The 72089-nt window shown below is 45.2% G+C and overlaps 1 protein-coding gene and 1 non-coding gene across 2 annotated transcripts; one reads left to right on the plus strand and one right to left on the minus strand.

Annotated features, from left to right (window-relative positions):
• Nucleotides 1–18318: 18318 nt before the first annotated feature.
• Nucleotides 18319–18422, plus strand: LOC116904823. Its single transcript, XR_004388473.1, has one exon. It is a non-coding gene; the product is annotated as a U6 spliceosomal RNA (small nuclear RNA).
• A 1759-nt stretch (nt 18423–20181) lies between these two features.
• On the minus strand, nt 20182–60699 carry Rheb (Ras homolog, mTORC1 binding). The gene is made up of 8 exons (XM_032907147.1): nt 59889–60699; nt 37121–37192; nt 32498–32565; nt 27431–27513; nt 24758–24814; nt 24612–24659; nt 23916–23997; nt 20182–20686 (listed from the first exon to the last, which is right to left on the minus strand). Exons 1-8 carry the CDS (start codon nt 59938–59940, stop codon nt 20594–20596), a joined length of 555 nt encoding a protein of 184 aa, XP_032763038.1. The 5' UTR covers nt 59941–60699; the 3' UTR covers nt 20182–20593.
• Nucleotides 60700–72089: the final 11390 nt, after the last annotated feature.

Consider the following 72089-nt stretch of genomic DNA (forward strand, 5'->3'; position numbering starts at 1 on the left):
TATAGACCAGGCTGGCCCTGTACTGAGTCTTACTTGCCTCTGCCTCCCAAGTGCTGGGATTAAAGGGATGCACCATTCCCCTGCTGGACATTAATTTTAGAGCAATTCTAAGGTCCCAGCCATCTAGTGGAGAATACAGAGAGCTGCCTAGTGCTCCCTGATCTGCCACCACACCTCTGCCACAGTGACAAATGCTACATATGACTGTCACCCAGGCCTAACGTTTATATCCAGGCTTATCTTTAGCATTATATTGTTTAAGACAAGTCTGTCAAAAGAAGACCTCAGAGCACGGCATCATCCCAGGTTTCACCGCAGTCAGGCAAAGGTGGTGATGATGGTGATTGTGATGGCTTGGATTTTTGAGACAGAGTCTCTCTGATGTAGCCCTGGCTGTTCTCGAGCTGTATGTAGATCAGGCTGGCCTCAAACTCGTAGAGCTGTTTCTTGAGTGCTGGGATTAAAAGCATATCCCATCATGCTGGCCAGGGGAAGATTCTTTCTCAACATTTTAAGAACTTATCCAGGTGCAGTGGTGCACACCTTTAATCCCAGCACCTGGGAGGCAGAGGCAGGTGCATCTCTGAGTCTGAGGCCAGCCTGGTCTACAGAGTGAGTTCCAGGACAGCCAGGGCTACACAGAGAAACCCTGTCTGGAAAACTTGTTTTTTAACTTACTTTTCTGTGCATGGTGTTTTGCTTGCACGACTGTCTGCCTGTGTATCCCACGCTCGGTGCCTGTAGAACCTAGAAGATGGTGTCAGATGCCCTGGACCTGGAGCTTCAGCTGTGTGGGAACTGAGCATGGGTCCTCTGGAAGAGCAGTCAGTGCTCTTAAACCCTGAACCATCTCTCCAGCCACATCAGGAAAGGAGGATTCTCGACTTCACTGCAGAAAAGGATTTCAGGATGAGCCAATATGAGGCAGAAGGAGAGAGTTTGATCACAGGGTTAATATAAGTGAGGTGCTGGGGAGAGAGAGCACACAGCTCAGCGTAAGTGTGGCAAGGCTCGCACTGGAGCGTCTCAGCAGCAACTGCTAAGGTTCTTAAAGGAACTGCGTGTTAGTGGAGAGTAACATCCGGTGTGTGCGTGTGTACATGCACACATGTGATCACATGCATGTGCTTGAGCATATGTATATTCACCACATGCATGTAGGAGCATGAGAAGGTCAGAGGAGGATGTTGGATTTCTCTGGAACTGGAGTTGTGGGCAGTTGTGAGACACCGTGTGAGTTCGGGAACTGAACCCAGGTCCTCTGTAAGAGCAGTAAGCACTCTTGGTTCTTTTTTTTTTTCTCGGAGCTGGGGACCGAACTCAGGGCCTTGCGCTTCCTAGGCAAGCACTCTACCACTGAGCTAAATCCCCAACCCCAACACTCTTTTTTTTTTTTGGTTCTTTTTTTCGGAGCTGGGGATCGAACCCAGGGCCTTGCGCTTCCTAGGCAAGCGCTCTACCACTGAGCTAAATCCCCAACCCCCAACCCCAACACTCTTAACCACCAAGCCAACTCTCCAGCCTGGCGTATACAGGTTCTTGTAGGCTTTGAAACACTGTTGAAAGAATTTTTTTCTTTTGTTTGTTTTTTGTTTGTTCGTTCGTTTTGGAGACTCTGTAGACCAGGCTGGCCTCAAACTTAGAGATCTGCCTGCCTCTGCCTCCTGAGTGCTGGGATTAAAGATGTGTGTCCCCACTGCAGGCTTCTGTTTTTAATTTTAAAAGAGGATTTTAATTATATAAATATTTGTGCATGGGTTTGTGCAAGTGTGCGTGCAGTGCCCAAGGAGACCAGAAGAGGGCGTCAGATCCTCTGGAGCTAGAGTTAAGTTGTTTGCGAGCCTCTGATATGGCTGCTGGGAACCCAACTCTGCTCACGCTCTTAGTGGGTCTGCTCAGTCACTGTTGAAAGGTTTCTAAGGCGGCCTCCCAACCACCTCCTTTTCACCTTTACAATAGGTGAGATTCCGTAGGGTTGTGTGGGGCTCGGCCACTCGGGAGGCGGGATGTGGGAAGTTGACCTCATGGGGAAAGTTACCCCATGACTTAGCCCGGCAGGTGTCAGGCTGTAGGGAAGGCATGGGGCACCGACCCCGGCGGTGGGGAAACACAGTCTGAGGCTCAGGACAACCGGAGCTGGCTCGGGGTCCCCTCGGGGTCCCCAGGCCTACATCAAGCCCCGAGACCAAGGGGGAAAGAGGGTGCTCCAGCTGGTCCTGCTGGGAAAGTTCTTGGCTCGGCGGCGGGCAGCAGTCATCGGCTTGGTGGCTTGGTGGCGATCATGGTTGAGAGTGCAGAGAGGCCTTCTGTGAGAGATTAGACAGCACTCTATAAGCGAAGGCCTTCTCCTACTGATGAAAAGAGGCAGTTCATGGTATTAAGATATTGTCATGGCGGAAAATGGATGAGTAAAACCGTACCCCACTTCTCAGGATGGGCCTGAGAGTAAATATCTTCTGTAGGGAAGAGTGTCTGGGAAGAAGAGTTTACTGGCTAAGCCTCCAGGCCTTTAGGACCTCATTGTAATGGAGATCTGTCTTGAGCCTCTGTGACCATAGGTCTCGTCCTCTACATGTGGAGGGCCTTGGAGCGTTGCCCTTACGTGACTGAAGGCCACAAATCTATGGGGAGCTTCAGCTAGTGACAGGGGCCTGGTGTCCAGGAACCAGGCAAAGCGCCTACTGTCCCTTCAGGGTCACCAGGGTTTCGAATCTTAGCTCAACCGGGAACAAGGCTACCTTTCGAGGTCCCACAAGATTCCAGGGAAGCTTTGATTACAGTTGCAATCTGATAAGGGGAAGCCATGGATCAGAAAGGTTGGCTGAGGTGTGAAGACACACCTTTTACTGTAAATGGCTGCTCTTGTAAGGTTTCTAGAAAGTTGCCGGTTTATAGCTGGGGAGAAGAAAGATACTAATTGTGAGTCTTTAGGTATTAATTAAGATTCTTTAGGCCTTGGTATACAGGCAGGTTCACTGCTGTCTTAACATCTCTCTCTCTCTCTCTCTCTCTCTCTCTCTCTCTCTCTCTCTCTCTCTCTCTCTCTGAAAGGGATGTTGTCTCTGTCAGCAGCCTTCAGGAAATGTTAAAGGTGCTAGAATTCTTGCCTCTGAACTGGTGGGAGGCTTCCGCCAGACTACAGTCCTGACGGCCCCAGACCCTTCCTATGGCCACACAATTGTCCGTCTCTCTCCTGCCTCATGCTATTGTGAACTAAAGACACATTTAAACAAACCCAGCAGGGACCTGAGGACCACTGGATTCTGGTCCTTGGGTGATTCAGTGATCGGTTTGAGAACACTGGATCTGGATGTGTATCCAGGCTGGCCTCAGGCTCTCATCTTCCAGTCACACCTCCTGCAGGGCCATGAGTGGAGCAAGAAGACCAGCACTCGAGGGCTGAGGCAGGAAAATGGGAGTTCAAAGCCAGCCTGGGCTATATATAGTAAGCACACAGCCACATAGCAAAACTGTCTTAGCAAAGGACACAAAGTCAGGACGGAGAACTCTGTACAGACCTTGTTAAGAGGACTCGTCTCTCTTCAGCCTCCATACAGGGTGTAGAAAAGTTCACTCTGTTTCTAAAGGTCTCCCTGACAAGAGCTCCATGTCAGTAAAACATGTTTAATGTGTGTCTGAGTTTGTGCATGCTCCTCTGGTGCCCTCAAAAGCCGGAAAGAGGAAGGATATGGAAGTCCCTGGCGCCAGAGTTACAGGTGGTTGTGAGGCACCATCTGGGTGCTGGGAATCGAACCCAGGTCCTCTGGAAGCTCTTAACCACTGAGCCATCTCTGCAGCCCTCCTATTATCTTCTTGTGTGAACTCCTTCTCCTGAAAGCCAGCCCAAGAACACGGGTTGAGTAACGGCACCCACCGTTGTAATATTAGTGTCAATAGGTTCTGCTCACCTCACCTCCCTGGGCTCCATCCACTCACCACTGCTACAGGACAGGCCCTGGGACTATTCATAATTTCCTCATGTTCACAGTTTGCTTTTTCCACAACTCAGAGAGAAAGGCTGTCGTAGCTAAGTTACCTTTCAAACTGGCTCCCCCCCCCAGCACCCCCCCCCCAGATAGGGTCTCATAGCTTAGATTGGCATCAAACAAGCTAGGAAGCAGGGGATGACCTTGAACTCCTGATCTTCCTGCCTCTACCACCAGAGTGCTGTGATTACAGGTCTAGGCCAGCATACCAGACTAGGGGGGCTTCTTTCACTAAGCAACATGCTTAGTAGGGCTGGAGGCTCAGTGGTTAAGAGGCACTCACATCAGACAGCTCACAACTGCCCGTAACTTCAGCTCCGGGTGATCAGATACCCCTCTGACTCCGCCCATAAGTAATAATTAATATTTGAAAAATAAAATGGCATGAAAGAGAGTATAGGGTCTTTTGGCTAAGCAGTGCGTTTTCTTTTTAGCATTGAAAAACCTTTCATTATCTGCCTGTGACATTGCTTCTGGGTGCAGTTTGTGCTACTGTAATACAAATACAAAACCTGAGTGCAGCTAATTTATTAATATAAAGAGCAGGGATCTGTGTCCTGGAGTTCCGGAGGCTCCTAGCAGGCGCAGGGCAGGAGGGCAGCCTGGGCCTGGGTTGCTTGGTGTGCAAACCTGCAACCCAGCAGCAACCAGGTGACTCCTTTGAGTTAACTGAGGTTGGGCAGGAATGAAGAGTGCAAAACACAAGCTTGCTCAGCACGGGCTGAAGCCCTTCCGGTCCCCTGGGGATCTGCCCCACGATCCCGAGGGCCCAGCCTGGGCATTTCCACCCAGAGCCATCAGGGAGGGCATGCACGAATGAACGAATAAACATGGGCTGGCACTTGCAAGCCCTGTAGCCAGGATCGCGCTCTAGAAAGCCAGCCTGTTTGAGCTAGCTAGAAGAGGTGCCCAGCTCAATCAATCACGCGTCCCCCAATTCCTGCTCCACCCTATTCTGCCGCAGGGGGATGAGTTTGAGTCTTTCTCCCAAGTGAGGGATCTGCAGAAGTGGACCTGTCAGGGGAGGAGTGTCTGGACTGCGGTCTTGGAGGACAGGTTTTGTAAAATGACAGGTGCTGAAGCCTGCCCTCTCGTGGTGATATCAGTAACTGCGTCCTAAGGAAATTATTAAGCATCCTTGTGGGAGACTAACTACCGCAGTCTCTATTAGACCATCTATCCCTCCTTTTCTCCATCCCTCCCCCTTTCTCTCTCTCTTTTTGACCTGGAACTCACTATGTAGAACAGACCTGGTCCGCCTACACAGTGATTCTCAACCTTCCTGATGTTGCCAGCCTTTAATACAGTTCCTCATGTTGTGGTGACCCCCAACCAAAACTTACTTTTGTATCTATTTCATAACTACAATTTTGCTACTGTTATAAATCTCAATGTAAATATCTTTTTTCCTATAGTCTTTGGGAACCCCTCAGTCGACTCCCAGAAAGGTTGCCACCGCAGGTTAAGAACCATTGAGTGTGTGATTTTGGAGGGGCGATGGTCCTCGTGGGTCACTGTTTATTTCTGTGTCTCTAAGGAATACAATTAGACATCTCGGGCTTTAATGTGCACTACGGCACAGATTTTCGAAGTGAGCCCGAGTCGTTGTCAGATAAGGAAGTGTAAATAGAAGCAGCGGAGAGAACTGAAGAGGTAAGAAGGGCACGATGGGCAAAGCTTGTGTCCTAACCAGCAACAAGCCGCAGTGCTGAGCTAGAATTAGCCACAGAGGCAGAGGCTGAAGTTTTGCATTCGAGTCCTCCCTCCCCTGCTTGCTTGCAGTGTGACCTTGTTCTCCACACTGTAAGGTGGAGCTTACAGTCCACACCTCCCAGGATTGTTGAGCAAATCAGTAAGTCCTGGTTGATGCCCAGCCACAGAGAACACCGTGGGAGCCTGAGGTGGTGCCCCCTGCCTTTAATGCAGCACGTGGGAGGCAGAGGCACTCCAGAGGCTCCAGGTTCACAGAAAGACCTGGTCTCAAAAACTAAGAACAATGAAGGAAGACACTTGATGTCAACTGCTGGTCTTTACACAAGAACACACGGGTAAACACAGATGCACGCGCACGCGCGCGCGCACACACACACACACACACACACACACACACACACACACACACACACTTACTCACTATGCTGGGCAACTTTCACTGGCATCCACACCAAGACTGAAACTGTACCATTCAACATGAAGTTCACATTAACCCTTCCTACAGTTCCCCCGTCCCACAATTTCATTTTTAATTTTTGCCTTTTGTGACAGAGCTTCTCTGTGTAACAGTCCTGGTTGTCTTGGAACTTAATCTGTAGAGCGAGCTGGCCAGAGATCTGCCTGCTTCTGCCTTCTGAGTGCTGGGATTAAAGACATATCTAGCTTCTTTCTTTATCTCTCTCTCTTTCTCTTTCTTTCTTTCTTGATTTTTTTTAAAAGATTAATTCATTTATTATACATAAGTACACTGTAGCAGTCTTCAGACACACCAGAAGAGGGCATCAGATCTCTTTACAGATGGTTGTGAGCCACCATGTGGTTGCTGGGAATTGAACTCAGGACCTCTGGAAGAGCAGTCGGTGCTCTTAACCGCTGAGCCATCTCTCCAGCCCCCTCTTTCTTGATTTTTTTAAAACAAGGTTTCTTTGTGTAGCTCTGACTGTCCTGGAACTCTCTCTGTAAACCAGGCTGACCTCAAACTCAAGAGATTTACCTCCCACAAAGGTGCTGGAATTAAAGGCACAAACCACAACCACTTGATTGTGGCTGGTTTATTTCACAGAGGACACTGTCTTCCAGATTAAGAGATATCCACAATTCCTGTTTTTGAAGACTGATTAGTATTACACATGGATAGATACCACATTCTATCTAAGCCAAGGCAGGAGTCGGAGGCAGAAAGCCACAGAGGAATGCTACTTACTGGCTTGCTCACCTTTAATTGTCTTTCTTACAGCCCAAGGAATAGTAACACCCAGAGTGGGCTGGGCTGTACCACATAAAAAATTATTTCATAGACATGCCCACAGGGTGCATCAAGTTGACTGAGATGAGCATTGCAAGTGGCTCCCAGGTCTGATGTCCTGTGATGTGAGTCCTGTGTGAATATGAGAGGACATCTCAGGAAGCCCTGGGAAACTGTAACAGCGAAGCCAGATTTCAATACCACTCCCATTTAGCACCCCCAACGGTCACTAAATGCACCAGAGAAAGGAGTGCACAAGAGGGAGCCCAGATGGAGGAAGTGGGATTTGAGAGACAGGAGCTCAGACAGTGATAAAATATGCTGGCCACAACTGGCTGGTGGCAGTCGCTCTAAAAAAAGAATAGTGTGCTCTTAGAAAAGGGAAAATTAAAACTATGGAGCTTAATAAATAGTGGGGGGAGCTCTTTTTTTAGTGTCTGGTGCTTGGGAGTGTGAAACTCAGGGTTTCATGTGCGCTAGGCAATGCTCCCCTCTGAGCGACATGCCCCAGCCTCTGCAGTAACTGTATTTTTAAATGCGTAGTTAACCATGAACGATAGAAATTTGAGGGTTACCACAGCATGGACTGGATTCCAAATGTTCAGAGAGGGAAAGGAGACTTTATAGATGCCTCCGTCAGCCAAATAAAATGCTAGAAAAAGGAAACAGTAAAAGCAAGCAAGCAAACAGCAACAGGCCCCAGGGCCAGTGAATGGTGCCACAGGAGAGGAACCTGCCCCCAAGCCTGGCCACCTGTGGTAGATCGAATGAGCCCAGCCCCCCAGGCTCATTTGCTGAATTCTTGGTTCCTAGGTGTTAGAACTGCTTGGGAAGGATTAGGAGGCTGTTCTTGGTGGAGGAGGCACGCCACAGGGGGTATGCTTTGAGGTTTCAAAAGCCAATACCATTCCCACTTAACTCTCTCTACCTCATGGTTGTGGAACAAGATGTAAGTTCTTAGTTACTGCTCCAGCGCTTGCTTGCCTGCCTGTCTGCCGCCATGTTCCGTGCCATGATGGTCACGGTCCCTAGCTAACGTTCTGATACTCTGATCCCCAAACAAACACTTACTTTTCTAAGTTTCCTTGGCCGTGGTGTCTTATCACAGCCATAGCAAAGGTAACTAAGGCAGCAAGCACTTCAATCTCTGGGACCTACATGGTGGAAGGAGAGAACCGACTCCTTGTCTCCTGACTTCCACAGGAGCACTGTGGCATGCACAACCCACGAAAATACAAAAGTGAAGATGTAAGAAAAGTCACTGTGTAGACCAGGTTGGCCTCAGACTCATAGAGATGATGTGATCTGCCTCTGCCTTCCAGGTGTGGAGATTAAAGGAATGCATCATTATGGCTGACAGAAAAAGTTGACAAATTTTGAAAGGCTTTTGGCTACTGGACAGGGATGGGGGGTGCAGTGGGGGTTGCACAGCCAGAGACTGGAGTCTGCAACTGTGTCTCGGACTCTTCGGATCCCAGGACAGCTCCCACATCTGCCTTCTTTCTCTCTCCTCTTCTGCCCTGCCCCCTCCCTCCTCTCTTCCTTCTTCCACTCTACCTGCCTGAGCACCAGTCAGGGAGGGCTGCGGCATGGTGAGAATTCATTCTTTGCCTCCTCCATGCCATCCTTCCCAAAAGGGGAGGCTTTGGCCTTCCTCTTGCTAGCTGACAGATTTATGTCACCAAGAGATTCCACTGGTCACTCAGGGACAGGGTTGGTGTTGGACACCTCTGTGCCACACCGTTTTTGTCCTTGCAGAGTCTCCAATGCCACTGACGCCTGGAAAGGGATCTGGGGTCATCCTGACATGTCATAACCCCTGTCCTACCGAGAGCATCAAGTAAGCGCCTTGCCTCTGCCCCTGAGCCTCAGCTGCCTGGGAAGGGCATAAGAACTCTCTCATCCCTGGGTCTGTACTGAGGTTACACAGAAGGCAGAAGGAGGAAGCCCCGGCAGTGATTATGTGCGCTCAGTGTGTGTGTGCAGGTGCCATTCAATCTGCCCGATCCCAGAAGCAGCGGATTTCCACAGTGTTATCCAGGAAGGCAAGCCTCAGTTCCACCCGCCCACGCTCAGCACTTAGCTGCGGTGCCAGGATGGAGAAGTAGCAAACTGTCAGACCTGGGGAAGTTGCCAAGACAGGAGGGGAACCAGTGTGAGTGATACAGGCCTGCATCATCTGCCTAGCTCACCATGGGGAGCAGGCTCAGAAAATCATGATCGTCCCTGCTCTGAGGGTGAAGCTTTGGCCCCTACTGTTACAAAGTCATAGAGGCCCAAATAAAAGAACTAATAATTCTAATAAAAGCTGTCTGCAGATTCCTGAAAAGTAACATAGGTGTCTGTTGTCATCAAGCTGTACACATACAGGCTAAGTGGGAGACTAACATTTATTCTCCCCTGTGTGACCTCCAAAGGGTGAAGTTCAAACCCAACTGAAAAGGAGATTGCTGGCTTGTTCACGTTTCCCCACAGTTCCTCAGGCAGAGGAGACTTGGAAGCATCGAATGCAAGAGGGTTTCCACTTAGCAAGGCAGCAGCACTCTCTTTGGTGTTTGTATGTGGAAGCTGAAGCCTCTCAGAGCACCCCATGAATTTATCACAAGGATGCTTTAGGCCCACAAGCGAGTTACTGGGATGTCAAGGATTCCATGCAGGGTCATCCCCAGGGCATGTATAGTCAGCATGACAGTATCACCTTAGTGACCCAATCTTGGATGGCCTACCCCCGGTCAATGGATGGGCTGGCTGGCTAGGGCATCCCTTTTATTTTTTCAAAAATTTTATTTATTTATTTCATGTATACGAGTACACTGTGACTGTCTTCAGACACACTAGAGGAGGGCATCAGATCCCATTACAGATGGTTGTGAGCCACCATGTGGTTTCTAGGCATTGAACTTAGGAACTCTGGAAGAGTAGTCAGTGTTCTTAACTGCTGAGCCATCTCTCCGGCCCCGGCATCCTTCTTGAACGAGCCACAGGACCAGTGAATCCTGTAGGAGGTAAAGTAGCCATGTTCCCTGGGGCCTCTAGTCAATGCTCACCAACTGGGCTTTGTGTGGGTGAACACCAGAGAATGCCCATGAGACCCTGTGTGGTGGTTTGAATATGCTTGGCCCATGGGAAGTGTCACTATTAGAAGGTGTGGCCATGTTAGAGAAAGTGCGTCATTGTGGGGGTGGGCTTTGAGATCTATGCTTAAGCTTTTCCAGTGCAGAAGAGACTGTCCTCCTGGCTGCTGTGGAAATCAGTCTCCTACTGCTGCCTGTGGATCAAGAGGTAGAACCTGGCTCTTCCAGCACCATGTCTGTCTGGATGCTGCCATGCTTCCCGCCATGATGATGATGATGAGCTGAACCTCTGTAAGCCAGTCTCAGTTAAATGTTGTCCTTGGTCACAGTGTCTCTTCACAGCAGTAAAACCTTTACAAAGACACCCAAGTTCAGCTCAGGGCACCCCACCCAGTGGCACCCAGTTCAGCAAATGGGGAGTGAGGAGCTTAGAAGTTGCTCAGTGTAAGGGGAAATTTGGCAGTGTGTGGAGGTGGGATCCTGCTTTGTGAGGCACAGGCATTGTACCTGGACCTAGGCTGAACTGACTCTGGAGTCCAAGTTCAGCATAGCCAGGTCCCAGGGCAAACCAGGGCTGTGGGGCTCTGGCAGGTAGTATGGGGCTGGCAGAGGTGTCCTTGGGGCATGCTGACACTGGGCAGGAGAAGGGAAGGAGATTAGTTATGCACAGCTGTGCCTGACAGCATACGTCTGTGGTCTTTGGCATTTGGGAAAGGCCATGCTAGGCTGTGACAAGTGGAGGACATATGCTAAGTAGGCCGGTGGGAGGTGAAAGGGATACTGCTCTGAACCCTTCTGCCAGGGTGATGTGAGCTCATAGGAAGAAGCATGAACGGAGAGAGAGCTGTTAAGGTTTGTTCTGGTAGGTTACTGAACCTACTCTTAAACCAAAACAACAACAAAAAACCCAAAAAACATTTTATAGTTGGAATCTTAAATTGGTAGAGATCTTTAGACTTTGATACAGAATTGAGGTTATATTTTGTTACATTGATACAGAATTTTGTATATTGATACAGGTTTAAGGTTTTTTTTTTTATTGGTATAAATCTTTGTGTATTGATACAAAATTTAAGATTATTTTTGTTACAACATAATATATATATATGTTTCAACTCTTGTATAGGTGTTATGCCTCTGCAATTCATTTAATAATAGAAAAGTCTGGTCCCAGTCCTTTTAATAGCTACTATTGCAAGTTGTTTAAAATAATTAAGTAATACAAGTTAATAGTTAATCAAACGCATTGGCCATGTTACACACGAGGATGGATACATCCTGGGTTAAATAAATAATAGGTAGCTGGAGACAGGCAATATTTGTTCAAATACGCTATAAATAGATGATCTTTAAAAACCTCCCTCACAGAATGTGGCATTTAAATGTAATTTTATTAATTTAAGATCTTTTTTGACATGTCAACTCCTGGCACTACTCCATTCACCTCGGGAAAGGGAGATGAGCTTCAGAGACCTCCATGTGGGGTTGCCTCAATTGCGGCGTGCTAACCACCTGGCAAAGAAAACGCCTCAACTTTATATGAGGATTAAATGCTGCCCAGAAAGAACAGACACAGGGAAGTAGACTGCCAAGACAGGGCACACAAGTCATTCATAATTCCTGCTTCACATAAGGTCTGTCAGATGTCCAGAAGGGTCTGTCAGATGTCCAGAAGGCTGAAGACGGATGCTCCAACATTGTAGAGAATACTGAGGACTGTCCAGGCAGTCAGCTGTCTGTCATTTCAATAATTTTTGGAAACTCCGTTTCTGTGCTTCCTACATACTAAGGTAATATTTATTCCTTCTCCAGTCTCTGATGGGGTTGAAGACTAGATAGTTATAGTCTTGCAATTAAACTTAAGTTGTTTAGCACTTAGGAAAATGTTTTAGGTCTAAGAAAATATTTTCAAGTTAATAATGCAAATTAGAATAGAAATTGATTTTAATGCAGAACTCTGAACTCACCAAGATAGGATAATGAAATACTTTCTCCTGAGTTGTGGGATACAAACTAGACTTTTAAATGTAACTCTAACTTAATCATTTTTGTATTTGTTTCATAATTGTTTTACTGAATGTTGTTTATTATTATATGAGAAAGAGCCTTTTTATTTAGATAGAAACTGGGAATTGTTGAGGTTTCGTCAGTTGCCATGCATTCTAATGCTAAGTACTGACCTCCGAGGTCTGGTTGCCCTCAGGGATGAGGAAATCCTTGCAAACACCAAGTGCTGCTATGTAACCTTGTTCTTTAATGTAAAACTATCGGCCACTGCAGAATTCAGGGTAGAAACTGAACCTCTGGCTGGACCATCTCATCTTTAGCATGCCAGTAAAAGAACCAAGTCATAGTAAAGCCGGAGAAGCAGACATATTTGACACCTCACTAAGGAGACAAGGACCCACTGACTCCCCAAGTCCATCTTTGGGTACAGATGTGAGGTTTAACAGGCAGAAATGGAGGGTTACATGGTATGTGTAACTAAGAAGTCCTGATTTAGGTGTGGTCCTGCCAATCACTGGCCCACCATTGTCTTCCCTGGCTTCTCATGCAAGGTGGCCCCAAACGTTGCTGGAAGTGTGTTGTATCTCTTATTGGGAAGCAAGTTCCTTTTCTGGCTGCACTCAGGTCTTAGCCTCTCCCTTTCCCCTGGATGGATTTCTGGAGACTAATTTTTTCTTTCTTAGCCTGCCTTTTGAGACAGGACATCATTGACTAGCCTGGAACGTGAAATCATAGACCAGGCTAGTCTTGAACTCACCGATCTGCTTTGCCGCTGCTTCCCAAGTGCTGGCATGGAAAGGCGTGTGCCTCCGCTAGCTAAACACTTTAATTTTTTGAGGTTCATTGTTCCAAGTTTGGAAGCTGAAGGAAAGGGCACAAAATGTGTTCATCTTCTCTCTTTCCAGGGAGGTGCTCCAACACTTTCTGTGGTATTTATAGATGACACATGTGCAGGAGTTCGTTGAGGTGGAGAGAGAAATTGGGGTACTGTGTCTTTCTCCACCAGTAGAAGTGGCAGAGTGCACACCACCTTGCCTGCCTGGAAGCAGATGGACAGGAGTCTATAGATGCCACATGTCGGGAATAAACAAAGGAAACCCTTTTGAAATTTAAGGAGAACAAAATGTTCTCATAAAAATTGAGGACTTACTTTTAGCTTCTGCAGGGGGGATATTTTAATCCAGCTCAAGAGACAGCTGAGACCACCATTTCACAGATGGGGAAGCAAAAGGGGGCAGATTGCATGACTCGCCGCAGCTGGCCGCAGCTGGCCACAGCTGGCCCAGGCTGCTCCTGCCTTCCTGGCTTCACACCAGGTGCTCCAGAGAGGCCAGGACAGCTCTGAGCACCACTTGTGCACTCTTTGCACCACAGTTACGGAGAAAGAGAAGGTTGTGCCAGGTGGGCTCCTTCAGTCTAAGCGATGGGGACATCAGCATGGAAAGGCAGGCTTTCAGCTGTTCTGGCCTCCGCCCAGGCTGCTGCTTATTTTAGGATGGAGTTCAGGAGGCTTGCTTTGCCACCATGAGAAGGCTGCTGACTTCCCTGGCTACCAGTCCATAGGCAGTAGGGATGAAAAGACAGATCCCATGTAGCCTGGCGCCTTGGTGCAGAACCGCTCCCTGCTGAGAATAGGGTGGCCTTGCCCAGGCTTTGGGGCAGCAGGAAGAGCTGTGTGAAAGCCTCAGTTACTGAGATCACACTATTTGGAATCTATATGGTCTGTTGTGAGAGTACATACCATAAAAATCAGAGGTCCCCGGAGCCAATGAGATGGCTCAGTGGGTCTAAAAGTGCTTACCACCAAACCTGATCCCCGGAAGCCTCACAGTGGAGAGTAGATCTGACTCTGGAAAGTTGTCCTCCAACCTCCCCATTCATAAAGTAAATAAAATGTAATAAAAAATTGCAGTAGGGCTGGAGAGAAGACTCAGTGGTTAAGAGCACTGACTGCTCTTCCAGAGGACCTGTGTTTAATTCCCAGCACCCACATGGTGGCTCACAACCATCTTTAATGAGATCCGGTGCCCTCTTCTGGTGTGTCTGAAGACAGCTACAGTGTACTTATATAAGTAAAAATTAATACTTTTTTAATTACACTAAATACATACAGTAGGATCAGTGGTATGTGCTGATGTCCTCCCAGCTAGTTAGGAGGCTGAATCAGAGCTTAGCTCCAGGCCAGCCTTTTGATAAACCAATCAAACCTGTGGGAGCTCACATGGGGCTTTCAGCCTCATCTCCTGACGATGACAGCTTCCCTGACCATTGACTGGGACACATCCTACTTCTCGGTAATAGCAGTTGGGGACCAAGCTCTGAAGGCCCAGCTGGTGACACAGGACATTGAGTAGCAGGTCTCTTGACGAATGAATCATGGCGGACTTGCATTTCCTATACCATGGCAGCAGGGTCCGGTGTTCCCGATGCCACAGGTCAAACCCAGCCTTTGTAAGCTTGTGTGGAGAGGCTGCTTGTGACAAAGTCTGAGGCCACCCACCACGCTAGTGGCCACTAGGAAAGCAGAAAGCTTTGTAAAGTGTGAGACTGAGTTCTGACGAGCCCTGGGGTAGCCATCAACAGTCACTTACAAACTATGAACGTGTTTGTCAAAGGCTCTGCAAACATCCAAGCTTGCAGGCTTTTAAAAGTTATTTAATTTTATGTGCAGTGGTGTGAAGTGTCAGTCCCTTTGATCTGGGGGGGGGGTTGGAACTGGAGTTACAATTATAAGCAACCGTGTGGGTGCTAGGTATTGAACCCAGGTCCTTCGGAAGAGTAGGCAGTGCTCTTAACCTCTGAGCCATCTCTCCAGTCCCACTTGCAGCCCTAATACAATCCCCAGCAAAGTTTTATGGAGAAAGCAGAGCCCAAAGTCGTTGCCTAGGTGCAGAATTGAGGTACTCAGTCAGTCCTGACTCTAAACTGAGGATGTCGGGCTCAGCTGTGTAAACATGATCCAGTTACAACTATGGGCCAAGTGAGTTTCCTGCCAGCTGCCCACTGACCTGTCAGTAAGGAGCCCTGGGCTTCTTTCAGCCTGGTTCACACAAGAGCTAACTCAGCTATGCTGCTAGCCTTCCGATGGTCAAAAGTGGGAGGCGGCGGGAGGAGTGCAAGAACGCCATTTTACTTCATTCTAAACTTTCCCCTTGGGGATGGAAGGGAGCTAGCTCTGAGGAGCTTTCTGAGCAACGCATTGGAAAGCGTTCGGTCTCAAAGGTGCACAGCAGCCGGAGCCTCTGGAAAGAGTTCGGGTTGAGCACTTTATTTCTCAGGCTCACAGGCACTACAGATGGAGATTTTTTTTTTTTTTTTTTTTGCGGGGGGAGGAGTACCCCTCTTCAAGATTAGAAGCAGCATATGCTGGGTTCCCTACATAATTCTAGATCATCAGTGTTGCATTCTGAGTCTGCATCGCCCATGGCAGTGAGCACCAAGAGTGAAGAAACCTTCCCGCCTGCGATAGGAGAGGGACTGACAACTGAAGGCCTGGCATTGCCATGCTGTGGACAAACAGCGGGGCGTCCGACTGCCGCAGTGGATGGAGCTCCCACAGCATGGAGGAGGCAGGCCTCAGAGACGTGTGTACACATCCCACAGGTGGGTGGCCATTGGTCAGGACTGGCCACAGTACCCAAGGGGACAGCTGGCAAGAAGGTAAGCTTCCTACAACTCTGACACAAAGAGCCAAAGGGCTTCTGTAAAGCTGTGAGACAGAGGGGAGGGGCTGGAGAGATGGCTCAGAAGTTAAGAGCATATACTGCTTTTGCGAAGGAACAAGTGAGATTCCTAGCACTCAGACTCGGCAGCTCACGACCTCCTGTAACTGTATCTCCAATGCTTCTGGCCTCTATGGCCACCACACACGTGCACATACCTAGATACATAATTAAAATTAAACTAAAAAACATGAAATATGACCACTGGGTCTCTTCCCCTTCCGTTTCAGGGCTGGGCCTGAACCTAGGCTTCCTGCACAGGGAGCTCTGTACCACACCACAGTTTTGTTTTGCTTTGACCTGAGACAGGATTTCTCTGTTTAACCCTGGCTGTCTTGGAACCCACTCTATAGACTAGGCTGGCCTTGAACTCAGGGATCTGCCTATCTCTGCTTCTTGAGTGCAGTGCTGGGACTAAAGGTGTATGAGGACACATCCCTTTCATCTCTCGATTTTTAATAAGCAGTTACGAATCTGGTAAAGGCATTCAGCATATGCAAGTGTCATTTCATGGCAGAAACAAGTGAATGGAGTTATACACACACCAGCTTGCTTTCACTAGCTACTGAAATCAACTTGGTATTAATCTGAGTAGGAGTGTTAAGAATTAAGATGTTGTAAATTCTTAGGGTAAGCAGAGGAACTTGAAGTGGTTCAGTACACAGACAGACACTTCATCTGTTTCCCAGCTCCAAGTGTGACATACGGGGAGGGACAGGGGGCCCTGCAGTGCAGCAGCGAGGCAGATCTTCAAGGGCTCAGGGCCCTGATGACAATCAGCTCCAAGATCTGCTGCTTGGGATGAAGCACCAGGGCTTGAGCACACTAAAGGTGCCTCGGGTCAGTGTGGAAGCCTCTAGACGAGACGAAGAAGAGACAACACTGAAGGCCAAGCGAAGGACAGACAGGTATGGGCCTGAGTCTCCTGGTTCTAGAACAGACTGCACCAGTGATAAATGAGCTTAGGGCTTGGAGGCATTAGCAAAACCACACTTGGCCTTCATGGTGCTCAGTCTAGATTTAGCATAAATACTGGTGCAGGATTTTAAGTGATGGAGGAAGTCTGTTTTACCCACCGGAGGGTGTGCAAATGCAGATCTGGATGGGATGTAACGGAGAAGAGGGAACACAGGTGTGCTGTATGGGAGAGCAGGGGACAGAGGCTGGAAAACATGCTGGTCAAGCACCCGCGGACAAGCTGAAACCCTCGAGGCAGACCACATGTTGGAGTGCTGGGTATGGTGACAGAAGCCTGCTGTACCAGAACTCAGGAGACTGGTACAATGACTGAGTTTGAAACCAGCCTGGGTTGCATGGTAAGATACCCCAAAAAAAGGAAACAACAAAGCACACTAGAAACACACATGAGCAAATTCAAGTGGATAAAGCTGGAGTCCAGGGATAAGGTGGGGACAGAAAACCCACCAGGCAGAAGAGTTCATACACTCATTTTTTTTTTTTTTTTTTTTTTTTTTTTTCAGAGCTGGGGATCGAACCCAGGGCCTTGCGCTTCCTAGGTAAGCGCTCTACCGCTGAGCTAAATCCCCAGCCCCTATACACTCATTTTTAACATTCTTTTCTTCTCCCTCCACCTCAGATCTGATCCTTGAAGGCATCCCAGTAAAAGCTATGAATGCATAAATGAAGGCAGAAGAAAGGCCCAGTGAGAAGCTTAACAGAAAAAGCAAGACTAATGCCCCAAGCCACTGGAAGACACCAGGAAACCCTAGGACTCAAACACAGCAGCCGGATATGTGCACTGTGGCCGGAAAGACAGCAGAAAACAACAGGAGAGGTGGCTGGGGGCTGGCTATGAGGCTATTAAGATCTTTTAGGGAAGCCTATGTAGATAGCTAGTGAAGAAATGTCAACCTGGGAGAGCAGAGCAGACAGCTGCTTTAGCAAAATTCCATGTAAGTCTTACCTTGTAATGTGATCTTCCTTGTACTTTGAGACTCGATTTTGAGCTGTAAAATACTTTTTTTTTTCTTTTTTTCAGAGCTGAGGACCGAACCCAGGGCCTTGCGCTTGCTAGACAAGTGCTCTACCACTGAGCTAAATCCCCAACCCCGTAAAATACTTTTAAATATAAACCTTTTACATTTGTGTTTCCTGTAGCTCAGTAAGTCTAAGATTGCTTTCATGTGCCAAGATAAACATTACCTTTTCTGACACATTATCTAGAGCTCCCCAAGTAGCTAGAGTGGCTGGCAGCTCCAGGAAGCCTCTGTCTCGGCTCCCCAGTAAGGGCTTTTTAAAAATACTGGGACTCTGATCTTCGGTCCTCATGTTTGCACACTTTCCCCACTGAGTCATCTTCCCAGTCCCTGCAAGTGTTTACTGGACGAAATGGTAGATAGGAGAGGAAGGAACCCATCACCTCTCACCCTCTCACTCCTTGGGCAATGCCCGCAGGCACGATATGCACTTCATTATGTCGGCGGTAGCATTTGCTTGGTATCAGAAATGGCTCTGCGAAATTTTAACTGGGAAGGGGCTCCATTTACAAAGCAAGCTCACAGGAAAGGCTCAGGAAAAATAGTGGAAAAGGGTGCAGAAAGATCATAGGAATGCTTGCTTCGGCAGCACACACACTAAAATGGGAATGATACAGAGATTAGCATGGCCCCTGCGTAAGGATGGCTTGCAAATTCATGAAGCTTCCATATTTTTAGGTCGGTAATGGGGGGAGGATGAGGAGGGGAACACCCATCTAGAAGGGGGGTGGAGAGGTTAGGGGGATGTTGGCCTGGAAACCGGGAAAGGGAATAACATTTGAAATGTAAATAAGAAATACTCAATTTAATAAAGATGGAAGAAAAAATAAAAGAAAAAGCAACCCCAACTCAAAAAAAAAAAAAAACAAAAAAACAAAAAAACAAAAAACAGGAGCTAGAGGATGGGGAGCTGTGAGATACAAGGGGGACAGAGTGCTAAGATACTGTCTACGAGGAGGACAGGAGTGCTGTGAGATACTGTCTACTAGGAGGACAGGAGTGCTGTGAGATACTGTCTACTAGGAGGACAGGAGAGATACTGTGCTGTGAGATACTGTCTACGAGGAGGACAGGAGTGCTGTGAGATACTGTCTATGAGGAGGACAGGGAGATACTGTCTACTGGGGAGGACAGGATGCTGAGATACTACTAGGAGGACAGGGTGCTGTGAGATACTGTCTACTACTGGGAGGACAGGAGTGCTGTGAGATACTGTCTATGAGGAGGACAGGAGCGCTGTGAGATACTGTCTACTAGGAGGACAGGATGCTGTGAGATACTGTCTACTAGGAGGACAGGAGTGCTGTGAGATACTGTGTACTAGGAGGACAGGAGTGCTGTGAGATAATGTCTATGAAAGAGGACAGGAGCACTGTGAGGTACTGTCTATGAGGAGGACAGGAGTGCTGTGAGGTACTGTCTATGAGGAGGACAGGAGCGCTGTGAGGTACTGTCTATGAGGAGGACAGGAGTGCTGTGAGATACTGTCTACTAGGAGGACAGGAGTGCTGTGAGATACTGTCTACTAGGAGGACAGGAGTGCTGTGAGATACTGTCTATGAGGAGGACAGGAGTGCTGTGAGATACTGTCTACTAGGAGGACAGGAGTGCTGTGAGATACTGTCTACTAGGAGGACAGGAGCGCTGTGAGATACTGTCTATGAGGACAGGAGTGCTGTGAGATACTGTCTACTAGGAGGACAGGAGTGAGATACTGTGAGGACAGGAGAGGTACTGTCTATGAAAAAGGACATGGCTCCTGCACTCACAGACTCAATGCAACTAGTTACCACAGAAGATAAAGACAAGAGCTAACATTCCAATAGGAGGCAATAAACGGGTGCAGGAGAGAACATGAAGATGTCAGAGGAATGTGTTAGAGGTGTTTGGGGCCATGTGGGAAAAAGAGTTGGGACTATAGAATCATGGACTGAAGAGATGGCTCATTAGTTAAGAGCACGGACTGCTCTTCCAGAGGTCCTGAGTTCAAATCCCAACAAGAACATGGCTCAGAACCATCTGTAATGAGATCTGAGGCCCTCTTCTGGTGTGTCTGAAGACTGTGACAATATACTTATATATAATAAATAAATAAGTCTTTAAAAAAAAAAAAAAGAAAATACTGTATAGTGCGGCAGTGGTGGCACACGCCTTTAATCCCAGAACTTTGGAGGCAGAGGCAAGTGGATCTCTTAAGTTCAAGGACAGCCTGGTCTACAGAGTGAGTTCTAGGACAGTCAGTGCTGTTACACAGAGAAACCGTGTCTTGAAAAAGCAAACAAAACAAAAACAAACAAAGGGTGTGCACCAGCATGCCCCATCCCAACATGGTTTAAAACCACATCGAGCAGCAGCACGAAGGACTAAGGTTTGCAGCTACTTTATTTACAAGTATACATTTAACACAATGAGATAAACACTGATAGACTGAAGGACTAAGGTTTGCAGCTACTTTATTTACAAGTATACATTTAACACAAGGAGATAAACACTGATAGACTGAAGCCTAGCTAATAGTAGTGTAACGTGTATCATTTTGATGATTACATTATTTTAAACAACAAACTACACTGAAAAATTAATGCCGATAAAATTCTTGGTCATAATATTAAGAAATACAATATATAAATTGAAAATATGATTGTTTAAAATTTGAAAATGGAAGTGAACTCATTTGGACAGAGTCAGACGTTAACATAATCTGAGAGGGGAGGACCTCTGACCCAAATGACATCGTTCAGGTTAACAGAAGAAAACAGAAGCCTAGTTTTATCTTCAAGGATGACGGGCAGCTTGCTTCCTCAGGTGGAATACACTCGCAGTGTCCTCAGGCTCTGCAGCAGGCGCGTCACATCACTGAGCACGAAGACTTCCCTTGTGAAGCCGCTCCGTCAATCTTTTCTGCTTCCAAAATTATCCTTCTAAAAACATCCACAGCAGTCTGAAGAGAAGTTAAGAGCAGCGACAGGGTTAGTTCTCAGTAGACTCTGATAGCTGTTCATGACCAACAAGACTGAGAAGGGCAGGCACCCATCTGTTCTTCAGGGCCATATGGGGACCAGAAGGTCCCTAGAAGACCCATAAGGCCCGGGACCTTCCTTTGTCACAGTGACCAGCACCAGCTCCCACTCTGCTCGGCCCCATGCTCTCTGCCCCATGCTCTCCGATGCTCCCTGGATAGTTGGTCCAGCTCTACTCTGGCCTGACTTCCTCTTGTACCCTCTGCAGCTCCTACAGGGTCCCTTTCTCCTAGGACCTTTGGTATCCCAGTCCTCTTCTTGCCCATCCTGCTCCTGCAGACCACACTTCTCTCGGCGCCCCCAAACTTCAAGTCTGACTACATTCTGTCATTCTGTGTTTCTCTGGGCTGCGACTACAGATGCTCCATCATCCACAGCTAGTCCTCCTGTGCACCATGCCACCAATTACAAACCCGTCTAGTCTAGTTCCTCCCAGTCTTGGTCTCCTCTAGTGATTTCAACCCAATCTTAGTCCTGCAATCATAGTCAAACTCCTCTGGCAACTTTAGAAAGATCTCCTTTTGGGGTTGGGGATTTAGCTCAGTGGTAGAGCGTTTGCCTAGCAAGCGCAAGGCCCTGGGTTTGGTCCCCAGCTCCAAAAAAAAAAAAAAAAAAAAAAAAAAGAAAGATCTCCTTTTTCTGAAGGGTGATGAGAACTGTCAGTCTCTGTCCTTTAAATACAAGAACTTTGATTATGGAAATTAAAGGCTATTGTTTTTAGAAGGCAGGACTTGGCTCAGGCCACCTCACTATCAGGAGTCAACTCACTCTAATATCTACTTTACGTGTCCCAACATAGGTATCCATTAGCTTGGAGAGTCCATAAGGCTCAATCTGGCAGAGCTGGTGTCTGGCTCCGCTGACAGTCCTCCTGCTCTAAGGCTAACCACTTTCTCTTCTCTAGGTCAGCTTTGGTCTCACAGTACTGAACCCACTTACTCAGCAAGCATCCACCAGCATGTGCACACTGCTCAGCCCAGGGGAGCCTGGACCTGTCACAGGAGCATGACAGGAACCCTTGATGAGAATCAGGTCACCGAGCTCCAGTCCTCCAGAGGTACCTGGCCCTCCCACCTCACCGACCCTGGCTCATGGTTGGTCACTTGTTCTCTAGTTCACTGGAAAACAGACGCTGCCGTCACAAGAGAACACCATGCTCACCACCACAGCCATGCACACCCTCTGCTCCCATGCGCAGTGACCAAGTCTACCATCTGACTAAGTACAAGCCAGCACAGCGCTCCTCTCTTTTGAAGTAAGGGCCACCGTGGGCTTCGCTTCCCTGCTTATCAGAATGTGATTCTGAGGAAAAGGCCAGGCTGTGGATGGGTCTGAAACTAGTTCTTCTGCCTATACCGTAAGTTAGAGATCCTCAAGTTCTCAACTTTTCTAGATTTCTTATTTCTAAAATGAGATAGTTCAACAGATACTTTTGAGAACAGAGGAGACAAGCAATAATATCTCATTCAATTCCAAGTGCAGGCACCATTAGTGCTAACCTCCTTCTTGCTATCTGGACTTCACTGTCTGTTTCCCAGCTGAGCTGATTCAAACAGAGGACCTGGACATCTGAGCTGGATCAACAGGAGGGCATAAAGGTCAAGTGAGCCCACCTCAGATATCAATGAGTGCTTCAGAGGGAAGATGGGACCATTCAATTCAGCTGGGTGCATCAAGGAGCCCAGGAAGAGTGAAACCTGAGTGAAGACCTTGAGGCTGAGGAATTTCCTCATGGGAAAGGCATAGCAGCACAGAAAGGGTTCAAACAGACTCTTGGCTCCTTGGCCTTGACAAGCAGCTAGCTAGCTCTGTGAGCCTGGAGATTCCTCAGAGAGGTAAAGTCATCTTAGTGGTAGATCAAACAGGCTCCACAATGAAACTTAACTACTATTAACTACCAGAGGATGCAAGCAGACAATGGGGCAGGACATTTTAAGCTTAAGCAGTGTCCTCCCTGTGCTTGAAGAAGCAGTAGAGGTCTGTGTATGTGACTGGAAGGCAGAGCACAGGCTGCCGCATGCTAAGGACTTGAGCATGCTCTAGGAGGCTGAAGCGTGTGGTCTACCCAAGGAAGGCCAGGCAGCAAAGGGGAAGGAAGAAAGTAAGGGAGTGGAGGAATCAGATACCACAGGTCTGGACAAAAGAACAAGTTTAAACTGAAGCTATGAATAAAAACAAGCAGAGTTCAGTGGCGCTCTCTGGTGCGGAGACAACACACCCCTTAAAGGGATAGTCACAGGGCTGAAACTGGGAACAAAATAACACTTAATTTCTGTGCTAAAATAACCATGCAACCCCAAGAGAAAACAGAGCTTGGTGGGCTTGCAAGTTGTAAGGTAATTCTGCTTACCGCAGGTTCAGACTCTGCATTACAGAGGCAGCTCCCACTCCCATGGGGAATGTTCCTCAAATGAACTTAAAAGTGAGCTAACAAATCCTGCACTCCAAAGAAAAAAATTCCCCGCTTTGTGCCACAAACTGTGACGTGTTGGCTCAGCGTCCTCGGGGCCAAGCTGTTAACTTCTTTTTTCTTACCGATGAATCCATCCCAGGCTGGCCTAGGCCCAAAGGTTCTGCAGGGCAGTCTCCTAACAGCCCCGTGCCTGCTGTGCTCTATGTATTCTTCATCCCACGGGCTTTCTCTGCCTTTGCCAGGCCCACAGGGAAGGGCCAGGCCCGAGTCAGGTGCATGCCGCCACCTTCCTGTCCCTCCCACTCACCCAGCTTTGTCTGTCTGAATTGTGGACTGTGCAAAGGAGCCAAGAAGTAGGCCAGTGTATTACTTACAATAAAAGCAATCATTTATAAAATCAAAACCATGCATCTGACCCCTCTGCACTGTAAGGGACACAGTCACAGTTAGGTCTCCTTGTCTGCGTCTTCCCTCTGTCCTGCCTATGGCGACAGTCCCAGGAGCAAATATCCTCTCAACAAAACGCCCTCTCAACAGGCCTTCTAGGCCTACCAGAGCAGAGTGTTTACAAAACTCAGAAACTATTAGTAGCTTTCTACAACACTCCAGAGTTGGCGTTAGAAATGGCAGATGGTTAAATGAGCAGGATTAAAAAATGACAGGTAAGACGCCGACTGAAGGAATATGTGCTGGTAACTAATGGGAATGACCTTTAGTTAATTTTAGGAACTACACACCTGATTTTCTTTTGCAGAAGATTCCAAAAAAGCTGCATTCCAAGATTCTGCCAAAGCCTTTCCTTCTTCATAACTGATCACCCTAAAGAGAGAAGAAAGTCCTGATTCTTTGTTCTCTGTCATTTAAAAAGCTATGACTAATTCAGCAAACAGGCCCCACTTTGATCAACTTTCCTGTAAGTAGAACCATGTGCTCTACATTGTCAGGAAGCGATGAGGGAGCACTTAATTCTGCATGGCTGGAACCCAGCAGACAAGCCTCGAGTCATCTATGTGCTGACATCTATGTGCTGACAAGTCTTGCAGGTTCAGAAATGTGACTGCTTCCCACTACTGCAGTCCCAACCTCAATCTGCTGGCCACAGCAAGGTTTTAAACAATGCAAGGCCAGGGTAAATCCCACCAGGGTCATAGCTCATGTGTTCACCTGAGCACCACCAACCCAGGCTGTTCTCAGCTCCGTGGACATGGTGTTCTTGCCCCTGCTCATCACAACGAGTGTGCAAGGGCACTGTGTGAAAACCAAATAATACCTGTCATGCTAACTAACCCAAGACAGTTTCCCAGTTTGCTCCTTGTTCTAAACCAGTGTGGCATTTACCCTGCACATTGCTTCTGCTGTACAGAATGGCAACCATGAGAACAGAATTTTTGGCATTTTGGTGACTAAATTTTTTGGACTTAAGAGCTACACACCTTTCCATATGCAGGTCCTTCTTATTTCCGACCAACATAATCGGTATCCTACGAGGAGAGAAGACGAGACAGGTGAGTGAGCCTCAGTGTTCCCACTGTAGGCGATGCTCGCACACCCTTCTAGACACAGCAACTGTGCTACTTACTGCACTTTCCCCACCATGTCCAACAGCTTGCCGTGGATAACTTTAATTACTTCAAAGCTACAAGACAAAAAGCATGGAACATCGTTGTAATGGAGAAATTAAAAAACTTACATTTACAGGAGGAAAACATATACCACAGATCTCTTCCCATAGGACACTCAGGATTTGTACTGTGACTACTCTACGTCTTACACTTACTCTTAGGTCTAGCACTGGGCCCACAAACCACAGCACCTACTGGACCCCCAAACTGCATCTATCAAAGAACAGAATGTTTGAATGCAAATCGGAAGGTCTTCTGAGGTGGTGTGCCCCAGTGATCAGCCCTGTTCCCCCAACACTCCCACCCCTTTTTTGAGGCAGTCTCAAGGTATAGCCCTGGCTGGCTTAGCCAGTTCTGTCTGCCCCTATGTCCACAGTGCTGGGGTTGGAGAGACGTGTATACCACACTTGGCTCCCCTTCCTTTTCTAAGTACCATTATCCACTGGGTGATGCCAACCTCTTGATTTTTATGATCATCCACATCCACAGTGACTGCTTTCCACTACTACAGTGCCAACCTCCATCTCTGGCCACAGCAGATGGTATCAACCTGATACAATCACTGAACATGTCACAAAGATTAGCCTAAAAACCTGCCGCAGTGGGATCCTCACACCTCTGACCGCTGGTTAACAGACACCAGCCATTCCCATTCTCCGTCAGCCTGGTACGAGCATCAACCGCACACACTGCATTACTTGTGAGGCTGCCCAGAACCCGACTCCTTTCTGCAGTCACTTTGAAGCCTAGCTCTTCGGAGGCAGAGGCAGGTGAGTGGGAGGGCAGCCTGGTCTACATGTGAGTCTCAGGACAGCTAGGGCTACATGGTGAGACCATTTATCAGCTGGGCATGGTGGCACACCTTTAGTCCCAGCACTCCCGAGGCAGAGGTAGGTGGATCTCCGTGAGTCTGAGGCTAAACTGCTCTATACAGTGTGTTTCAGGAGTGTCAAAGCTACATAATGAGACTCTGCTTAAAAAAAAAAAAGAGTCCCAAATAGTAGAGAGTGAAAAAGATGATTTAATGATTTAGTGAAAGAAAAAGCAAACAGAACAAAACTAAAACATAAAACACAGATTAGTGCAATGTTTATAGTATATTTTTGGGTATCCCCTAGAGTTATTTCTACATTTCTCCAACTGTTTCCCAGGATGTGGAGCTGGCCAGGTTTGTTTTAACTCAGGTATAAGCAGGGACTAGCAGCAAAGGGTCTGTTCAGAGAACCTGGTTTCCAGTGACACACCAACACTTCAAGGTAGGAGCCCTGCCATGGATGCAGTTGGGCGGACATACACATGGAGGAGGAGGAAACAAATTTCTGTTACCAACAGTGTGCAGTGATTAAGGGCCTAGGCCCTGCCAATAAGGCTAACTGAACAGTTGAAATGTTGTTAGGTAGGGCCAGTAAGGAACTGAACTTTCTATTTTGTTAAATTTGAGCTGATGTTAGTAGCCACATATGGCAAGGACAGAACAACTCCATCCCTGCAGTCAAGCTCAACTAGATAGCTGCCTTGACTGTGGAGCGGGCAACCAGTCAGTGTCACAGAGCCTCTGCAGCCCTGGGCAAGTTCCTTTAGCAGCTATGTGTCTAATTTCTCTCTACAGAGGTGAGTACAAGGCATCTGAAGAGGGTTTCTTATGGCCACAGTCAGTGGTGGGCTGTTTTACAATTATCCTCTTCATGTGTGCATGGGTAGGTATGCAGTATGGCTGACCTAAGATGCCTTCCTTAGTCACTCTGATTCTCTGAGACAGGTTCTTACTGAAGCTGGAGCTTGCTGACTGGCTGGACTGGCTGGCTATCCAGCCCCAGGGATCCTTCTGTCTGGAAGCAGAGATTTCAGCACAGGCCATCATGCCTGGCTTTTACATGGGTGCTGTAGGTCCAAACTCAGGCCCTCATGCTTGGACAGTGGAAATACTTTATCAACAGAGCTGCCTCCCAGCATCAGTAACACATCATTAAAAGGCAGACAGGGTGACAGACTAACATTTCTCACACTGAAAAGACCCCAGCTAGCCATCAAACTTCTACCAACACTGGAAGTTCTATGAACCTTCAAGACAAGCTGCTCCCATTGTCATGAGCTCTACTTGTGTGCTCGGCCACATCTGTTTTGTCTGCTGCAACAGACCACTCCTTTTTCTGACAATGGATGCCATCCCTGCTAACAAATGTGTTGCTTAAAAGAACCAGAATTAATTCTCATTAACAAAGCAGTGGCTGCATTTCAGTCAGTGAAACCTTATTATTCAAAGGTCTCGTTTCAGAAATCCACATGAGAAAGCATTCAAACAAACTCAAGTCCCTAAATTATATTGCTAAGTCAATTCCATATTAATATAGCAAAACACACAAAACAAAACCAATTTACTATTTCCCATTTACATACCAGAAAAGCTCAGTTCACATTCAAGTAAGAAAGCAGATTTTATTCTATCAGTGTGACGGAATGCACTGAGGACTCTATCCCTATAATAAATAGATTGCTTCACAAGGAAAAAAAAAAAATCACTGAAGACATTCAGTGTAGTAATCAATTCTAACTGTTACTATTAATTCTAGCATAATCTTTTAAAAGGGTCTATGTATAGTAAAAACTCAAGCAAACTGCTAGAGTCTTACCTTTTGATTGATGTAACAGAATACACAAGAATATAACCATTAATATCTATGGAGTATGTCTGAGGAAAAATGGAATATTCATCCTGTGGGGAAAAAATTAATTACATTTGAGTAGTCTTCATCAAGCAGCGTAAACAATCTTTATCCCAAGTTTTTCATGTATTATTTAAAGAGATTAAACCAAAGGAAAAAATGTTATGCCAGATAGAGCTATACAAGAACCTGCCTGGAAGAAAAAGAAAAAGAATGTCGGGGGTGTGTTTGATATATGAAGAAAAATTCAACATTCCCAAAAGACTGTGTCAAGGTCTTCAATGAAAATATGCAGGGTCATGGGGCAGTCAATAATTACTGCTAAGTTAACATGTGAGCAGACTGATAAAAATGAGTTTAATAAAGGAACGATTCTGCAGGCACTTGAACAAACCCCTAAAGCTACAGTAACAGCTCGTCCTGGCTCATGAATGAAGTGACTGGAAAATGTAAAGAGATGCGGTCGTGTACGGGAATGAGGTACAAACCACAGTACCCTCAAAAGCAGCAGAGATGGAGAGCAGCACGAACTGCAAATGCGAGCACAGAGCCTTTAGATTCCCTGTGATCGCTCAGTTTGTACTTGAGCAGAACTGTACTCCATACAGGAGTGAAGACTCAGATAAAAGTGGCTGGCAGCGAAGTGCTTGCCTCGTAGAGCTTGAGGGACAGAGGTGAGATTCCCAAAGCCTGCGTGAAGAGTAAGCAGTGCCGGCCGGCCTGTGTGCACACAGGTAGATCACTGGCTCACTGGCCAGTCTGTCACACCAGCTCCATGAGTGGGAGGGTCAGTAAGAGGCTGAGTCTAAAAGGACAGAGTCAAGGACAATGGAGGAAGACACACACCACCAACCTCTGGTCCTTACCTGTGTCCACACCTACTAACCCACGCACGGACACACAACATTCCTTCCATACACACTAGTCACCAGTTACAATGATAAACTAGGATGTTCACGGCAGCACCACTGTAGAAGCACTACTGACAACCTAACAGGTCAATAATTATGGTACAGTCTACAGCTGCTTGCCATGTGGTCACCAGGGGCCATGTGCTTAAGAAGTAAGTTCCGTGGTAGAAGTCTATCTTTTTTTTTTTTTTTTTTGATAAAAAGAGAAAAAATACAATACCATATTTACATGTTCTTTGTGTATTATAATGGTATAATACAGTGTTATGCCTTACTATATTCTAATAAAATTTAATTTTTAAACTATAAATATTTAAAACACAATTTTTTTGGGGGGGGTTTCAAAACGGTTTTTCTATGTAGCCCTGGCTGTCCTCAAACTCAGAGATCTGCCTGCCTCTGCTTCCTGAGTACTGGAATTAAAAGTGTGTGCTACCACAGTCTGGTAAAGCATGATTTTTAATGATAAAATTGGTTACATTATAACTGTCGAATAGATCCATCTATAGTTTTAAAATATATTTTTCTAAATCTCTTGTCTTTGTTTTGAGATAGGGTTTCGATGTAGCCCAGGCTGGCCTCATTCAAATATGCTATGCTGCCAAGGACTAATTTGAAGTCCTGATCTTCCAGCCCTTCTTTAGCATCAGGAGTATATAGGTTAGTGCCAAGCATGTCTCACCTCAAAATTAGGCCAATCCAAAATGTCTCCTGAAAACTCAAAGTAAGCAAGCTGATTAAGCACACTCATCCTTCTCTTCGGCTGGGCAATTAAGCCACAACGACAGTCGTGTAGTGTGCGTACTGTCTATCTATACTGATCTGGTCAACAATGTGGTCCCGAGAGATTATAGCTGATCTGGAAAATCCTCACTGCCTAGTGACACCCACTGCACCGGGCCCTCACTGCCGCAGCAGCACTGGAGGCTTAGGAAGAGTGTAGTCTAAAGCCAGGTACTATGTGCTCACTTATTTTACTACTGTTTTGGTTTTCCAAAACAAGGTTTCTCTGGGTATCCCTAGCTGGCCTCGAACTGACAGAGATCCACCTGCCTTTGCCTCTGGAGTACTGGGATTAAAGGTGTGTGCCACTACTGCCTGACAAACGTTTATTTAATTTGGAGACAAGGTTCACTATCCTACTTCAGCCTCCAGAGTGCTGGGATTACAGGCATGGTGTGTACCACCTATATCCTGCTATATACATAATTCTTAAAAAACAAAAAACAAAAAAACAACAGAAAATGCTGATTTATTATTTTTGTGTATGTTTGTGTATGTTGAGTTTAAATGCATCACATGTGTGCAGATACCTGCAGCGGTCAGAAGAGGGTGATGCCGGAACAGGAGTTACAGGTGTTGTGAGCCAACCAGTGTGACCATAAAGTTCAGGTCGCCTGAGGTGCTCTTAAGTACTAAGCCCCCACATACAACCTTAACAACAACAGTGAAATCTCCTAAAGTCCTACTTTTCAGAATGACCTTGTTATAAGTAACATATGATCATGTTTGTGCTGATATAAACTATAAAGTAAAAAGTACTTGCAATTTATTATGACTATTTATGGTGTACATTTTTTAAACATGCAGACTATTGTATAAATTTATTAGATGATGATGATGATGATGATTTTGAGATATGGTCTTATTATACTGTTCATGATGATCCTTAACTCTAGAGATCCTCCTGCCTCAGCCTCTCAAACTCACAACTGTCTGAATCCCTAGTTCCAGCATATCCGATGCCCTCTTCTGGCCTGTGTGTAGTGCATTTATGCGGTGCACAGACATTCCTGTAGGCAAACACCCATGTGCAGACAGTAAAATGAATGTAGCTATAAGCACCAGCCCTCACTGTTTAGTACCAGCCTCGCCCCCTAGAACTGATCAACCCGAAGCCAGAGGTAGGAGATTCAGTCTCTAAGTTTTCTGTGGAGTAAGGACAGAATGGCAGCAGCTAGAGAGGCCATGTTTTACTGCTGTGAACTACACACAAATTATTAATATTAGCAAAGGTGTGAATTATTCAAAGTAGTCAACTCTGGATGCATTATCTAGTAACAAAGAACTCGCCAGAATGTCAGTAGTAACCCAAGTAAGTACTACTCTGAAGTATAGAGTACATATGATCCCCAAGCCAGGAGCCTGTCAATTTTTATTATCTGCATATCAGACTATTAAAACCACGTAAGACTGTTTGATGCCCGCCCAACTGTGTGTTCATGTTTAGAGCAAAGCACTTCCTCAGGAGAATGTACCTGACCTGTGTTGATTCAGAGAGCCACAGAAGACATCCCCCCCCACCACCACTCTACTCTGGCTCTGCTTAATGTCTCTATCAATAGCAGGGACGAGCACCCTCTGGTCTGAGGACATCAAGTCTACAGAAACTTCAACCTAATGATCCTGTGCAGGCTGATACCAGGAAAGCATTGGGGCACAGCAAAACTCATCCTCTGTCTCCAGGTCACTGGAGAAGTAAGAATAGCTGAGATTCAAAGCCTAAAACTCAAGAGATCCATCTGCCTTTACCTCTTGAGTGTCACCATGCCCCACCCGACTCAAAGCTTCCAGACTTAGTCCCCACTTTCTAGGGGTTTAAAAAAGATTCCAAGGGTTGGGGATTTAGCTCAGTGGTAGAGCACTTGCCTAGCAAGCGCAAGGCCCTGGGTTTGGTCCTGAAAAAAAGGAAAAAAAAAAAAAAAAGATTCCAAAGATACAAAAGCAGACTGAAGCCAAGGTAATATCAAGAGTCCTAGTCGAAATATCTTTGCCCAGGACCCTAAGTTTAAACCTGGTTTATCAACAACATTAGTAACAGTCTCCCTCACATTAAATGTGTCTTTAATTTAGGTAATAAACTGTCTATTCAACTACAAGGATGAAGCAAAGCCTGCAAAATTGAACCAAATTTCTACTTCAGGGATTCCCCCTACTAGTTCTGAGAGGCATGCTGTCTATGCCATTGCCATCTCTTGTTTTAATGAGCCCTGCTGATGCCTGTTTCCCTCGACCCCATAGGCCTGGGAGGAAGGTGCATGCCACAGTGCTCTAGAAGCTCAGGGTCTCACACGGTCGGGGTTTACTTGCTTCCAGAACAAGAACTCCAGGCTTCCCTAAGTGCTAACACCCCTCTGTTCAGCTGTTTCCTGCTTCACACCCTCCTTCTGTGCTGACTTCACGACAAAACAGAAGGAATTAGTTTCTAAGTATGGAACAGATCCCATTATTTTAGGTCCCATACAAACGCCTCCGTTCAGCACTGCAGAGATTAGACCACTCGCCTGCACCCGCTCTTCTGACCTTTGTGACTGCACTGCATGGGCAGGGAGAGTCAGAGCTGGAAGCCCAGCTCATCATACTCCCCGCCCGCCTTCCAGTGAACAGGGACAGACTCAGTCTAACAAAATGGTTTCCAGGAAAGGCAGCACTGGGTGCTATGGAAACAAGGCAGCTCAGCTGTCAAAGGATCTTGTGTTCCCAGAGTACTCTTACTTCTTCCTCCTCTGTCCCCAGCCTGTAGCCCCGGCAGACATTCCATACGTCACTGCTGCACTCAGTAACCCGACGATCACTCTTTCTTGTGCAGAGGGATGTGGAAGAACTTAACTTCTGGCAACCATTCATCAAGTAAATCCACAGTTAAATCTGACCATCACACAATCGAACCAATCTGCTGTTTCCCGGCTCAAGTCCTCATGATGAAATAAGCATTACCTCTCTTGCCAGCTAAGAAGTATTTTATTTTTCTCTTTCCTTTTTTTTTTTTTTTTGGTTCTTTTTTTCCGGAGCTGGGGACCGAACCCAGGGCCTTGCACTTCCTAGGTAAGCGCTCTACCACTGAGCTAAATCCCCACCCCTATTTTTCTCTTAATATAGGAAAATGCACATTATGGGGGGCCAGAGGGAAGGAAGTAATATGATCCTTTTAGTATAGAATTAAAGTGTCATTCTGTAGTGACTGTCAACCCTCAGTTAACAAGACCTGCCATGTGGTTTAACAAAAGATCAGGCAGACAGAACATTAACACTCTGCGGTACCCAAGCCTGAGACCCCGAGTGTGTGAGAGGGCTGCTGGGCAGGCCCATCAGATCCACCGCAGGAAATTCTGAGGTCACTTACCTGCCCTGCTGTGTCTACAAGCTGAAGATGATACTCTTGCCCATTTACTGTGATCAGCTTGGTGAATGCTACAAGGAAAAAGAGAATAAAATACTGGTTTAAATAAATTAACTCTGGATTACTTAAAAGTCTAAACAATGACAAGTGATCAAACTAAGTCCCTAATAGTCTTGTCACAAGTTGCCATTAATGGAAATTGAACAAGCCTCAAACTGTACAGAATATCTCCTTCCTTCATCAGCCTAGTAGGAATTGCTGAGGAAAATCAAGCTCGGGGAAACCTTGAATGCTTTCCAAAGGAACTGCAGTCAGGCAATAATTCACATCTTATAAAAACAATCTGACTGCTCTGGGGGGGGTGCTTCTTCCTCTATGAACAAGGGAAATACACTATGTAAAGCCAGAAGTCCAGAATGAACCAAAACCACAAAAGATCTTCCCTAATTCACAGGAAGTCTACTAAAGCCAGAGCACAAAGAACTCGCATTAAGTGCTAAGAAGCTTCGGAACATTAAAACAGCAAACAAAACAACACTTTACTGAGATAGCACAACAGTGGAACAGATGTTCTCGGCTGGAACCACCAATCCTTCTCAGTCTAAAGAGCCAGGCAATTTGTCACAGCCTTTTCCCCAAAAAGGATGAGAAAAATCAGTTCAGCATTTCAAGGGGACAGGCTTCCAAACATCAGAGGGAGGCTACACAAGAAAGTGGATCTGCAGCCCCACAAGAAAGTGGAACACATTTCTTTTGTGTTGGTGGCTCCAGCCACTCTCCTGTCTGTCTGTCTTGTACAATACAGGCCCAGTAACAGAAGCTATCCCTCTGCAGCAGAAAGTAGTCCCAATGTGTTTCACTACCCAAGCGACAAATAGAACTATTCAGAAAACTAAGCAACAAAGAGAAAGGCAGAGGATACCATGTGGATCATAGTTGCTGAGGGAGACCCCACCAGGCAGTGCTAACCCGCTCTACACGCAAGCAAGGATGCTGGGCAGCTTCACAACGACAACCAGATGGAAACTGAACAAGAGTAAGTCGAGATGGAAATATCCAATACAAATCCACTGATCGCTGGTAGAGCGCCACACACTCATCTAAAGACTCGCATCTGGGAGGCAGAGGAAGAGGCAGACGGATTTAAGACCAGCTTGGTCTACACAGCAGGTCTGCTAGAGCTACACAGTGAGATGCTGATTCAAACAGTGAACATTCTCTTATTCTATAAAAGAGTTTTACTTTGACTTCTCACTTCCAGTCACCTAACACTGCAGGAGCTTTTGATCAGTCAGTCAGGGAGCATGATGAAAATTATGTGAGCAGAAACGCAGCTATGCTTAATTAGAACTAAACAGTTGTAGTTGTTGCGAGGTATGATCCAATTGTTCTGATCAGGCTAAGGTTACTGAGACAATGGTTCATTTATTTACAATTACTTCCTGGGTATGACTGTACCAGCAGCACTGTTCTACATGCCCAGGATGCTCCAAGTCCCTGACTCTGAGCTGACAGAAGACGGGAAACCCATATCATTACCATAGACATTGGTATTGTGTCTAAGAAAATGGATATGGGCAGAAATTATATTTAGTGAAAAACAAAACAAATCAAGAAAGTCAAGGGGAGGGGAGAGGATAATTGTTTGTGGATTTGGTTTACTGCTTGCATTATGTTATTTGGGAACTGCACAAGAATCCTGTATCTGAGAGTCCCTGCCCCTAGCCGGTTTTGACTGGCAAATAAAGTTGACAGCAGCCAGTGGATGGGCAGGGAGACAGAGGCGGGACTTTAGGACTCAGGGGCAAGGGGACCAAAGAGGTAGAGAAAGAACTGCCACTGCTGGAGGGGAAGAAGATGCAGGCCTGAGAGCTGTAGAAGACATAGTACCAATCACATAAGAGCTGGGAAGAGCGGTCCCAAGGCTTCCCCTCACTGAGTCTAGGGTAACCAAGTAATAATTCAGGAAGGAGTACTGAAGGGGAGGTGTTAGAACATGGACGTTTAGAAGTGGTACAGCCATTGAGCTGATCAGTGCATATTAAATAAGGGTGTGTGTGTGTGTGTGTGTGTGTGTGTGTGTGTGTGTGTGTGTGTGTGTGTGTGTCTGTCTGTCTGTCTGTCTGTCTGTCTACTGGGGAGTCGAGCAGATTATAGCAACAGATAAGAGATGAAAATGACCAAAATACATTCTATACGTGTATGAAATTAACAGAAAGGGAAATAGTTAAAAGGCAGTCAATCAGTCTAAAATATGCTAGCAATGTTGTGAATAACAAGTAAAACTGAACACAGGGAACCTGGACATGGTGGTAACCACTTGTCCAAGCACTCAGAAAGCAGACAGGAAGATGAAGGGTTCTAGACCAGGCTAGGCTACATAGATTGTCTCCACCTCCTGCCCTTCACCCCAAAGATACAAGTACTAGGCCAAGTGTGCAAGTAAGTTGTAGCTATTTACTGGTAAAGTCTTGTGCAAACAAAAGTAACAGATGTCTGAAACTCTGGCATTCACAATGTAAGCTGTTATCTCTAAAGTAAGTTAAGCATCTTTAATTCATATTCACCAAGAGGTCTAACACCGTGAGATTCTTCATCAGACTTTCTTAACCACAGACAGGACTTCCATCCCAGCACTAGGGAGGCAGAAGCAGGGGCTATGAGTCTGAGGCCAGCCAGGGCTACTGCACAAAGAAACCCTGACTCAAAACAAACAAACAGGGCTGGAGAGATGGCTCAGCGGTTAAGAGCGCTGACTGCTCTTCCAGAGGTCCTGAGTTCAAATCCCAGCAACCACATGGTGGCTCACAACCATCTGTAAAGAGATCCGATGCCCTCTTCTGGTGTGTCTGAAGACAGCTACAGTGTACTCATATATAATAAATGAATAAATAAATCTTTAAAAAAACAAGCAAACAAACAAACCATACCAACCAACCAAACATCCTAACCACCAATCATAGTGCCAACCAACCCTGAGATGATAAACTCTAAGGTAACAAATGGCTCCTATTCTTGCTTGTAAACCACAACCTCTAAGTCTAGTACACGTTAGGTTGTTAACACTACAGAAAGGATAAAAACCCTATCTGTGAAGTACTTCTGGTCTGTTCTCTAACACTGGAAAAAGCACGGTTTTCTTTGTTGAATTCTTCTATTATCCTATAACTATTGAAAATGACAGAGTCCCCAAACTCTGTCCTTTTAAAGCAATGTCAGAGTGTGCCACCATGAACATTTGCTATGAATAACCTACTCTGTAATGATAAAAGTTAAGTGTAAAATAATTATTAGGTTATTTCTACATCTCCAGTATTTGAGTGAGGGGTAAAGACCAAGTCTCATGTATGTAGCTTTGGTTGGTCTGAAACCTTTTCTCTCTCTCAAATTCATGTTCTTTTCTTTCAAGTTCATGGTTATCACCAAACATTGCTCTCTTACCAAATAGTGGAGGAACAAAATAAAGGCTTCTACCCTGGTAGAATATAAAAGAATAGAAAATAGAGCCCAGTGACAAAATATGCCCTTATAAAGTCTCAGGGGATATTTGATTTGATAATCATTTCTGCTCTTGCCTACAGACTTTACTGAATTAAACACTATGAATCTATCTGTATGATAATGTCTTTACTGCTGAACACCAAAATAGGAAAAACCCGAAGGCACAATAAAGAGTGACATTAACAACATTAAACCAGCCAAGCTGAGCTCGACAGCCATGTACCTCTCTTCCTAACTGCTCAGAGGAGCACATGTGGAATGCAGTCAAGCTAGGAGACACAGATCAAGTCTGTGGACTCACTAGAATCAAAGTCCGTCAGTGTTTCTACTGTAAATGCAGGACGCGAAGGCCACCGTGCCACTGAATCTGCTCCTAACACGCCAATCTGTATGTTCCTGACAGCAAGCCCTCCTCCATTAGTCCTGGTCTCAAGAGCCTCACACCTTGGCTCCGAGTCTACCAGGGACTCTAAAATAGCGAAGGCTGCGCTCCCAGCAAAGCAGGTGCTCTGGATATGCTGGGCCCCACCCTGAACATCTGTAAGGGTCTCAAAGACAACAAAGTAAAGACCATGGCTGCTTCTGGGCTGCACATGCCCACTTCCTGCATGTGCTATGAAATCCAAGAGACTAAGAAACCACCTCTTTCCAATGCTGCGCGCCTGCTGTGACCCCAGAATAGCATGTTTGCCGGCAGCCTCTTTCAAGCCTTTAGGACGCAGAGAGCAGGGTGCTCCTCGAGGTACAAAGATTTAGGGGTTTTCATTCTTTTCAAACTTGACACACATACAAAGGGCTCCTGCTGAGTGGAGGGGTGAGGATAAAAATAAGACTGCTCTCACTTCCTTTTTCTTGAAGCAACTTTGTGTATGAAGGTTCCAGTGTGGGAGCAGAGTCCCATTGATTGAGATATCACTTTCTTCATGCCAGAGGACATGGGCCCCGAATAAAATAACCTCAGGGCACACTGAGTAAAATTTTTGTCTGTTTCCTTTAAATCCCTCATTGGAGAAATATAAATTTAACAGATTATCCCCTGCAACCAAACTTTCAAGACTATACAAACAATATTCGTGTACAAAAAAATGCCTTCTCCATTCCTAAATAGTTGAAAACAATACTCACTGTTTTCTATGGTTGGATCGTAGGAATCAACAAATTGACCTTCAACAAACTGAATTGTCAATGAGGACTTTCCTGTAGAAGAGAACAAACAGTTTAGAATTATTGGTATATCTGGATAAAAATAACTGTTTTACAAAAAAGCCACTCTAGGACTAACAGGATGGCTCAGTGACTAAGAGCCACATAAGCAGAAACCAAGTTTGATTCCCAGTACACGTGCTGGGCAGCTCACAACTGCCTGTAATCCGGCTCCCCTTCTATACGTGTAATAAAAGATTAAATGTTGATAACTAAAAACAAAACAAAACAAAACAACCCATAGCAAAAGCCCACTCTAGTAGGTGAAGAAACTCAAGGTGTCAGGGCTTACCACCTGTGTAAGTGATTTCAAAGATAAAACATATTTAACTTGCTTTATGTGAGAATAAAATCAATTAAGCTATAACCATGCAAACCTTTTTTTTTTTGACATTCATTAGGTATTTCTGACCAACAAGCATATAGGACAGTTAAGGGAAGTCTAAAGCAGTTTAAACAGAAGAACAGGGGCTGGAGAGAAGGTTCCATGGTAAAGAACACTGGTTGCTTTACCAGAGGATCCAGGTTTGACTTCCAGCAGTCACTTAGTGGCTCCAATCCTGGGGATTCAGACACTGACTGTTTATATATGCTTGGCCCAGGGAGTGGCACTACTAGAAGGTGTGGCCTTGTTGGAGTAGGTGTGTCACTGTGTGTCACCTTATCCTAGCTGCCTGGAAGTATTCTGCTAGCACCCTTCAGATGAAGATGTAGAACTCAGCTCCTTATGCACATTCCTGCCAGGATGCTGCCATTCGCCCACCCTGATAACAGACTGAACCTCTGAACCTGTAAGCCAGCCCTAATTAAATGTTGTTCTTACAAGAGTTGCTTAATCATGGTGTCTGTTCATAGCAGTCAAACCCTAACTAAGACAGACACCCTCTTTTGATCTCTATTGGAGAGGCACTAGGTAGACATATGGTACACACACACACACATATATACACATATATAAAACACTTATACATGTGAAAATATAAACCCAAATAAAGAAATGAAGAAACAAAATTGGGAAAGGGTGGGGGAGGGTAGGTGCAATTCCTGTAAGCCTTTCTTCCCTTTCAGGAATTAACCAGTTTGGGGTTTGTGTCTGTGCACATGTCTATGGTCAATGGAAGCCAAAGGACGGTCTTCCCTGTAAACCCCCTGCAGGTGCTGCCCAGCTTGATCTTTCACTTTTTACTAACAGCTGTTCTTATCGGCTGGCCGCTGAGCTCACAGGCTCTACCATTCTTCCACTTCTCCATGCTCGGGACTTCAAGTGCTTATAATCCCAGCTGCCTTAAGACAAAACAAAACACAAACTGTGGGTGCCGAGCTGAACAAGGGAGAACATTATCAACTGAGCTGTCTTCCCAACTGTAGATTTATTTCATGTATGTGAGTGCACTGTCACTGTCTTCATGCACACCAGAAGAGGGCATTGGATCCCTAATTACAGATGGTTGTGAGCCACCATGTGGTTGCTGGGAACTGAACTCAGGACCTCTGGAAGAGCAGTAGGTGTTCTTAACCACCGAGCCATCTCTCTAACCCCTCCAATCATACTTTTATTAGTGCACATTAACTAAAAAAAGGTACAGAAATTGCACAAAATCACATTCATATCACCGTGTATAGAACGTACTTTGATTATATTCACATGCCTTATTTCTCTCTTGTCCCCTCCCTACCTCTTGGTAGTCTCCGTCCTCTTACATACTACCCCCCTCTATTTTCATTTCTATCTATCTGTGGTGGTCTGAACATGCTTCACCCAGGAGTGGCACTATTAGGAGGCTTTGTTGAAAAAAGTGTGTCACTGTGGGCATGGGCTTTAAGACCCTGGTCCAAGCTGCCTGGAAGCCAGTCTTCTGGTTCCCTTTGGAACAAGATATAGAACTCTCAGCTTTGTCCCCAGTGCCATGCCTGCCTGGATGCCACCATGCTTCCTGCCTTAAAAAGGAAAAAACAAACAAACAAACAAACAAACAGTTTTTTGTGCCAGGGTTTCTTTGTGTAGCTCTGGTTGTCCTGGAACTGAAAATAAAGTCTTGAGGGCTTGTTTGGGGAGGTTCTAGCAGGGGAGCACAGCTACTCTAGATCCTTGACAGAAGGAGGAGGGACGAACACTGGAGTAGTGAGGCAGGAAGGGGACATCTGCCTAGTTAGCCAGGTTAGCCTTCACATCCAAAAGTAAATTCTTTTTTTTTCTTTTTTGGAGCTGAGGACCGAACCCAGGGCCTTGCGGTTGCTAGGCAAGCGCTCTACCACTGAGCTAAATCCCCAACCCAAAAGTAAATTCTTAAAGGAAGCTCTGACCCTGAGTCAAGGTAATTTCCCACGCTGTCCTTGATACCTGCTGCCTTAATGCATTATCTTCCCGTGTGCTTTCTCACAGCCTGCTGTCAGCGTTACTAGATTATCAGCTTTTAAAGAGTAATCTGAAAAAACCAAAAACCAAAACCCTGTCACACAAGCATTTTATTTAAAATACTCCTTAATACAGAATCCTGTTCTGATGACTGGAACAGGCCTAGGGATGCCCAACAACAGTACAGAGCTGGAACTAGAACCCTACCTCCTTACTCCCCTAATCTGCTTCCTTAATGTCTCCCGCACATGTTAGAACAGGGCCTACTTTGTGAAGAAAAAAAGAAAAAATCCTCAATTATTGTTGTCAGGAAATAATAAACTGTCTTGTTCATCTCACTGCCAAACTCCTCTTTCTCGTAGTCAGACATTACACATGTGTTCTGCAGGCTTGCTGGGCTAACTCCTGCTTTGAAAGGCATTTCTACTCCAAGCCTATACTGCAGGCAGAGTGCAGTTCACGTTCCCCGAATCAAACTTTGAATTGCACAGCTCACAGGCTGAGGAGGGTCTTCACACCAAGGAGCCATAACTTGAAATTAATTCATAAAGCAGCACCCACCCACTGAAGACAACCTCCTAGTCGGCAGCTCAGTTCTTAGTACAATCAGCATGGACTCCCAGTTCCACCACAACCCACAGAACCAGACACGCCAACCGATCCACTTGTCTGGGCCTCCTCAGGTCCAGTCACTACCATCTTGCCTCTGCCAACCTCCCGCTGCAGTGACCTCTACCCTAGCTGCCGCCACCACTCCCAGATGAGTGTATGACTCATTCCTGTCACTCTGTGAGTACAAATGTCAGTTCTGCAGGGAGCCTATCCCCAAATCACCCTAGGAGTCCTCCTGCAGCCACCTGCCATCTCTTCTCCCCATTTGGCCCAATCACCACTGGCCCACTGAGATCAGCCTAACACACCACAGACATTCATCTCTAAATGAACAAACCCAAAGCTCAGGTCTCATCTCTTCTATTCAGAGTGTTTAACAGAACAATTCCATTAGCATTTATTAAGACCAATCATGGGTCTGCTCATGATAAAATAGCAGTTCAGGAACTACACAAATGTTGCTTGCATTGTGTCTAAATGCATCCAAGTTAGTCATCTTATCAATAAAGAAGGATCTAATGCTAAGTTTAGGTACTATTTCCTGGGACAAAGACAGCAAAGGAAAAAAATTCCTCTTATGTTAGTAAAAACTGAGAAGTTGGTAAAAATTATTTTTCAAAAGATTTTCTCCTTATTTTATGTCTCAGTGTTTTGCCTGCATGCCTGCCTATGATTGCAGAGGTTCTGGAACTGGAGTTACAGATGGTGGGCGGGCTGCCACGTGGGTACTATCAAACTCTTCCTTAACCACTGAACTATTACTCCAGCCTTCCTCCCAAAGGGAAATTCTTACTCATGTATATACACATTTAACACAATACTTGGGAGTCAGAGAAGTTAATTAGAAAGAACAGAGAAAAAAGTTCTTTGTTAAAAAAAAATCATTAATTTATTTGTACACACGTATTCAAGTACAGGCAGGCACATGCCACAGTGCTTGTGCGGAGGTCAGAGGACAACCTGGGGCAGCTGGTTCTCTTTTCCCACCATGTGGGTCCTAGGAATGGAACTCTGGTTCTCAGGCTTGGTGGAAAGGGCCTCTACTGCTGAGGCATCACTTCTGCTCAAGACATTCCTCAGGAGGTCTTTGAAGGGGACTGTACCTCTTAGGAGATGGGAGCATCAGCCCACATGTTCCCTAACAAATGGAAAGAAGGTGGGGGATAGCTTTCTTTCTACCATTAAATGATCAAGAATTAAAAATTATAGCAAGCGCAAGGCCCTGGGTTCGGTCCCCAGCTCTGAAAAAAAGAAAAAAAAAAAAAAAAGAATTACAAAGTTTTTTGCAATTGTCAATGTAGGTCTAGATTAAAATAGTGAAAGAAAGCCAGCTGTGGTTATGCACATCTGTAATCATCATTCTAGGGGCTGAGGGGAGAGGGGGAACCAAAGGGCACAAAAAAGAGGAAAAAATACCTGTCTGTCTGTCTGCATGTATACATACACATATATTTAAAGTTAAATCTATCTTAAATTTATTCTTTGAAAATTTCATATATGCATACATAGATCTCACCATATTCACCTCCTCCCACCATCGAACTCCTCCTGGGTCCCCCTCATTTTCCTCTCAACTCCCCATCCTTTTATAAAAAAGTCCACGGAGTCCAATTAGTGCTGCCCATATATGCATGAGTATGAGGTCATTCACAGAAGCACGGTCAACCTAACAGGGACCACATTCATAAAAACAAAACAAAACCAAAACAACAAAAAACAAAACAAAACCACTCTAGCCCACTCCTGCCCCCAACTTCCCAAGCAGCCATCAGCTGTCAAGAGCTGCTGACTTGCTTGATCCAAGTCTTGTTGGGAACGCTGAGACAATTTTATACCAGCTTTCTCTGACCTGTGGCTTTTAAGAATTTCTGCCTTCTCTTTCAGATGTTCCTTGAGTCTTGTGGGGACACAGTATGACACAGATATCCCACCAGTTGTGAAGAGACACTCCATTTGAAAAATACACTTATTGTTGCACATTCTGAAGTGTCCATTTGTATTCTAATAAGAAAGTTAACAAGTCATCTGGTAAAAGCACATGAGGTAGTCTAGCCTAAATCCCAACAAAGAACAGTCAATTACTGTCATCCTGAGAAGTCAGCTGGGAAAGAGAATTTAATCGAATATGTCCTTCCGGCTGGCCCCTAGAGGAAAGGTATTATTTGTTAGGAGACATGAGGCTGTGAGCCTCTGGGTCTTCCTTGGATCTCTCCTCCCTTGTTGGACTTTCCTCCTAAGGGGGAGATCACTAATTACTGAAACCAAGATAGGAAGGTTCCACTTAGCTGTTCTGCTGTCTTCATTAGAAAGTAGAACACTAGACAACTGTCAATGAAATCTACTAATCAACACAGACTAGTCATCCTTGTCAATAAAACACAACAGCTGTGCTCAGGTGTTCTCGCCCGCTACTGTACTGCAGCTTCCAGGGACACCTGAACCAGCAGTTCAGCTCTTGTGGAAAAGTCAAGTTCTCTGTGTGCTATATTGGTGGCTACTAAAATCAAACTGTAGTCTTCATTATGGCTAACGTTTATGATCCCCCCTCACATGCCTGACATTTACTTTGGCTTCTGTCTCTAGCAAATGTAACTTCTAAAAACACTAGCAACTTGTCAAAGATGAGTCTGCAAAGATGGTCATGCTTTTAATTTGACTGAGGAGACACTAAAACTCGCTGGGGGCTGGGAGGTGTGTCTGAGAAATGTTATAGAAAAACAACCCAAGAGTGATCTGAAGTCAACAGAGAGAGTGCATGTTGGGCAGGTGCATCCCTGCACAGCACAGGCAAACCATCAGCAATCAGCAGCACACGTTATAAAGGTCATGAAAAGAACCAGCCTCAAGTCCCACAGTCAGCTTCCAGACTCCTCTTCCTAATAAAACAATTGCGTTTGTTTTAAAAACCACAGAAAAAATTTTGTAAAAATATTTCTCAACTTTCACTAGATAAGAGGGTACCAAATTGGTTTATTTGTTTTGCCATGATGAAATAGCATGGTGAGTATTCATTCCACTCTACTTTCTCTGAAGCTGTACTTTCAGGGCTACTGATTCCCATGCTTTGTGACTACCAAAATAATCGTCACTTCTGTAACTCCTTAGCTCTTTTCAGATTAATGCTTGACTTGTTTTCATGTTTCTTTTCCTAAAAAACATATACCTACTTTCATACCTCCGTCCTCATCCCCAGCATTGTCTACTAAAACAGTTTCCGTGTTTCTGGTTCATCGGGTTAAGACGGGTAGGGTCTTGCTCTGCTAAGTAGGTGGTCAAGTCATCAGGCAGTAGGGGATCCATTACGACTCCTGTACTAGATCTGGGGCAGGCAGCCCTCTTCTTTGGAGTGCTGGAGGTTGAACCCAGACTTCAAACACACTAAGTAGAAACCCCAACACCGAGCGACAACTTTGCTCTACCCCTAACTCTTAACATACAGGGACACTAATGTCCCGTGTACAGCCTAACACTGTAGCAAAACCCAGTAGTATCTATCACCCGTAACCTCTCCTCTACAGCACCTGTCTCCTAGACATGCCAGGAAGTAAGGGCTGGGTCACCATGACCCAAACTACTGTCCCTGTGCCTCAGCACCTGCTGAGGACCAGTCAATCAGTCTTGGGCATTCTGCCAGCACACATTCTTTCCAGCAGTCATCACCCCATCCAGACCAACTCTGAAGCAATGTTTTCAAAGTGGGGGGCAATGAACCACTAGGTCATGAGATTCCTTTATTGTTTAAGAAATAGGAACACTGACCTGGAATGCAGATAAAGGTGCTGGGAAACCAGTTTGGGACACATTTATAACTGGGTGACCATATGATGTTTATTACCATAGGTTGCAGTTAAATGGTTAGCACTCTGACTCGGAGATGTACTACTGTAACTCTGACTCTCAATCTCTTACCTCTACAGGCTTTACTTCACTTCCAAGATAAATCATTTCCTAATACTCCTTTGTCAGGGGCCTTTCTGTGAGCCTTCTGATAAACCTGTCATCATAATCTAATGAACTGCTATTAAGTCTGTTCAGCATCTTTGAGCCTTAGTGGTTACAAGCTATATCTTCTCTAGCCCCTACCACTGTAGCTCCCCTTTCTTCTGCACTAGCAGATTCAAGTGCTAGCATATGCCCAGCAACCTAGCACCACAGGGTACTTGTTATCTAGTCTACCCAAACCCCCTTGACAGGAAGTTCTAGTACAGGTGTATATCAGCAAGTACCTCCCTATGTGCTGTGCCATAGTGCAACAAGTCGAACTATCATCCAAGGAGTTCTCCAATGCTCTAACTCCCACCAGCAGGTCAGAGCATAAGCATTTAAACCCTGTTGATACAGCCATGGTCATAATGTACCACGACCCTTGAGATACCAAGGGCATTCAATCTCTTCATTACCACTATCTTCCAGGTACCAAGGTGAACGTTAAGCACTATACAGGCAGCCTGTGAAAGCACGCCTGTCCATCTGACATCATCCACACACACCAGCTTTCCAACAGAAGTTGTTCTATGTCCCTGTTCTCTTATCTAGTTCCTCTCAGCTACCTCTAATCTTTCTCCTCCTGAAACAGCTCTAGACAGATTTTCTCCTGGTTCACTTCTATGCCACTTAGCTTGTTCCACAGCTGTCTCTGAAGAATTCCCAGGAACACACCTCTGTGTGATTCTGTCTGCTATCAGACAAACACCACTTTGCTAGGAGAGTGCAGCAGCTGGGGGCTGTATGCGTGACCATGAATAACAGAACAGTGCAGATGACAGATCTTAGCTCCACTAATCCAAGTTCTCAAGGAGAACCCATGGAGATGCACGTGCCCTCCAGCCATAGTAAAAAGGTGTTCTGAAGAGCCTTGAAGAAAAAGATCATATAGAGATCAAAACTACAGAGACAATTAAGGAGATTAGCTTTCTAACTTCAAAAAAGAAACTGATCAGCAAGACAAAACCTGCAGATCAGACTGAAAGAATACAAGCTCATCAAAAGGATGCAACTGAAAAATTACAGGGAAACAACACCCACACCCCCAAACCCCCAAACCAAACAGCACTACCAGCCAGTGATGAGCTGAGACATCTGTGTATCTCTGAGGGACTGACATCCCATAACCACAATTCTGCTCGTTCTTCCCCATTATGCATTCACTTCAGCTGTCACTCCTAGTTTCTGCAGTTACAGTCACAAGTGCTTCTGGAGCCACAGTCACCCTGCACACCATCTCTCTTCAGCTAACTTCTTCTACTAGCTGCATTTCTGTAGTTCCAAGCTTGGGAACATTTCATCCTCAGTAAACCTTTAAGGTCTTTGTAAAAGGAACAGGAACTGGCAGTGCCTGCTCGGAACTGGCTTGAGTGACTCTTATAAGGAAGAGGACAGTCAGAAACCCAAAGGGGAACATTCTTTGAGTGTTTGAGGTAAGAGTGACACACGGAATCAAACAAGTCACAGACCACAGGAACCAAGTTCCCCACTAGGGAATAAGGTAGAGAGAGATAAAGGGTGAGGAGAAAGTGAGTGAGATGGAGTAATCTGGAGGAAGCAAGAAAAACCCAACCACTAGGAACCTCAAGTTACATTCCTAGATAAAGAGACTCCACTAATGAGACAAAACAGTATGGTGGTCAACTTGATGGTATTTCAGTCACCTACAAGACATAGCACTGGTTATGTCCATGAGGGTGCTGGAGAAGGTTAACTGAGAATGGAATGCCCACCCTGCATGTGTGTGCCACCATCCTGTGGACTGGGGTCCTGGATGAGTAACAGGAGGAAAGGACAAAGCCCACTGAGCCCCAACACTCACCACTTCCTGCTTCCCAAGCACAGATCATGTGACCAGCTGTCTCACATTCGTCTGCCTTTCTTCCACAACAAACTATGTCCTGAAATTGTGAGCCAAGATAAACCCTTCATTCCTCAAATTGCTTTTTGTCAGGTGTTTAGTCACAGCATCAAGAAAAATAACTAATACCATCAAAATGATTAGAACAGATGAAAGGAACCTGGAACTCTGTCCAAAACTAAAAACAAACAAAAAAACCCAAACAAACAAGTAAACAAACCCCAAATGTTTGAGGGTCCAACAATTATCAAAAGCATTGCTTTCATTAAAAAACAAAAACAAAAACAAACAAACAAAAAAAAAACAACTTATGAAAAAACAGCCAGGAATGCTGGCATTCTCCTTTAATACCAGCACTCAGGTAGATTTCTGTGAGTTCAAGGCCAGGCTGCTCTATCTATATACAGAATAAGTTCTAGGACAGCCAGGGTTAGGGAGATCCTGTTCCAAAAAACAAACAACTTATGGGGGGGGGGGACGACACAAGTAAATATCAGTGAGAGTTTCAAGTAAAAATGGATTCGTTTTGGCAATTTTCAGAGCAAACCAAACAAACCCAACTCTACGACAAGCGTCCTTTCCCATTTCTAGAAATCCATTCAGTCCCCAGTACAGCACCCGTCAGTGGCAGCTCCATGGTGAGGGTGCCAACAGCACTAGTGAGTAAGGTTTGTAACATCCTGCTTTCAGAAGCACTTTAATTAGTAGAAACTGAACAGTGGGTGAACGTTTAGGATTATGGTATGAATCACACGAGATGAATGTGAAGTTCTTCTATGGGTCTCACAACATGGCAGTATCTACCACAGACTCAATAAGTGGCTATTAAATTCTAGTACAATATCCCCTGAATCCACTAACCTTTTCCCCAAATTATGATCAATACAACTGATGATCAATTACCATCAATACAAACTGGGGTGGGGGTGGAGACTGTATTCCAGGACCCCCCCAGCTATCGAGTCAAGAGTAGAACTGGTGTAAGACAGGCAGAGTCTAGAAAAAGACCCATTTACAGGTTCATGGCAGAGCTGTAAAAGTGAGTCTGGGAGAGAGCAGTGTTCTCAATACATGGTGCTCAAACGACCGGACATTCAGTGATACTCACACAGACGGTGAGAGACAGACACACCCCAGCTAGACCTAGTTGGTACCCTATTTAAAAAGAAAATGATCAAAACCAGATCATAAATTAAATATAAAATGACAACTATGAAACTCCTAGAAGAACACATTCAAGAAAATCTTTGTGACATGAGTTGAAGAAATTTTTTTTCTATATATAACTAAAAGCACAACTTATAAAAGATTTTTCAAAAGGAACCAACTTGAACTTACCAAATTAGGAACTGTGGGACAGGGAAGGTAGCTCAGTTAGCAAAATGCATACTGCACTGCTTAAGGTTTGAGTCCAAACACCCAGGCTCCAGAGCTGGAGGCTGGGGGCTCAGAGGTAGAACCTCGGCACCGTGAAGTAGGGACAGGATGATCCCTAGGGCTTATTGGTGAATTAGTCTAGGTAAACTGGTTGAGTTCAGTTAGAGAGACCCTGCTGCAAAGTATGAGGTTGAAGGCAATCAAGGAAGACACTGGGCATCAACTACTGATCCTGCCTGCATACCTGAACCGCGCACATACAGATACAGTAACTGCTCTATGACTTGAGTCATCCTCTTAATGAATTAAGTGAATGAAAATATAAGCTACGGACAGACCTTCAGGGAACTCTGTCAAAACACTGTGGAGTAACTGCAGAAACCAGCAAATCAAGAAGGGACCATTGCTGGGGTGGGGTCAGGGGCAACAGAGAAGGAACTAGCATGGCATCTGTGGTCTGAGGGAAAATGGAGAAAGTGGGGGAGGGGAAAGAACAATGGAGGTGGAGGGAGATAAATGAAGCAGAGAGGAAGGCAAAATAACCATAAAGTCTCAAGGGGTTGGGGATTTAGCTCAGTGGTAGAGCGCTTGCAAAGGCCCTGGGTTCAGTCCCCAGCTCCGAAAAAAAGAAAAGGAAAAAAAAAAGTCTCAAAAGGTATAAGGAAGTAAGGAATTCCACTACTAACTACCTGAAAATGCATATAGCATGGAAGTCAGTGTATAAATATACACCATATATACAATTATATATACATATATAATTTAAATTAAAAATTCCCACCTGAGCTAACACTGCTTCCCCAAAGATTTGTAGAGCATAGAACAAAACCCTAACACCCTGCACTTGAAAGTCCCTTTTAAAGTTGTCAGAGTGGAAGGTAAAAATGAAGGTGGAAGGTCAGTCCTTTTTGCTGAAGAGACCTTGTACTTCACACAGAGTTCATAGTTCCACAATGGACCTAATCTGAAGGCCTCCTCCCTGAGGGCAACCTTTCATGATACCAGGCACCGGGCAAGTGTGCAAGAAGGGAAGGAACCAATAGTCCTACTCAGCTATGATGCCCACGAACCACAACGACCAGCACGGCACCATAACACTAAGTACGGGCACAGATTACTTGGCAGTAACCAACAGCTCTCTAATTGGACTTAAGACCATCTTGACAAGAAGGAAACCATGCCTACTACTGGCTAGTGAAGTCATGAATCTTGAAGGAGAACCCCCAACCACCATCTTGAAACCAGCATAATCCCTCAGTATATTTCTTCTTTAGGTAGGTTTTGGGGCTTGAACTCAGGTCACAAGGCTTCTGGAAAGCACCTTACACACAAAGTGGTCTGGCTGGTCTTGGTACCCTGAGCTGAAGGTGTACATATGCAGCTGGAGTCACTGGAGATAGATTTTAAAATGATATACCTATGCCAGCACCCCCATTTCAAAGGAGCCACACAGGAACTCGTGTATACTCTGGGAAAGTGCTGACGACTGTTCACATGAGCACCACTGTCAGCATGGGGTCTGAGGGGGACACAGATGCCAACAGTGCAAAGTTTTTTTCCTTATTTTTTGCTCCACGGCTCTGACTGTCCTTAAATTCATGCCTCCAAGTGCTTGGATTACAACTGTGTGCCACCGTGCTTGGTTTGCAGCCCCTCCTCCTCCTGCCTCGTCTAAAGATGGGGTCTCATGCTAGTCTTATCTCAAACTTGCTATGTAGTTGAGGATGACCTTGAACATCTGATTCTTCTGTCATACCTCCCAAATCCTGAATTATAGGCATGCACCAGCACATCAGATTTTGCACAATGCAGGGGTTGGAGCCCAGGGCTTCATGCTGGTAGGCAAGTACTCTACCACCTACCTCCTCAGTCCGAACTGTTTAACAGAAAGCTCACGTGAGACGCTCTCATTGGAGCTTGAGAACACTTCCACAGGAGTCGACTCACTTGTTCCTAGCAGTTAAGCAGGGATGACGTCATCCTGCATTTTCTCACACCCATTTGCAAACTTTAAAAAAACCACTGTGTACCCACTACTGCCAAGCACTATGGTACCAGAGGAAAACAAGAATGAATGACTAAATTACATAAATGAAGAATTTTATTAAATGTCAGCGGTTTGGGAATTGATCCCTAAATTAGAATATTCATTTTTCTAGAATGACTTACAGATAAGCCAAGGTGGAAGTCAAGAACAGATTTTACTAAACTATAGGTAACTAAATATCTGTCAAAGAATAAATGTGCTCCAAAATGGGTTGAGTGGGCATGGAAAAGCCCCTCCTACAAAAAAGGGCAAACGAAGAGGTTGAAAAGGTAGCTCAGTGTGTAAGAGTGCAAACCACCAAGTCCGACCCACCGGGAGGAGAACTAACGCCTCCAAATGGTCCTCTGATCTCACATGTGTGCTGTGTCAAACATGTGCAGATTAAAGAAAGACACCAATTAACTTAAAGAGCATAAGATTTAAGATTGCTTAAAATACCCACTTGTCAGCTAAACAATAATATTAATAAGGACATTTCTTCAAAAATTGTTAAAATATACTGTGTTTACGCCAACATTAATTCGGTTCTCAGACACTTTGGCTACCCAGTTCTGTCCCGGGGCCACATGTGAACAGTGGTCATGAAACAGCAGGCAGCTCTGACGTGTGTAGTTTGGAGACTTAGTATGAAAAATATTCTTAAATCATATGTTGAAATTAAACTTTACTGGAACAGAAGAATCCTAGTTGTATAAACTAAACTTATATGAATTAAGACCTATTGGGGGGGGGTTGGTAGTGGTGGTGGTTGGGGAGGGGAATACCCTTATAGAAGAAGGGGCCGGAGATGGGATAGGGGGCTTATGTCCGAGAAACTGGGAAAGGGAATAACATTTGAAATGTAAATAAAAATTATCTTAAAAAAAAAAAAAGATCCTGGGTTTAATACTAAGCATTGCAAAACAACAATAATAAAACTGTAAAATGGGGAAAAAATAAATTAAGCCCCAGACTATCTTTAGAAAGGTATAGCGCAACTGTCTTAAAACTAAAATTTCTATTCAGTCATCCACTTATCTATGCAGTAGAGACCAAGAAGGAAATTGTCTAGAAATGAAGCTTATCCCCAACAGGAATGAGAAAAACACCCTGTGGGTCTCAACCTTTTGTGGGTAGGTTGCCAAACAACCCTTTTACAGAGTACCCTAAAACCATCAAAATCAGGTATTTACATTATGATTGTAACTAGCAAAGTCACAAACATGAAATAGCAACAGAAGTAAGTTTGTGGCTGGGAGTCATCATAACAAAGGGACTGTATTCAAAGGTTACAGCATTAAAAGGCTGAGAACCACTGATGTAGCACCCAAAGCTCAGCACACCTGCTTGGCTGACTCGGCAGTGGGCCCACCTGGGCTCTGAAACGTCTCTCGTCTCTGGAGTGACAAAGAAACTACCAACCCTAAAGTAAGGAGGGTGCTGGTTGACATTAAGTTATCAGGAGCAGAAAACATCAGTAGGATCTTTATAGCCAGAAGCCAGGCAGATGTGGCAGGTGCAAAATGAAGCTTATGCACCCTCTAGCCCTTGGTCCTGTTGTTTTTTCCTTTAAACCAAAAGCAACACTGCCTGGTCACACGAGCTGGCTAGCACAGTCCCTTCCCAGAGAGACATCCTGCATTGGCCCACAACAACTCAGTCTTTCTGATTGCCCCAACTTCTTCTTATGGCAGACTGTTCTGAAGATGTAAAACAAGTTATGATCCCAGGGGCCAAATCTGGCTCACAATCTGTTTATCTATTTATTTTTTTCTTTCCTTTTTTCTGGAGCTGGGGACCGAACGCAGGGCCTTGTGCTTGCTAGGCAAGCGCTCTACCACTAAGCTAAATCCCCAACCCCTGTTTTTTTTTTTTTTTTTTTTTTTTTTTTTTTTCCGGAGCTGGGACCGAACCCAGGGCCTTGTGCTTGCTAGGCAAGCGCCTACCACTGAGCTAAATCCCCAACCCCTGTTTATTTTTTGTATGAGTTAAAAGTGGGTGTGCATGTTTTTCTTTCAATGGCTTCGAGAGAAAAGCATGCCAGCTCTGTGCTTGGTACATGGACAGAGAATACCCTTGAGCATTTAACCAGCACCTATCTGAGTAAGTAACACAGCACTTTAACCCCTTCAACCGACAGTGCAGCGTGTCAAGCTGTGGAGTATTGAGACCCTCCCCTTGGGAGTTCATTACATCAAGAGCCCATCACTCTGCTCTAACCTCAGGAAAATACGAAGGCTAGAAGCTTCCTGTTCTGAACTAATATCAGTGTAGATTAAAATTCCCAACCGGGTATGGTGGCACACACCTTTGACCCCAGCACTCCGGAGGCAGAAGCAGGCAGATCTCTGTGATTTGGAAGACACAGTGGTCTATGTAGTGAGTTCCAGGACAACTGGGGCTATATAAAGAGATATAAAATAAAAGAAGAAAGAAAGCTCCCATATCCTATAAGGAACTTCAGAGGCTGAAGAAAATTTAGCAATTTTGAAATGTAATAACGATATTTAAAGCTCTTCGTGTTTCACATGAAGTAATACATGTGACATAAAAGTACTAAGCCGTTTGCTTCAGTTAAAGAATCCTGAAAGCACTTTACCAAGTGTTATAACACTTGTTACTTTGTAACAAACGCTTCCTACCCTCACAACCATGACCAAATTCAATTTCCATTTAGTGAACTAGGTAACAATCCACTTATGGACAGTATTAGACGTTATTAACAGCTCATTATTTTGTACCTTCAACTAAGAAAAACATTGCACAATAATGACTTCCTATACTACAACAGGTAGAGGCAGCTGGTTTTCATTTTGTGATCCAGCTGCTGTTTTTAATTTACATAACTCCCCCAGCTTTCAGTAATGCTGGTATTTATAGATGCCACTTTTTAGTATTCTGGTAGCATGTGCCACTGGCAATTTTATTTAATCTTTGGAAACCTTACCATTATCAAGTACAAAGGGGACACATCCAACGAGCATCACACGAGGCCACAGGAGCAACTCACTGCTTCCTACTCGTTATGAATGACTTTCCCAAGTTCCTTTGAGGCCCTGGAGCTTGTGCCCGCCTTCTTCCCAACTTCATTTCTTACTCTTGCCTCATTATGCTTTACCACCTCCAGTTTCCTTCCGTTCTCATCATGCCAAGATCTTTCTCGTCTCGCTAAACTCTCCGTGCCTCCTAGAATACTAGGGAATCTCACCTAGGAAGCTTATGCATATCTTTGCTAACCGTACCTACGGTGCACCCACTTTTGACTCAACTTTACACAACAGTGAGTAACAGGATCTTAGGCTGTGGTCTTTGGACTTCTGGACCTTCTCCAGGACTCATAAGGTGAAAACATCACCAAGTCAGCCACTGAATTATGCTCCCATTTGTATAAAAGATGCAAATGCAATGGTAGTGCCTGTGTGGGCATCCTCAGCAAGACCCAAGACAGCAGGCACAGAAACCATTTTGTGACATCACCACACTCTCTGAGGGGAAGCCATGTTCATTTGCCAACAGCCTGAAGAACACAGTGAGAGTGATTAAGTGTACGGGGTCTTGACCCTTGCACATCTTTTATTATTCTCCAAGAGGGCCGACAACGTGGCTCAACAGCTAAAGGTGCTTGCTGTGCAGGTCTGGGGAAAGTGGAAAGAAATAAAGAGATTCCTGAAAGTTGCTCTTTGACCTTGACATAGGCACCATGGCAGGAGTGCTGCCACACACAGTAAACAAACCAAAAAACAAACAAACCGAAAAAGCCAGAAACCATTCTACACCACGATGGAAGGTCTGAACAAGCACTGCTGCTGCACACAGAAACACGACTAACCTAGCCGATGGTTTTTAAGACACTAAAGAAACAGATTTCAATGGATGATCAGTACAACTTTTGGAGTCTGAAGTCCACATCATAGAAAAAAAAGAAAAAGGAAAAAAAAAAAAAAAAAAAAAAAAACCAAAAGAAACAGATTTCAACTGGGCACAACCCCTGTTCACATAATTTCAATACTTGGAGGGAAAGGCAGGGAAGTTTACTCAAAGTTTTAGACTACCCTGAGCTAAGACCCTATTTCCCTTACTGTCTTCCCACCCTCCTGAGTGGGGAGATCACCAAGTCAAGTAAAAACCGGTAGTACGGGGTTGGGGATTTAGCTCAGTGGTAGAGCGCTTGCCTAGCAAGCGAAAGGCCCTGGATTCGGTTCTCAGCTCCGGGGGGAAAACAAACAAACAAACAAACAAACAAAAAAAGGTAGTACAAGGTCAAAACTACATCTATCAAAGAAGAAATCAGAATTCTGAAAAGCACTTCCCATGCCCCTTTAGTGGTACTGGGAATTAAAATAGGGCCTAGAACATGCAAGGCAGATGCAATACCAATGAGCTATACTGCTGGTCTGTTTTTATTTTGGAGTTACTGGGGCCAGCCTTGACCTTGTGATCTTCCTCCCTCACCTCCCTCAGACTCCCAAGTAGCTAGGATTATTGGGCCTGCCGTCAGTCTCAGTCTGGTAAAGTGTTAACAAATATTTTTAATTAAAAATGCTTTTTTAAAATTGTATATGAGTGTTCTGCCTGCATGAATTTTGTATATTATAGGTGTGTACTGCCTGAATAAGAGGGCATTAAGTTCCCCTGGACTTGGAGTTAGAGCCTGTTGTGAGCTGCATGTAGATGCTAGGACCTGGAGCCCAGGTCAGTGTTCTCAAACACTGAGCCATCTCTCTAGCCCACAGAAAAGCTTAACAACACAGCAATACTAAAGATTTTTCTGAAGTTGCTAAATCTAATCTTTTTTGTTTTCCTTTTCTTTTCTGAGATAGGCTGCTCTGTGTAACAGTGCTGGCTCTGTGAGTTCCAGAACACACAGAGATTGACCTGCCTCTTCCTGTGTGCACACCACGCCCAGCAGCAAATGTAATTTAAAAGTATTTGCATATTAAATGAACCAACATATGGATGATCTGTGTAACAGTGGACCAATAACCTAAGTTCCCCAGGACAAAATCAGTCAAGTATAAGAGCTATTCAGAGTATAAAGCGAAACAATGTGATTTAATTCAAAGGGAACAGATAACAAGGCTGTGGACTGCCTACGAGAGAACCAACTTCCATAAGCTGTCCTCAAATCCATGTACACACCTGCTTGTCTCAAATAAATATACTAATAAAAGACTGTTGGTCACTGCTTAAAACGGTTCAGTGAACACCAAAAACATGCCACCACCTCAAAGAACTATTAAAAATTCACCCGTTTTCAAGCTAGGTTGTGGTAACACACACCTTTAATCCTAGCACTCAGGAGGCAGAAGCAGGTGGATCTATGTGAGTTCTAGGAGAGCCAGGGCTACACAGACAAATCCTGTCTTGAAAAACCATAAACAAAACACCACCACCCCCTAACCCATTTTAAACTATTCATTCGATAAAGGCCATTATTTGCCTCATACTACAATGAAATCAGGAGCAGATGAAAATCATTGCTTTAAAACATCAATTATTGGGGTTGGGGATTTAGCTCAGTGGTAGAGCCCTTGCCTAGGAAGCGCAAGGCCCTGGGTTCGGTCCCCAGCTCCGAAAAAAAAAATCAAGAAAAAAAAAAAAAATCAATTATTAAGAGATTCTTTCCTGGGGGCTAGCTAGAGTAAAGAGATGGCTCAGTGGTTGAGAGCATTTGCTGCTCTTGCAGAGGACCCGGTTCATTTTCAAGCACCCACACAGTAGGTCTTAATCACCTGTAAGCACAGTTCCAGAGGAATGACCTCTTCTTGTCTTAAAGACTTGCAAAATAAATCAATCTAAATAAAAATTCTTTCAGATCTGAAATGCATACTATCAAAATCTAAGTTGCTTTATGGGCAGAAATTGACAACTTAGTCCTACATACAAAGGGCTAAAAATAGGCAAATTTTTCTTGAAAAACAAACCAAACCAAAACCAAAACTCTCAAGTTAGAAAGCTCCTACGTCTCCACTGTTATGATCCATAGTGATGCCATAGTGACACCCATGCGACTGTGGCCTGGTGTAAAGACACACAGATCAGCAAAGGCCAGCAGAGGGGAATCTATGCACACTTTACATTCCACTGAAGAAGCCAATGTGGAAAGGCGTTTCCTAACAGGCTGAGACAAGCTGTACCCTGAAAGTAAGAGCTGAGTGTAAAACACTCAGAAGCAGCAGCAGTAAAGCCCCACTGTTTCCCATTAGGCGGTGAGTGTCCTGGATACGACACCAAAAGCAGAAAGTGCAAAACGGAAACAAACTAGACCTCAAGCAAGGCCCTAAACTGAATCCTAAGCACCAAGCTAAAAAAATGGAAGCACAACTTCACCACCATAGATGGAAGAAACTTTATAAATCAGATATATCCTTGAAGCCTACTAGGATGGCTAAAGTCAAACAGAGTTGGTAAAGAGGGAGACAATTCCAAGCCTAATACATTGTTATAGGAATGTAACGGGAGATGCTGTATAAAGTTTGACGGTTCTTTAAAATGTCAAAACCAGGAACACCCCATGTCCCAGCAATTCCATTCCTAGGGAACACCACGAGAAATGAAAACAAAGGAATGTTTGTACAGGGATGTTTACAACACCATTATTTTTAACAGACAAGAAGTATAAACAATTCACATATCTAAGAGGAAAACGTAGTATAAACTCACATTAATGAACTATGAATTCAGCCACAAACAGGAACAAGGTACGCTGCCCTTACGTGAAATGTTCAGAGCAAGTAGTTCAATAAAAACAGAAGGCAGCGTCGTGGCTGCCAGCGTCTGAGTGGTAACAACTAACCCCTATGAGCACAGGTTTTCTTCTCGGTACCCATGGGCATCAAAATTGGATCCCCAGAACACATGTGGTGGAAAGAAGGAACCAATTCCCAAAAGCTATCCTGTGACCTCCACATGCTTGTGTACATGATCTCACTTCAGCAGCACCCGTTCTAAGACTGTAACCATATGATGAAGCGTTCCATAGGTTAAGGTTACAATAAACCCCGCTAATTCTCTTATACAGAGCAATGAATGGGACTGGTAAAGCTTCACAAAAATAGACACCCCTGAACTACTCTGCTGAGGTATGTACATAGAACACGCTACTAAGCACACATTAATTTCATACTTCATGTATGGAAGTACATGGCAAGTCATGTTTAAACCACAATTTCTTAAAAAGACACACACACATACAGAGGTACTAAACTTCTTTTGAGTGTGGTATACTCAAAACATATGTACAGGCGTGTGTGGGCATGCAAAGAGGCCAGAAAAGAGATGTTAGGTGTTGATTCCCTTGAGACAGGGTCTCTCACTGAAACTGAAGAACTCCATTTGCTAGGCAGGCAGGTGGCTAGCAAGCTGGGGCTCTCCGGTCTCTGTCCCCACCACCACACTGCCTTGCACAGCTTTACATGGGTTCTGGGGACTAGAACTCAGGTCTTCACAGTTAAACAGAAAGCACACTACTCACTGAGCTACCCTCTTATCCCTTACCACATTTCTCAAACAAATTATTTCATAAAAGAACAGGATAATTGAATGGGTCAGAATCCAATGGGCTTATGTTCTACTGGGAACAATCAAGCACATGATGATACCTTTCCCTGTGAAGAATCCAACAGCATCAGTAGCATTCTAACAAGGTTTACTTCATCTACTCTTCCTGAACTGCCATTTACCAAACCATTTCATTTTATAAACGTTCACATTCCTCTGATCCCATCTGTCTTAGCAATATAAGGATTACATGCAACAAATACACTTTTGGAAAGATGATCTAGTGACAAACTAGATTACCGACACCCTGGAAGATATTCCAGAAGGACAAACAGATTTTGACAATTTTGACTGGAGGAGTCCTCACTGCTAAGGACTCCTCAGCTACAGTAACAACCATGTTACTATGAGGAAGGTGCTACACATGACCACCACCAAAATGAACAAAACGACCTCCATAAAAGCCAGACTAATTACAGGTGACATTGAGGTGACACGTCTGCAAAAATCTTCACAGGAAAATACCACAGAAGAGAATTTTACTGTCCCATTTTAAACCCTTTTCATAGGTTTATCAATGTTTCAAAAACAAATGAAAACTTGAAAGCCTAATAAAACAACCACATTTCAGTGCTTACTGAAGCAAACTTAAAAGTTTGTGGCACGTCCAGTAACAATGCCCAGAAGTATAGTCAAAGCAGAAAACCATTTACTCAAAAGAACAATATAAAAAGGCATGGTTTTGAATCAATCAATCAATCAATCAATCAATCTCTCTCTCTCTCTCTCTCTCTCTCTCTCTCTCTCTCTCACACACACACACACACACACCCTAGAAACACTGACATTTCTATACTAGGGCACCGAACATATCTCTTAGGTTCTGAGAAGTGGGTAATCCTGGCAGAGCGGCTAGTGCATGCAATCATGCTGGCAAAAGACCAACCCACTCCTCTGCAAAGAATCCCGAAACTATAAAATATTTCTGTTCATAGGAAAGCAAACTAAAGTCAAAGGAAACATTAGGAGTAACGTAGTATCTTACTTTAGGTATTACCCTTGCAAACAACTATGGAGAAAACAGGCTGTGTGACACATTGTGGGCATTGAAAATAGGCCTACAATCCTGTGCTCCTCCACCAGCTAGCACCACACTTCCAGCCAGCAGCCTAGAGTGAACGTTTGTGGGGAGAAGTATAGGAGTAGCCAGGCACACCTATCCCTGCTCTAGTGGGGCTTTCACAGGAAGACCAGTCTAGGCTATACAGTGAGTCCAGGACTACCTGGGTTACATAAGACCTTGCCTAAAAAATCAGGATGGGTTTCTACTGACAGAAGTTCTATAGCAAAGGAGACATAACACCAGACTTATTTAAATCCAGTGCCATTCCAAAAATTACAAGAGAATAAAATCCAGACCTGTAGAATATTCTCACGGATTGAAAACAGGTAACCCTGCTAATCGTGACTTATTTATGCCTTGCACATTCAAGATTACCATCTTCAATTAGTTAACACTCTGTATATTTATCTAATTAGAGGGTACTCAATCAACAGCCAAGTTACATCGTGGTCTCATTCTCTGAATTGGGGGGAAATTAATAAACAGTCAACAGTATGGTGATCCAGACAACCAGCATCGGTTACCTCAACCAGGAGCTCCATAGTGGTGTTTAGTACATGGTCTCTTAGAGACACTGAAACCGTAATTTTGTGGATGTTAACTCTAGGGTTGCAACTGTTAAAGCAGTCACCTACTCTTTCCTAAGATAAACACCTCACTTAGCACCTTTCCACTCTAGGCACCTTCAACTCTCATACTGTCTCCAATCTTCCAACTCCTTCCTAAGGGGTTTCTCCAGACCTTGAGGAAAGATAGTGAAAGGATGAGTAAGCAGGCCCAGACTGATGTTGGTCAAAGAGCACAGACCCTGACACCAGCAGTGGAAAGCAGGGTGAGAACGCAGAATGAAAAGTCTAACAGGAGTCCGTCCAGGGGCAGGCTTTCTACTGCCACCTCCTTCGGCAACCAAACTCCCCACCTCCCACTCACTTCACCACATGTCAGTGGTCCCTGTCAAGCATACATTTTTCGGAGACAGTTACAGCTTTCAAACAGCACTTAAAGATGAACATGATGTTCCCGGGTTCCGGTCAAAGACAATAAAGCCTCGCCCTGCAACGTGGTTAAGTTCATATGTCCTGTTTCACATAAGAGACTGAATACTACTGTCGCGACACCTTGTTCCTTCCCCACTCCACCCAGGCCCACCTCTATTCGGCAAAAAGATGACTACTAGGAGCAGCTTCAAATGTATGTCAATCGCTTGGTGGTGGTGTTGGGAAAACAAAAGGGCTTTTGAATTACTTTAACAGCCTGGTTCAAAGAGCCTGGCCTCGTTTCTTCTCAAAGGGGAAGAAAATAGGACACCGAGAGTTCGGAGATGTCTTTCTCGCCTTCCCTGTGCTGGCCGCCAGCTGCTACCTAGCGGGCCTATGAGGGGTCCAGTCTAGGTTTCTTGGAGGCGGAAAACTTGGTGGCCAAACATCTTGGAAGTTTCCCCGTTTTCTTTTAAAGGGTTTAATTTCTTTACAGATGGAAAGGTCACAGGGAGAGGTTTCCTTTGTTGAAATGCCCGGGGCTTGTGGGATTGGGGAAACGGGTGGGGATAGACCGTGCTCAGAGAAGGCGGGACAGACGCGGGGATCCGACTAGACTGCTCCGGGCCGCAGGACCGGTGCAGTGGTCCGCAGCTCCTACGCCTAGAGAAGGACGCAGTCGCCTCGGCCTGCGGCCCCGCCACCTGTCCGTCGCGCCCGGGTACAGGGGAAGGCGCCGCCGCCTCCACTCAAAATGGAGGTTATGAAACGCGCGCCGCCCGCCCGCCCGCCACATGGCCGCGCCACCACAAACTTCGCAGGCGCGTCCACGTCCTGGGGATCAGACCCCGGCATCACCGGGGCCGCCACTCACCCACAGACCGATAGCCCAGGATGGCGATCTTCCGGGACTTGGACTGAGGCATCTTGGTAGCCTGGTCAGCCCCGGCCCAACCACATCAACCGCAGCGGCGGCGACTCCTCCGGCTCAGACTATCGGCGGCGGGTGCGCCGGGGGAACGCGGCATACAGAGCGCGGCGGCGGGCGCGGCTGCCTCTTGCTCGCTCGTTCTCTAGCTCGCTCAACCGCCCGGAACCGAACGCGCGGGCCCTCCCCCAACAACACACCCACGTGACCGCGCGCGGCCGCGTCTGCGCCGCCTCCCGCCACCGCCTCCCAGCCCGGAACGCGCGGGGGTGCGTCGGGGGAACGTTTTACTTTAAAGGGAAAAAGCGGAGACGCCCCAAGGCCCCCGGAAAAGTCACGACCAAAACTCGCTGCGTCATGACCCTCCCACCTACTTCCGCCGCTTTTTAATTACGACAGTCTTTCCCGAGCTCTGACTGGACGGCTTCCAGACTGCCGCGCGATGACGCAATGGAAACTCCATCTTCTATTGGGGATTAAGAGGGGGTGGAGCCAAGGAGAGACACTGTTCAAACGGGAGCTAAAAATACATCCTGGCTGCTTTTGCTACGCGGGGCGCCTGCGTGATCCAAAAGCGTGGCCCTACGGGCGAGTGGGCGGGCGGACAACTCCCCAGTGATTGGCTGATGTGGCGTGCGGGGGCGGAACCATAGGCGAGAAGCACGGTCATTGGTGAAGTGACGAGCCGTTGGCCGACTTGCGCCTGCCGGCCCTTAAAAGGCGCGAGGCGCGTGGCCCTAGCTGACGGGCTGTAGGTTGGCTGTCACCTCTCTTCGCTCTTGTCTATACTTTAAATTACCGTCCTGCTATGTTAGCTTTAGTCTGGGCTTAATGTGGGTGGTGACTAAGCTTTATTCGTGGCTGAGGAACTGTGGGAAGAATGGAATCTGTGCAGAACGCAAATGTCAGAGATTCCACTAAAAGCAGCGCGAGCTGGCCAGTCCTAGTGCGGACTCGGGCAACACGCTGGGCAGCGCGCACCTCGCATAGAAAGGCGCACTCGTGGGTATCCTGCAGCCAGCTCAGCGCGTCTTTTCATACATAACAGTCGAGATGTTATTTCTGGAGAAACGTGAAAGTCAGCCATTGTCAAGAACGCTGAGGAAAAGCAGGCGGCTTCGCTGTCTGGTGTGGGCGGGCCACGCCTGAAAAGGGAAGGCTGTCATATTTTCTGCAACAGGCGTACTGGCACAGAGCCCTTGTTTCCGGAGAACTAGAGGATTGGGATGTCCTCATATTGAAGAACAGGAAGAAAAACTAGTCCCTAGGTCTAGTTCATGAAAGCCCAAGCTAGGCCTGGAAATAAAGGTGCCAAGAGCGTGAACAGCATGCTTGTCCTTAATTTCTTGTCCTTCACAATAGACCTGTTTTTATAAGGTCTCATAAAGGCTGGCCTGGAATTCTTAAGAGATCCACCTGCCTCTGCCTCCAAAGTGCTGGGATTAAATGCTGCCCTGCTACCCTTGATCTTTCAATTCTGTCTTTGCCCAAGTGCTCTGATTTCCGGCTTCCAAACCATGTTTATTCAGTGCTAGGAATTGAACCCAGGATGAACGTTAGGGAAGTACTCAGGCAACTGAGCCTTCCCCTTAGAACTATATTAAGTATTTTAAAACAGACTCAGGTAAATGTATATTCAGCAGATGCCCCAATCCACCAGTGTTCTTGAGACCATAGCACTAAATTTCCTGGTGAATGTAACACAGGGTTACCTTAAGGGGGGTGCGGTCAACAAGTTGCATTAGGCAGTAGATGCACTTGATACGCAAGCCTCACAACCTGACTTTGATCCATGTATACCAAGGTGGAAAAAGAACTGACTGGTTCTTTGACTGCTAAATCTGTTCTATTTTATACACACATCTGCACACTACTACCACTACCACTACCACTACCATTACTAATTAGGACAGGATACAAACACCAGGCTATGCATAGTGAAGGTCTGAATGTGTGTTGGTGTTGGGTAAATTTATACATGTATGCTATTGTATTTTGTTCTGATATCTGCTCAAAAATATCTTCCTTTGAGTTCCCTGAAAAAGTTTAAAAATATTGCTTTAGGCTATGAATATTTGTAACCAGATAAGTAGTTCTAAAGTTCAAGAATCTTCTAGCTGCTGATTTAAAGCTCTTAGATGTCAGATTGGAGAATTTTGAAGATACTCCGCAATGGATTGAATTCACTTTCAACACTGGCTCGGGGCTGGAGAGATGCCCTAGTGGCGAAGAGCTCTTTTGGAGGGCGGAGTTTGGTTTCCATCACCCACATAATGGTTGACAACCAGCTATAGCCCCAGTTCCAGGGGATATGAACCCATTTCTGGCCTCTGTGGGCACTACATTGCACATGGTACACAGACACATACATGCCAGGAAGATGCGTGGCTCAGATTCCCGAAGACAACAGATACCAAAGTATGCACTCATGGAAATACCTAAATATAATCAGACAGGAGCATCAGGAGAAATGCTCTTTCTGTCAATCCCAAAGCAGCACATCCAGCTGAGAAAGCTCTTGAACTTTTGTTAAGCAAGCTGGAAGAGTGGCTGTCTCCAGTCAGGTTCCAAAGGTTCTGCTAACACGGTCTCAGTATGCTGCCCTTTCTCCACGCTCTTTTACATCGTTCCTTTCCTATGTGCCCTAAAACTCTGAAGTCTTCCATTTCAATCTCTAGAGAGAGAATATAATTAGTTCAGTTAATGACCACTGTCCCTTGAGGAGCTCATGCTAAACACGTGACTTGGGCAGATAGGTCTTTGCTGGTATCTATTTCTGGGGTTTGCGGCTATTACTTAAAACAACCAGCCTTACATTGTAGTATTTCTTATTGGCTTTTTGTGACTATTTGCAGTACAAGACTTACACTTGTGACACAGTTTTACTTATACACAGTTTTATTATACTTTATTTATTTATGTGTGTGTTGTATGTGTGTGTGTGTACATAACATGGTGTATTTGGAAGCTAGAGGACGACTTTTGGGAGTCTCTTTCTTTCCTTCCACCATCTGGGTCCTGAAGTCAAACTCAAATCAACAGGCTCGGTAGCAAACACTGCTACTCCCTGAGCCATCTCACCAGCCTACAATGTAGGTTTTTGATTCCTAGGATCCCTTCCTACCCCCATTATTGGATCAAGCGAAGACAAAAGTCCTTGTTTACTAAAAAATATTGTGAAATTGTTTCTCATGGGAAATCTTGACCTTAATTGAAGTGTCTAAGAGTCTTGTGTTTTGTTTTACACATTTGATGGCTATCATGTTATGTCTCAGAGGTGTCTGCCTTCAGGTTTCATTGCCGTGAAGGAACAACATGATCAAAGTAACTCTCATAAAGGAAAACATTTAATTGGGGCTGACTTCAGGGGTTCAGTCCATTGTCGTCATGGTGAGAAACATGGCAGCGTGCAGGCAGCCGTGGTGCTGGAGAAGGGGCTGAGAGTTGTACATCTTGATTCAATCTGCAGGCGGCCAGGAAGAAGCACCGATCACACTAGTCTTAGCTCGAGCATACACATGAGACCTCAAAGCCTGCCTCCACAGTAATACACTTCCTCTAACAAGGTTACACCCACTCCAATTCAAGCCAGCACAGTGTTCAAAAATCAACCAGTGCAGATCTGGGGGAACATCCCACTCCGGTCTGCTATGTGGACAAAATGTTGAAGTCAGAGGGTCAGCTCTTACCCCTGTGGAGGGGCCTTCTCAGCAGAAAAATGGTCCTGTCTTCAGCATTTCGGGGTGAGTGTCATCTTGGGGGAAGACAAGTCCTTTACTTTCACTGGGAAGAAAAATCTGACCCCTCTCTTACCAGGTGTTCACCTCAGTGTACCTCTTGAAGCATGGAATTTATGGGCTGCCCCTAAAGAAGGGAAAGTGAAGGGGGCCTTGGAGGAAGGCACATGTGCCAGAGAACACTGACTTACCAAGGAAGCAGGAGGACAGCTGTAGGCTGTGTAGTCACTGTAAACTGTTCTCATTTCATCATGGCTTGAGCTGTGTCCCCCCAGAATGGACCTGTGAAAGTTCAATCCCTGTCAGAACACTCTTAGTAGAAAACAGGGCTCCTGCAGACAGATTTCGTTAAGATGAAGTCATATTATAGGGACCCTCAAGCCAGTATGAGGTATGACCTAAGAAGGGAGGAGACGTGGGCATGAGGGAGGTGTGACAGCGACTAAAGGGCTCCTGGGATTGTGTGAAGCTGGAAGAGGTGAGGAAATTACTCCTGAGACCCTTCAGAGAGAGTGGTTCTGCCAACACCTGGATTTCATGCTTTGACCCTCTAGAATCCTGAGAATAAATTTCCACTGTTTTAAGCAACCTAGTTAGCAACATTTTATCAGAGCAGTTACAGGGAACTACATCCACTCTCCTCAGGCTGCCACCAATCTTATTCTAAGTTTACATGTGGTTTCCAGGGGCTGTAGATAAAGACTGTCTTTGCATAACCCCTAGGCCTATAGCTTCTCACGTTCACCAACAAAAGGCTGTTGACCCACACAGAGCCAGGATATGAAGGTCGTTGGCTCAGTGGATGGTTAGATGACTGGATCAGAAGGCTTAGCTCATTCCTAAGAACCTAGGAGATGGGGTTGCGGATTTAGCTCAGTGGTAGAGCGCTTGCCTAGCAAGCGCAAGGCCCTGGGTTGGTCCCCAGCTCCAGAAAAAAAAAAAAAAAAAAAAAAAAAAAGAAAAAGAAGAACCTAGGAGATGTCCAGGAAAAGCCAGGAGGTGATTCCTTGCAGAAAATCAGGTTACAGTTTATGATCCTTCAAATGCACCTTAGATGTAGAATTTAGTCACAGTTATTCATAAGTCATTGAAAAAATAATGAACACTTGAGGTGCATAGTCAATGTCAGCCCAGTCGTATGAAGGGCTGGCTCAGTATTGAATTTCATCTAAGCCATAAGGCTGCAGGGAACCTGTGAGGATGCAAGAAGGAAAAACAGGACACAGATATAGAATGTACGGGTTGGTCATGGTTCCATCATTTGACATGTGACATGACAGGTACTGAAGTGTCACATAAGGGACGTCAGGGCAGTTTCTTCACGGTTGAGTGCTCAGAATGTTGGGTATTGCCTATTTCATCTCTCTCTCTCTCTCTCTCTCTCTCTCTCTCTCTCTCTCTCTCTCTCTCTCTGTTCTTCTTGTTTTTCAAGACTGGGTTTTTCTGTCTGTCCTGGATCTCACTTTGTAGGTCAGGCTGGCCTCAAACTCACAGAGATCTGCGTGTGTTTGCCTCCCAAGTACTGGGATTAAAGGTGTGGCCACCACTGCCTGGCTTTTTCTTGACTGTCAACACAGTGGAGGCTCACTTTGACCACCTGGCTAGGTGTGTCAACTGTCATGCTTTACAGGGTCCCTTTCTCTCTTCCTCACTCCATACTGTTTAGGAAGGAGTGCTCATCTTCTCCTGAGGGGTGGGAAGTAATCTGTTACGTCATTTTCCTTCTGCCTGAGAATTTCCTTCAGAGTTTCCTTTAGACTCCTAGATACATATTTTCTATCTGAAAATATATTTTATTTCTTTGACTTTCACTTAGAAGGTTATAGATTGACATATAATCTAAGAAATAGCACAGGAAGGCCTTATGTGCCATTATGTAACATATTCCATAAGTATAGGTAATATCAAGATTGAGTTCTTTATGTCATATTTAGAACTCACCAGCTTTCCTGGTGTGTGTGTGTGCGTGTGTGTGTTGTGTGTTGTGTCTGTGTGTGTGTGTGTTGTGTGTTGTGTCTGTGTGTGTGTGTCTGTGGTGTGTGTGTGTGTGTGTGTGTGGGTCTCTCTGTGTGTGTGTCTGTGTCTATGTGTGTGTCAGAAGTGAGCCTCCCTTTTTTATACGTGTTTGTATTTTTGCTTTAACGGTGTTTTAGGAGTTTCTTTCTCTCTCTTTTGAAGTGTTCTTGTCTCTCGGACCCCATTGTTCATGGGTTTAAGTCTTTTCCCTTCTGCTTTGACTTCTGTGTTTGGCTGGTGATCTTCTCACTGGAGTTTCAAGACCTCTAGCAGCAGAGGAAGTCTCTTTAAGAAAACAGTTTAAACACTGAAAAATTTTATCTTACTTCCTGACTGTCCCTTTGTAATACAAAGTGAGTACTTAACCTCCAGGTTTGCTAAATGCTGTCCAAGGTTCCATAGTTATGAATTGTTGGTTTTATGTGTTTTGGAAAAACTTCCAGTCACTATTTCAAAACAAAAAAAAATAATTACAAAAAGCCATAATTACACTCTGTGGTAGTTTAAATAAAAATGGTGTATATGTATACAGGCACTTAATATTTTTATGCTACTTTGAATGAGAGTTAAGTTTTAAAAAATTTTTGATTCCTTACTGGCACCTAGAAACATACTAACTATTTTTTTAAGCTGGCTATTTAGTAAAATTTATTTATCAAAGCTTCATTTATTTTACTCCTTTGTTCATTCCTTCTGCATAGATATCACATAGGCTTTACTCACTGATTTTCATTTTGGATGCTGTCGCTTACTCCACTATGACACTGGATTCAAGGGATGAATGCAGACTTCCTCCTTGTCCCTGGATTCTGGGTGAGAAAAGACCAAATTTCATCACTTTGTATACTGGTAGCTACAGGATCTTAGTTGAGGAGGGTTTCCTCCTTTCCTGGTGTGCAGATAAGGAAGTTTTATTTCCATACAGATGATAGATTTTCTGAGAAGTTTTTCAGAGTTTATCAAGATGATCCCATGGTGTGGGTTTCTTACCTCAGTTTCCCCCTGGATTTCACTGACTGAGCTTCAGATGTGAATCCAATCTGTACCTCTTTCCCCCTCTATGACCTCATTTCAGCCTGCTGGTATTTTACATGATTAGGTTTGTTACAATTTGTTACTGTTTTCTGCATCTGCCTTTGTTAATCTAGCTATTGTTTCCCTTCTGTGTAGTCCCCCTCCCTGTAGTGTGTGCATGTATTCCTGTGTGTACATGTGGTGGCCAGAGGTCAATCATTTGCTACCTGACTTTTTGATAAAGGGTCTTTGACTCAACCTGGAGCTCATGGATTAGCTAAACTCGCTGGTCAACAAGCTCCAGGGATCCACCTGTCTCCATTCCCATTCCTTGCCTAATGCTGGGGTCACAGCGTGGTGTTGTTGTGCCTAGCTTTCATGTGGGCCTGGGGAACTGAACCCAGGTCCTTACACTGTGTCTACCAGCACTTTATCAACTGAACCGTCTCCTCAGCTCTCTCCTTGTAATTTTTTTGTCTGGTTTTGTGTCTGGGTTATCCTGGACTGACAGAATGAGTTGGAAAAGATTTCTTCTTCCTCTTCGTCATCTTCTTCACTGTCATTTTCGCTTTCTCCCCCTCCTAAGAATTTGTGTAGGATTAACACCAATCTCTCCTTTATAGAGAAGGGCTGTTTATGTTATCTGTTGACTCTTGAATGAGCTTTGAAAATTTGTGGTTGTGAAGAGATTCATCCACTTCACCTATCAACTTTGTTAAGACAAGGTTGACTTGTTACAGTTATCTCCTTCTTACCCTTTGTAACCATGCTGGGGCATCTGTCTCACTAAAGAGCTTAGGAATTCAGTCCTCTTAGCTTTTTTCTTCATTTGGGGCATCTAGACTTTAACAAACTTTATTTATCTTCCAAAACCTTTAACTTTTTTTTTTCTTTTCTATTTTTCGGAGCTGGGGACCGAACCCAGGACCTTGTGCTTGCTAGGCAAGTGCTCTACCACTGAGCTAAATCCCCAACCCCAACCTTTAACTTTTGATTTCACAGATCTTTAGTTTTTGTCGGCGCCAGCACCGACACGGTACCGAGAATCGGGCGAAAGTCTGCGGGATGAAAGAAACACACACATACACACAGGTTATCGTGTCAAGCCAGGAGAGAAAGAGAGGAAGAGAGAGAGAGAGAGAGAGAGAGAGAGAGAGAGAGAGAGAGAGAGAGGAAGAGCAGAAGAGAGGAAGAGCAGAAGAAGAGTGAGAGTCTCCTGTAGCTTTATTCACCCAAGTTCTCCAGGTAGAAAATATCTGGGAAGCACAGTGGGAAACCCTGGCTCGTGACTACCTGGCTCGTGACTTCGGTAACAAAAGACCGACTATGAGACCTGAATTAATTAGGGAGAAATCCGAGAAGACCAGCCTAAATCTCAAGGATAAAGGCTGAGGAAGCAAAAGGCAGAAGTAAATTGACCACCACTCAGGTGTGGTCCAGGTGTGTCGGTTCCACATGCATCAGCCGGGCTCAGCAGAGGTCATGCAGTGGAGACACCCGGTGTTTACTACTTGGTCTTTTCTTCCTGTGCCATAAATACATGGGAGAGGCTCTTAGGAGTATGTGTGGCCAAGAGTCCCTAAGATCTTACCGAGTTGGAAGCCATGTTAAAAGCAACATTATGACACTTGCCAAAATGCAACAAAGACCTAGTCCATAGTTCCGGGTAGATCTCCAAGTAGAAGGTCCCTAAGTGTACTGACCTTTCTCTTTCCTTTTGTCTTCTGCAGTTCTACTTCTTGCTAACTGAAGTATGTCAACCAGGATATGATTTTTGTGCATAAAAGACAAAGAGCTATAAGGTACTAAATTGCATAATTGGGGAAAGTTCCTCATGTAGTCTCTAGCCTGAAATAAGGATTTTCTTTTCTGCCTTAAGAGTGTCTGTGTAGTGGTCTTTGGTGGGCTTGCTAACCTTGCAACATTCTGGATGCCTTAGCAAGATCCTCAGAAACTAAGCTACTGGACACTGGTGCTCTCAGATCCCCTCTGGGGTGACAATGTGGAAACAAATGGTTCCTATCAAATGCATATCCTGAGATATTCCGGGGACCCATGAACTTCTCCTGCCTCTAGTCCTACTGTGTCAAAGGCTCCCAATGCCTTTGAAAGACCTCCCCCCCTTAAAAGGAAAATTTTACGAGCTTGAGGTCCACAACTATAAAAGTAAAAAGTAAGTCTTAAGATTCACAGACTCTGAGCTAAAACAGGCCCGGGTGAGCCCAGGCACGCCCAGGCCCTGTGGGGCCTGCCCCGCCGTTAAGACTAACAGACCATAAAGACAAGGAAAAAGGAATGCAGGAACCAGCCCGAGTTATCAGTGCTGACTCATAGGCCATCTGGCAGGAAGGGATAAGCCCCTAGCCCCTGACATTCCGGACGCCTCAGCCTGCACATACTCTTTTGCTGCGTAACCATGCATCCGCGCCTCATTTGAATTCACCAATCAAGTCCCTGTAATCATGCACCTGCTTCTGTATGCCTGCTTCTGCTCCCCAGAACCCTATAAAAACCCATCCTCGGTCTTGCTGGGCGCGCCAGTCCTTCTGAGCTGACTGAGACACCCGCAGGTACCTGTGTATCTGGACAATAAACCCTCTTGCTGATTGCATCCGGTGGTCTCGGCCTGGTCATTGGGCTTGGGGATCTCCTTCCCGAAGGAAGATTCTCTCTGAGGGTCTTTCACCTTAACCCTAAGATGGGAAACCACAGAGAGTGTCTGAATCTGCCACCTCCAGAAGTAAGTTTGTTTATGACACCTTCCGAATAGGACACCTTAAGAAATAAGGATTGGGGATTTAGCTCAGTGGTAGAGCGCTTGCCTAGCAAGCTTAAGGCCCTGGGTTCAGTCCCCAGCTCCGAAAAGAAGAAAAGAAAAAAAAAAAAAAAAGAAAGAAGGACAACCTTAGGAAAGGCTAGATACAGTCCTAACTCTAGGGTCTGGGCTCCTCCACAAGATGTCACTCGAACTCATGGTTTAAGTGTGTGTGGTACTCCCCTCTGGTTGTCTTTGTTTGTCTGTGTGTGTTTTTTGTGTGCTTCTGTCAGTTCTGTTTGGCTGTGGAAACAAATCTAAGATGGGGATGGGAGTGAGTAGTTCCAAGACACCACCTGGAGTGTTAAATACTCCAAGGAAGGTTTCATAGACAAGGACAAATACAAGGTCTGTTTCTCAACCAGAAAACTCGAGTCTTCTATGAAATCATTTAGCCATCTTTTGGAGTTGGGAGGCACAGTGACAGATCTCTGGACTCCCAAATGGTCCAGGCTGTCTAGAACATGGTGACCAAACACACCCCTGCAACTCTGACCAGTTTCCCTGTGCTGACTAATGGCTTTCTCTGGTGCAAAACCCTCCCCAATGGCTTAAGACTTGTACCCTCTTGTTGGGGACACAAATCCTTTCGGTTCAGCTAGATTGCCCAAAGAAACCCAAGCCTCCTTCTATTCTCTGGTATCCATCCTTGTTCTCCTGGCCCCTAGGTTAGCTACGCTATATTTGGTCATCGCTGGGCCATTAACACTTTTGCTTCCAGTCCTCACTGTAGGATCCTGCTTGCTCAGCTGCTCGTTTAACTGTGCAAACAGGGAGTTCTGTTAAATTGTTAGTGCTGAGGGATGTAATCACCTGACCTGATAAGTGCACAATTTGACTTATGCCCATAAAACTAGTGGGGACTGTATGTCCTCAGACCTAGAAAAGTCGACACCACGTTAGAGACACCATTACAACCTTAAAACCCAGCATGTAGGCTCCAACACCTGCCCAAACAGGGAAGAAACATAGTCCATGGTCCCAGGAAGGTCTCTGAATAAAGTGTCCCTAAATGCACTAACTTCACTTTTTGGCTTCTGTAGTTCCACTTCTTAGTAACTGTGCTGTGACAACCAAGATGTGTTTTTTGTGCATGAAAGACAGAGAGCTGTAAAGCTTGGTGCTGCAGGGCTTGGGTGAGTTCCCTGTGCAGCCCCTGGACATCAATAAAGACTTTGTTTTTGGCTTTGAGATTGGCCCCGTGGTGGTGTCTGGTGGGCTTACCTTGCAACATTGTGTCATTAGTTTCTGCGCTGTTCTTTCTGTTATTTATTTGTGGTTCATCTGCTCTCTTTTCTATTCTCTTAAAGCAAAAAGCAATACTGGTTTGGGAACTTTCTTTAGGTTTGTGTGTGCATTTAGTGCTTTAAACCCCTCTGATGTTGCTTTAGATGTCGCCTTAGTGGCACGTCATGAGTTACTCTGTTTTAGTTTTCATTTAACTCCCAATATTTTCTGTATTTCCTTCAGATTTTGTTGACACATGGCTTGTTTAGAGTTCTCTTTAATTTCCATCTGAGACTTCTATTTTTATGAATAATCCTTTAAAAATACTATCCAATCATTAAAATCAAATTGTCAAACAACTTATGAAGGGAGGAACAGACGGTGCAGAAACTGGGGGCTTGGACAGGGCAGGAACTATCAGTTTTGTTTTGATCTGAAGATGCCTGAGGCTCCCATTTGAAATCTGAATGGAGAGGCTCAACAATGTCAGGTATAGGAGTCAGGAATTCAGAGAAATAAAGTATGGTTTAGAATTGTCAGTATTATACAAACTAGAACTGACCAGGGTCACCAAGGGAGAAATAAGACAGTGAGAAAAGTTCTAAGGAGGGACACTGGAATTGGAGAAATGTCAGAAACCAGGGGGGGCCAGGATGGAGGAGGGAACAGAGACAGTGTTCTGGAAAACAAGGGACAGTACTGTTTTAAGACATGGAGAGCCCAGGATGAAAGGCCAAGGGAAAAGAGATTGTCAAGGGCCATGGATCTAATACAGGGGTCACTTATGTCTGAGTGGTGGGACCAGAAGGCAGGCAGGAGTAAGGTTCTGAAGACAGGAGTGGATCACACATAGGAACCTGTTCATGCGAGTTTTGTTGTAAGTAGGAATAGAAAGATGGGAGGCAGCTAGGGCGGAACATGGAGCCGAGAAGAGAAATTTTATTTATTAGAATATTTGCACAGAATATTTCTAGGGGGAAATTTTAAGATAAGTAATAGGGCTCCATTTATATAAAACCCATGGTTCAACTCATTTTAGAAGTGCTAGGTGAATTTTGGTACAGGTCTGCATTGTTTTTACAAACACAAAGAGGAGGGGAGGCCTTGGAATGTGATTAAGGCCGGGAGAGTTAGATCGTAACTCTGACAAATCAAGATTTTTAATTTCAAAATATTTTATTATTTAATTGCATGTATGTATGTATGTATGTGTATGGGTATGTACACATGCGTGTGAGTGCCTGCAGAAGCCAGAAGAAAACGATGGAGCCACTGAAGCTTGAGGACCACTTACTCGAGTTACATTGGTTGGGATCCATACAATATGGGTGTTGGGAA

This window comes from Rattus rattus, chromosome 6 (genome assembly GCF_011064425.1).
Source record: "Rattus rattus isolate New Zealand chromosome 6, Rrattus_CSIRO_v1, whole genome shotgun sequence".
Lineage (NCBI taxonomy): Eukaryota > Metazoa > Chordata > Mammalia > Rodentia > Muridae > Rattus > Rattus rattus.

Coding starts and splice junctions, on each gene's coding strand:
- Rheb (XM_032907147.1), bottom strand. CDS start 59,940: ATGCCTCAGTCCAAGTCCCGGAAGATCGCCATCCTGGGCTATCGGTCT. Junction 37,193..59,888: donor CCTGGGCTATCGGTCTGTGG/GTGAGTGGCGGC, acceptor TCTCTTCTACAG/GAAAGTCCTCATTGACAATT. Junction 23,998..24,611: donor AAGGACCTGCATATGGAAAG/GTGTGTAGCTCT, acceptor TTCTCTCTTTAG/GGTGATCAGTTATGAAGAAG.